This window comes from Trichechus manatus, unplaced genomic scaffold, assembly GCF_000243295.1.
Source record: "Trichechus manatus latirostris isolate Lorelei unplaced genomic scaffold, TriManLat1.0 scaffold00338, whole genome shotgun sequence".
NCBI lineage: Eukaryota > Metazoa > Chordata > Mammalia > Sirenia > Trichechidae > Trichechus > Trichechus manatus.
The window spans coordinates 732,343-784,991 of NW_004444274.1; the positions used below are offsets into that span (position 1 = coordinate 732,343).

The following is a 52,649-nucleotide window of genomic DNA, read 5'->3' on the forward strand; positions in this document are numbered from 1 at the left end:
TGTCCCTTTCTTCTTTTTTGACGTGTGCATCTATTGCTATAAGTTGACCTCTGAGGACTGCCTTTGTTGTGTCCCAAACGTTTTAGTATGATGTGTTTTCATTCTCATTTGATTCTAGGAATTTTTTGATTCCATCTCTGATTTCTTCTATTACCCAGTGTTTTTAAAGCAGGGTGTTATTCAGTTTCCATGTAATTGATTTTTTTCCTTGCTCTTCTTGTTGTTAATTTCTACTTTGATGGTGTTGTGGTCAGAGAAGATACTTTGTATTATTTCAGTGTTTTGGATTTTGTTGAGGGTTGCTCTGTGGCCTTAGATGTGGTCTATTCTGGAAAGCATTCCATGTGCATTGGAAAAGAATGTGTACTTTGCAGCTGTTGGGTGGAGTGTTCTATATATGTCTACGAGGTCTAGTTGGCTGATTGTGCACTTTAGTTCTTCTATATCTTTGTTGAGCTTCTTTCTAGATTTCTGTCCTTTACAGAGAGTAGTGTGCTGAAGTCTCCTACTATTATTGTGGAACTGTCAATTTCTCTTTTCAGTGCTGTTAGAGTTTATGTATTTTGGAGCCCTGTCATTGGGTATGTAGATGTTTATTATGGTTATGTCTTCATGATGGATAGTCACTTTACTCATGATATAGTGCCCTTCTTTGTCTTTTATGGTGGATTTTGTTTTAAAGTCTATTTTATCTAAGATTAGTACTGCTACTCCTGCTCTTTTTTGGTTGCTGTTTGCTTGATATATTTTCTTCCATCCTTTGATTTTTAATAAACTTACATCTTTGTTTCTAAGATGTGTCTCTTGTAGACAGCATATTGATGGATCCTGTTTTTTATCCCTTCTGTCACTCTCTGTCTCTTTATGGATGCATTGAGGCCATTTACGTTCAGTGTAATTATTGATAAGTGTGAGTTTGTTGCTGTCATTTTGTAGTGCTTTTTTTGTGTTGTTGATGTTTTCGTTGTTCCTCTTACTCTCCTGGGCTGAATTCCTTTTGTTTGTGGATTTTTTTCATTTCTTTTGTTTTTGTAGATTTTGTTTTTACTGAGACTTTATGTTTTTCTTCTTTATTTTGATGAGTAGGTTTGTTAACTTTCTTTGTGGTTACCTTGATATTTACCCTTATCTTCCTAAGTTTGAACCAGTTTACTATTACTTGGTATCACCTTGCTTTCCTCTCTATTAGAAAGTTCCATACCTACATTGTTTAGTCCCTCTTTTATTGTTCTGAAGTTGTTGTCATTTACAGATTAACCTCTTTGGTTCCCTGTTGTAATTCTTTAGGTTTTGGATAGTCCTTGAGAGTTAATTTTCTAGGTTGATATCTGGCTGGTACAATCTTGCATCCTAGATTCAGGCTGTGGTCTGATGTTGTTTATTTGTAATGATTCTTGTAAGTTTGGTTTGGTTGTTACATATTCCCTTAATTTCTGTTTATCTGGAAATGTCCTAATTTCACCATCATATTTGAATGAGAGTTTTGCAGGATATATTATTCTTGGCTAGCAATTTTTTTCTTTCAAGGTTCTATATATATCATCTCATTGTCTTCTTGCCTGCGTGGTTTCTGCCAAATAATCAGAGCTTAGTCTTATTGTTTCCCCCCTGTATGTGACTTTTTAATCTTCCTGAGCTGCTCTCAGGGTTGGTTCTTTCTTTGTCTTTGGTTATAGCGAGTGTGATTATGATATGCCTTGGTGATTTTCTTTTGGGGGTCTATCCTATATGAGGTTCATTGAGCTTCTTGGATGGTCAGCTTTTCATCTTTCATGAAATTAGGGAACTTTTCTGTCAGCAATTCTTCAATGATTCTCTGCATGTTTTCTGCCCCCCTCCCCCCCCCCTTTCTGGAACTCCAATCACTCACAAATTTTTGCATTTGATTGTATCCCACGTAATGCTCAGGGTTTCTTCATTTTTCTTTGTTCTTTTTTTCTGATTTTTCCTCAAAGTTGTATCCAAGCATTTGTCTTCCATCTTTTCAAACCTGCTCCTCAGCCCTTCCATGACACTGTCCATTTTAGAAATCTTGTTGTTTATCCTTTGGATTTCTAATTGTTGTTTTTGTATGATTTCTAGTTGTGAATTTATTTTGGCATTTTTTCCTGTATTATTTTCCTGAATTCTTCCATTTTTCGTCTGCCTTTTCCATGAATTTGTCTATTTTTTCCTCATTTTTGTCTGCTTTTTGCTTCAACTTTTGGATAGCTCTGAAAATTAGAGATTTGAATTCCCTATCAGGTAGTTCTAGTGCTTTTTCTTCTACTGGAAAGTTATCTGGTGTTTTATTTTGGAAGCCTACTGGAAACATGCTGTCCTTTATATATATATATATATATGTTTTGATATTGACTGCTGTCTTCCAGACATTCAGTAGTTATTTTCTTTGTTTATTGGTTGTATATTTGTTAGTTTCACCCTACTTTTTTGTTTAATTTGGTTATGTCTGAGCAGGCGGGCTGTGCGTTCTTTGTTGTTTGCTCATCTGTGGGCATGATACTTTTCAACTCCTTGTCCATTGGGCAGGGCCAGTCGCTCAGCTATGGTTCATCAGGGCAGGTCCAGTAGGTGCTCTCTCCTCTGCTGGGAGCTCTGTAATGCTGCTTTCCCATACTCCCTGTCCACCACTCTTAGATGTGGGCAGGGCAAATCCAAGTAGTGGGATGGAGCCCACTCCTCTTGGCCAGCTGAGTGACTGCAGCCAGCTAGGAAGTGGCAGAGGCCAAGCAGGTGGGAGAAGGATAGGGGGTGGAAAACATATAGCACTGGTTACTGGGTGTTCTGTTTCCTACTGGGAGCTCTGTGAAGCTGCTTTCCTATACTCTGTGCTGCTTTTTGATGTGGGCAGAGCGAATCCAAGCAGTGGGATGGAGCCTGCTCCTCTTGGCTGGCAGAGCGACCGCAGCCAGCTAGGAAGAGGCAGAGGCTGAGTAGGTGGGAGAAGGATGGTGGGTGGGAAAGCATATATCGCTGGTTACTGGGTGCTCTGTCTCCTGCTGGGAGCTCCATGAAGCTGCTTTCACATCCTCTCCATCCGCTGATCTCCGACAGGAGTCCAAGATGGCAAATCTGTGCTGCATTAGCTGATAGGGGACCTCTGCTTGTATCTCTCCTTGCTTTCTGTTCTCTGTAAGTTTCTTTTTGTTTATTACAATTTTTTTATCGTGCTTTAAGTGAAAGTTTACAATTCAAGTCAGTTTTTCATACAAAAATTTATACACACATTGCTATGTGACCCTAGTTGCTCTCCCTATACAGTGACAACACACTCTTCCTTTCCACCCTGGATTTCCCATGTCCATTCAACCAGCTCCTGACCCTCTCTGCCTTCTCATCTTGCCTCCAGACAGGAGCTTCGCATTTAGTCTCAGGTATCTACTTGAGCTAAGAAGCACATTCCTCACGAGTATGACTTTATGACTCATAGTCCAGTTTAATCTTTGTCTCTCTGTCAGTTTATTATTCCACTCAGTGCTTGGCTGAGTTCTTTATCTCTTCATTTGACACTTAGGCTTCCAGGACTGACGTTTGTCTCTGTTTTACTTAGTTTTCTGGGTCTTTGTTGCGGAGGGTTGGCGTGGTGCTACTGTCTATAGTGCCATGTTGGCTGCTCCCCTTCCTTTTAAAATTTGTGGTTGCTCTATTGCTTGCCCCAACTTATATTGCAGCCCTAGCAGCAGCCATGCTGACTAGTGATTGCCACTAACTGCTATTGATTGTTTTTTGCAATTCGGTAGGAACAGAGCTTTTACTTGAATTTCCAAATCAGGTCAGACACCTCTGCTGGCAGCAAAGCTTCCACTCTTCATGACTTCTCTTCCATGGAGTTGGTTGGAGGTGATAGGAATAGCCTCAAGTTATAATGTACAGACCTCACTGTTCTTATCAAGATTGAGTAGTTTTTCTTCAATAAATACCTTTAAGTGTATTGGATGACTTTAATTTACACAATTCTGAAATGGTTGTTTTTGATAATTTTGTTGCTTTTTTTTTTTGTAAGAGGATTTACCAAGGTCCTCACTCCAGAAGTCCCTCCTTGGCAGTTAAACCTACACTTACTGTATGACCCAGCAATTTTACTCCTAGGTATTTACCTTTAAGAAATGAACTTATGTTTACACAGAACACTGCAATTTTTATAGCAGCTCTATTCATAATCACCAAAAACTTGAAAACGACCCAAATGCCCTTCAGCTGTTGAATGTATAAACAAACTGTATTGCTTCTGTATAATGGAATGCTACTTAGCAATAAAAAGGAATAAGAACAACCAAAACTATTGATAAATAAAATACGTTGAATGGATCTGAAAGATAGTATGCTGAGTGGAAAAAAAGTTAATTTCACGAGGTAATATACTGTGTGATTATATTTATATGATATTCTCAAAAAGACAAAACAAAAGTGGTGGAGAACATATCAGTGGTTGCTTGGGGTCAGTAATGCAAGGAGACTGTGACTACAAATAAATAGCATGAGTGAGCTTTTTTTACATAATGGAGCTGTTCTGTATCATGATTATGGTGGTGATTACAAGCATCTATACATACGTTAACACTCATAGATCTATAACCGTGCCCAAAAGTTTAATTAACTCCATTAATTTAAAAATAAGAAAATTAAAAATATCCAACTATACACTTAAAATGGGTAAATTTTGTCTGTAAATCACGTCAATAAAACTGATTTTAAAAAACTTTACATGGCCCAGACTATTCCAGTACCTTGAGAACTAACTGCAGTCCCCTAAGTTAGTCTATAAAATACCTGCCCTGGTTTGATTGCTGTTCTCAGAACAGCCTTCCATGATTTTAAGTGAGTACTATTGATTTTGTGGTTCCTCATGTGCTCACGGCTGTCAGATGTTCCGTTGTCTGTCCTCTGACTCTTTCCATACAGATGCACACAGAACACAAGGCTTTTGTCAGTGGTTTGCCCCACGTAGTCATATTTTGGGATTTATGGGACTACCATCTCATCTATTTTATTGCAGATGTTATAAATATGTTTTGGGTTCTCATATTCTTTTTGCTCTGTTTTTATTGAGTACGTTTGGGAGATTAAAAGTGTACACTGCAGTCATCTTTACAGAAACCTCTCTATATTTTGTTTTAACAGAGGTGAATTTTAGATTATATGAAAGGAATAGTCTTAAAAGTACCATTTAATTAATTTTGATAAATGGATATACCTTTGCAACTAATATCTCAATTAAGTTACAAAACATTTGCAACACTTCATTAATTTTTCCCCGTGCCCCTTTCCAGTCACAAATATTACCACTACCCTTAAAGGCAGTCACAATTCAAATGTCTTTTAACAGGTGAATTCTAACATCATAGATTAGTTTTGCCTGTTCTTGAACGTCATAAAATAGAAACATACAGAATATAGTATGTATTCTTTTATATATGGCTCCTTTGTGCAATATACAGTGAAACCTGTGAGAGCTGGAATTCGACGGGACTGCCTTGTTTTTCTGGGTCTCACAAGTTTTCCAGTGTATTCCTACCACTTTCTATCATTCCCTATTAAGAATCTTACCTCATAAGCACCCATAAATTGTTTCTTTTCAATTTTATAGGAGTGGTAAAGAAACTAAACAATTTTTAAGATTTGCATGTTTATTCAAATTTTGTACAGATATGTGCATATACTATTCAAAGATATGGATAAAATTCATTTTTCAATAAAACATCTAACATCAACTGTTTAGTTTGTTTTGGTTTCTTGATAAAATTATTGAAACAGATTTCTAAGTCCATAGCCTTATCAAAAAACTCTTGATCTCTGACTTTTCCAAATTCCTTCAGAGACTTTGCACAGCTGAAAACTTGTGTTTGACTTAAAGGCCCAGGCTCTTCTAATGGTAAGTCTTTATCATCTTTATCGATGTCATCTTTAGATTGTGATTCCACAATTTCTTGCAGGTTTATATCGTCCATTTCTTTATTGATATCAACGTAAGCTGTAGCAGTGACCCTGTTTTCTGAAGCACCACTATCAATGTTATTTATTGCGTCCTGAATTTGCATGATGCGATCGGGCTCGATAACAGTTTGATTTTGTATACTATTGCCACTGCCAAATAAACTGCATTTCTTAAAGCATTTTCTTAAGGTTTCTTCCTTAATCATTTTGACTGATCACTTAAGAAATGAAATTGCTTCAAGGACGTCACTTTGCCCTGAAATCTCTGATGCTGTCTTGCACATCTCAATTTTGGCAACCACTTTCTGAAGCAATAGCTTCCTATAGTTTGCTTTGATATTTTGGATAATGCCATTATCCAGAAGTTGTAAGACCAACATCGTGGATGGTGGAAAAAATTAATTTAATATTGGACAGGGGCAGTGACTGATGACAAACAGAACTGTCAACGAACAAAAGAGTGCCTCCATTTTGTTTTTTTGTGTTATTGCTGAGTTTATTTTAAAATTGCTCCCACCATCGAAACTTTTTTATTCCATCTCCATTCTACTGACAGCATTAATTTTTATATTCTTGAAGCACCATGGTATCTCGCTCTTTCCAAGTACCTATGGTTTCTCAAATGTCCCATCTGCAAACATGGTCAAGAAGACAGTGATCTGCTCTTTGAAAACCTACTCGGTGAGCATTTTTTCCCCTTCACTTTCAGGGTCCTATTAGGCATTGCCCTGTAAAATTGAACAGTCTCATCAGCATTTGCAATGTCTTTAGGATTATATCCCCTTGTGACCCTTTTAATTTTGTGAACCAGTTTTGAACATCTTTGTCAACTTCTTTTGACTCTCCACAAGCTACACTGCAAGTGATTCCATGTTTTATGTTTTTTGAAGTTCTGAAGCCACACGTTTAAAAAAAAAAAAAATCAAACCCGTTGCGGCTGAGTCAATTCTGACTCACACCAACCCTATAGGACAGAGTAGAACTGCCCCACAGGGTTTCCAAGGAACAGCTGGGGGATTGACTGCCGACATTTGGGTTAGCAGCGAGCTCTTAACCACTGCACCAGAAGCCACCTGTTAGACGCTGAGAATCCACCAACTTTTAAGTTTCTCAAGTTTCCTTCACCATTGCTTGCAGGATAGGTCCTGAAATGGGAATATTTTTGACGGAGGCTTGCAGAAACCACTCAAAAACAGATTCCTTGATTTCTGCATAATTTCCATACTTTCCTTTCTTGACATTTGCGTTGGTGCTGTTCATGTATTTTTCAATTTATCCTTTTCTTTCATAATTGAGTAAATTTGTAATTCACCGAACTTGTACTTAATTACAGCTTCCTTGATAGTCTTTTTCTCTTCGGCTATCCTTTTGACAAAGCCAAACTTTTCTTGCAGGGATAAATTTCTCACTCTCTTGTACATGGCTGTGAAGGAATAACTTTTTTTTTTTAAAAAAGGAAACAAAAAAAGAAAGAAGTTCTTATAAAAATTAAGGAATTTATGATCTTCTTGGAAACCTGCTTATCTCAAACAAAAAGAAAAAAGAGAACTATCAACATCATTATATGATAAAGTTAGCACACTTCAGTAAAATATTTAAGAAGAAAAATACCGCATGAGAAGAATGTATTTGCTTTTGTACACACACTGTGTTAAGTAAGGAAATGCTCTATTTTTTATGCAAAACAAGAAATTTTGAAGGAAAGAATTTTAAGGAAATGAAGGAGTGGATTTTGAAAATTGTAACAACATGTTATCAACATTACCAATAGCTAAAGTAGAAACTAAAAACATAAGAAGAGTAAAACCTCTATAGACAAGAAAGAAGAAGTGTGCTTTGCTAAACTTTAATGAAAATAAAGGACTTTATTACTATCTTTTACCTTCTTCCAAACTTATGGATTTGTTCTTCACTGGGAAAAAATTACAGGCAAAAAAGGGCAAAACTGTAAAGGACAGACATACTCAAAGAACAGTAGCAATGCACCATACGCATTCTCATGCAGTAACAATGCAAAAGGAAGTAGAAGACTGAGCCTTCATCTCTGACTCTTGTACTTCTTGGAACTATTTCTAACATTTGCATCTACACTTCATCCTGTTCGGTTTGTGATACCAACCATTTTCTGATTCCATCCAGGTTTCACAGGTTCTGGCTTTCAGAGAATATTTATTAGGCTGAAGTAATCGTTTGAGTGGAAAATATTTGAGTTTTCCTTCTCTGACAAGTTTCTTCCTTACAGAGGTTCCAGCTTTTGTACGTTTTACTGCCATGTTTTTGAGATGAATCCATGTTATTGAATGTATCAATAGTTTATTCCTTTTAATTGCTGGTAGTATTCCATTGTATAAATCTACTGGAATTTGTTTATCCACTTTTCTGTTGATGGACATTTGGATTGTATCTAGTTTGTAGTTATGTATAAAATTGCTATCATTGTTGGTTGCCATTGAGTTGGTTCCAACTCATGATGACCTTATGCATAACAGAACAAAACATTGCCCTGTCCTGCACCATCCTCACAATTGCTGGTATGTTTGAGCCCATTGTTGCAGCTATTGTGACAATCCATCTTATGGAAGTTTCCCTCGTTTTTGCCGATCCTCTGCAGAGAATGATGTCCTTTTCTAGTGATGACATTTCCAAAGTAAGCAAGACAAAATCACCACCCTCACTTCTAAGGAGCATTCTGGCAGTACTTCCTTCAAAACTGACTTTTTCATCTTCTGGCAGTCCACAGTATATTCGATATTCTTTGCCAACACCACAATTCAAATGCATCAAATATTCTTTGATCTTTCTTTTTCATTGTCCAGCTTTTGCAGCATATAAGGTGACTGAAACGACCATGACTTGGGTCAGGTGCTCCTTAGTAGTCAAAGTGACATTTGCTTTTTAACACTTTAAAGAGGTTTGTTGTTTTTTTTTTTTTTTTGCAGTAGATTTTCCGCAATGCAATACATCTAATTTCTTGACTGCTGCTTCCATGGGCATTGATTTTTTGATCCCAATAGAATGAAATCCTTGACAACTTCAATTTCTTTGCCATTTATCATGTTTATTGGACCAGTTCTGAGGATTTTCTTACTTTTTTTTAATGCTCAGGTGTAATCGATATTGAAGGCTGTAGTCTTTGACCTCCATCAATAAGCGCTTCAAGTAGTCTTCATTTTCACAAACAAGGTTGTATCGTCTGCATATTGCAGGTTGTTAATGAGTCTTCCTCCCATCCTGATGCCCTGTTCTTCTTCATATAGTCCAGCTTCTTGAATTATTTTTTCAGCATACAGATTGAATAAGGTGAAAGGATACAACCCTGCCGCACGTTTTTCGATTTTTAAACCACACAGTATTGCTACACTGCAATATAGATACATAGATATATTGTGGTATAGCAATGTATATATTGCTATGTATGTTTAAAAAATTTATTTTGTTCTTGTTGAGAATATACACAGCAAAACATACTGCTGATTCAGCAGTTTCTACATGTACCATTTAGTGACACCGATTCCATTCTTCGAGTTGTGCAACCATTCTCACCCTCCTTTTCTGGTTTGTTCCTCCACAATTAATGTAAATGCATTGTCCCCTAAGGTTCCTATCCAATCTTTCAAGTTGCTGTTGCCAGTCTGCACCCCTATAGATAGTTCTTAAAAGAGCATAATGCTCAAGGCAAACATTTTTAGTAGTTAAGCTAAACTATTGTTTGGTTTTAAGAAGACTTCAGGGGATATTTTTGTGTGAAGGTTTAAAGATTATCTTGGGGCAATAGTTTCCTTAGTCATCAGAGAGCGTCTGTCTTCCCCCTTTGTACTTGATTGTGTCTATGCTGCTCCTTATAACTCAGTACTGATTAGGCTTAGGACGCACACTACACTAATAGGGCCTTATTAACATAACACAGAAAACCGTATTCCCAAATGAGATTACAACCACAGGTATAGGGTTAGGATTCCAACATATATTTTGCGGGGTACAATTCAATCCATAACAATAGGGTAAGTGTATATTTACTTATATAAGAAACTGTCAAATAGTTTTTCATGGTAGTTGCACTATTTTATACTTCTATTAGCAGTTTATGGGAGTTCCAGTCGCTCCACATCCTTTTTCACGTTTGGTGTTGCCAGTATTTTTAAATTTTAACTATTCTATTGGATATATTGTAATAGTTTATTGTAATTTTAATTTGCATTTCCTTGACGACTCGAGTTCTGGACTTTTTTGTGTGCTTATGGGCTATTTGTATATATTCTTTTATGAAGTCTCTGTGCACATCTATCCCATTTTTGTTTTTATTTTCATCCTCTTAAGTTGTATGAACTCATATATGTTGGACAGAAGCCATTTTCAGATATCTGTCTTGTTAATATTTTATCTGAGTCTATGACTTTCATTTTCTTAATATCTTTTGATAAGTTTTTAAAGATACAGTTTTTTAAAAAAATTTCTTCTAGAAGCTTTATAGTTGTAGCTTCTATTTGTTTATATCTATGATCCATCTCAAATTAATTTTTTTGTATAGGTCAAAGTTTATTTTTTCCTCCAAAGTTTATTCAGTTGTTTCAGCACCATTTGTTTAAAAAACATTCCTTTCCCCCATTTAACTGCTTTGGCAATTTTAATTTTAGGAAATCAAATGACCGCATAAGGGTACTTTGTGAATCTATATTTTGTTTCATTTATCTATCCTTATGCCAGTACCACATTGTTTTGATTATTCTAGCTTCGTATCTGTCTTAGTCATCTAGTGCTGCTGCAACAGAAATACCACAAGTGGATAGCTTTAACAAAGAGAAATTTATTTCTTCACAGTAGAGTAGGCTAAAAGGCCAAATTCAGGGCGTCAGCTCCAGGGAATTCCTTTCTCCCTCTGTCGGCCTTCTCATCAATGTTCCCCTGGACTAGGAGCTTCTCCGTGTAGGGACTCCGGGTCCAAAGGACACGCTCTGCTCCTGGCACTGCTTTCTTGGTGGTATGAAGTCCCCTTGTCTCTCTGCTCACTTCTCTCTTTTATATCTCAAGAAATTGCCTTAGGACACAATCCAATTTTGTAGATTGAGTCCTGCCTTACTAACACAATGCCACTCATCCTCTCTTATTAAAATCATAGAGGCAGGATTTATAACATACAGGAAAATCACACAATACTTGGAATCATGGCCCAGCCAAATTGATACACACATTTTTTTGGGGGACATAATTCAATCCATGACAGTATTAAATCTTGATTTCTGGTAGTCTAAATTCCCTGGCTTTGTTATTTTCTAGTATTGTCTTAGCTATTCTAAGTCCTTTGCATTTCCACATATATTTTGCAATCAATTTAGCAACTTCCTACAAAAATGAGTGTTGGGATTTTGATTGGGATTACATTGAACGTATAGATCAATTTGGGGAGAATTGAATTCTAAACGGGTCTTCTCATCCACGATTATGGTATATGTTTCCATTTATTAAGATTTTCTCTCATTTCTCTCAGCGAAGTTTTGTGTAGCTTTCAGGTAGTGTTCTTGCATGTATTTTGTTAAATTTATTCTTAAGTATTTGATGTTCTTTATAAACAAAACTTTTTTCTTTTTAATCTCATTTTGCAATTGTTTGCTGGAATATAGAAATACAATTTTTTTTGTATATTACTCTTGAAACTATAATTAAAAATCCTTCTCATTTAAGAAACCTCCAGGCTCAGATGGATTCCATGGCGATTTGACCCAAGATTTAAGAAAGAAATAATAATAATTTTACAGTATTACTTTCAGAAAATGAGAAATGAACACTTCCCATATCATTTCATGAAGTCAACACTGATATTAAAATCTGAGAAAGGTGTTTATAAGAAAAAAAATTACAAACCAATATCAATAATAACCATACACACAAAAGTCTGAAAATAATTAGCAAATTGAATTCAGCAACATATAAAAAGGATAATATATCATGACCAAGTGGGGCATAATCCAGGAATGCTAGGTTGGTATGACATTCTAAGATTAATCAAAGTAATTCACCACATTAAAAAAGAGAAACCAAAAGATCATGCCAATAGTTGCTTTTTATGTCAAAATTTAACACCATTCATGATAAAACTCTCAATAAGAGAAGAATAAAACAAAATTTACACAATCTGATAAAGATTGTCTATGGAAAAGGTACAGCTAACACCACACTTTATAATGAAACACTGAATGCTTTTTACCTAAGACCAGAAACAAGGTAACAATGTCTGCTCTGAGTGCTTCCATTCAATACTGTACAGGATTTCCTAGCCTGTGCAATAAGGCAAGTAAATTAAATTAAAAAATAGAAATTTAAAAGGAAAGGTCTTCAGAGATGTCATGATTGTGTTTGTACAAAACTCTAAGTAGTCTATAAAAACAAACACTTCTAGAACTGACTAAATTTAATGAGGTCACAAAATACAAGGACAATATATAAAAATTCATAATATTTTAAAGACAAGCTGTTCCTAGTTTTTAAAGAACAGATCATTACAATAACAAAAATCATACCAATAAAGGAAAAAAGGAAACTATAATACTGCCTCACTTATAACTATACATGGGAAAAGTCTAAAGTATTACCAAATGGACTCCAGCAGTATGACAAAAAAATCACAGTCTATTAGAAGAAATGTTTAAAATTTAAATTAATACGTATAAATCAATACATCAACAAATTTAAGAAGAAAAATGTAAGATTACAGTAACAGATAACAAAATAGGCTTGGACAAAATTTAGCAGCCATTTTCAATAAAATAAGTAGGCATCTTCCCTCTCCCACACATATGCTGAAGGAAATTATTTAGAGGCAAAAAGAGAATCTATCCCCAAATGAAGAGTAAACATTATAGAAAGTGATTATATGAGAAATTTTCCATTAAATTTGGAGAAAAAAGATGCCTGTTATCACCATAATATTCCACCTTGTTCTGAAGATTCCAGCTATTGCAATAATAAACCTAAATGAAGTAATAACCATAAATATTGGAAAATAAGTAAAATTTTATTGGCAGATTACACGACTGAAAACTTAGAAACCGTAAATGTATCTCATTAAAAATTTAGCAATTATGCTATATTCAATCGAGGAGAAAGTAATTGCATCAATATAGCAAACAAAGTATCCAGAATGACATTCAAGTCAATTAGAAAATAAAATTTAAAAAATGGGGAAAATCAAGAATAGAAAAGTCAAAGTAAAGGAATGATGCGACCCTATAGGACAGAGTAGAACTGCCCCGTAGGGTTTCCAAGGAGTGGCTGGTGGATTCGAACTGCTGACCTCTTGGTTAGCAGCCGAACTCTTTACCACTGCACCACCAGGGCTCCAAAGTGAAACTATAGGGTCATTCAATTTACCAGTTAACAGGAGTCTAAGAGAACAATCTGGCAATATCTAGTAGTGTTGGAAGTGTATATAACCTGTGATCAATTTAGCAATATCTTGCATAACTGAAAGAATAAAGGTAGTCCCCGACTTACAACGACTGTCGTCAGTTCTGACATGCCTACCTCATTTTTTTTTTTTAGTTTTCAATATTATTGCCTTTTATTATCAGTATATTTATAAATCTGATCTTTACTTATTTTTAGGGGTTGGAAACATTACATATAAACTTTTACAGATATATTTTAACATTGTATGTAGTACATATTACTAATGATATACCAAAAAAAAAAAAAAAAGTTTTAAGTGTGGTTCCATGGGACTCAAATATGTTGTAGGTCGGGGACTACCTGTATATAATGTATCAGCAATTCTACTTCTAGATGTATACAATCAGCGAAATCATAACCAATGATCGCAGATAAGGATATTCATTGTAGCATATTTGAAACAGTGAAAAATTGTTAAAATCTAAATGCCAACCAATAGGTTTAAATACTTTATCGTATATTCATATAATTTTGAATATACTGTAATTTTTAATTTTTAAAAGTAATTTTGGAGAAAAATACCAGCCCTACATTCAGAAAGCAGGCAACTGATTGCAGAGGAAGGTGCAGCAGCAGAGAAATACACCATGCGTTTCCTTCCCAAACATAGCTAAACATCTGCTATAATATCTGCACATTTCATCTTTACAGTCACTCTTTTTTGGTTATGGCAGCATTTCTAGTGTGAGTTCACATTCCAAAGATATCTTTTTAAAAAAATCCATTGCCATTGAGTCGATTCTGACTCATACTTACTCTATACGACAGAGTAGAAGTGCTCCATAGGGTTTCCAAGAAGTGGCTGGTGGATTTGAACTGCTGACCTTTTGGTTAGCAGCCGAGCTCTTAACCACTGCGCCACCAGGGCTCCAAAGATATCACTAGGTATTGTGAATGAAATTTCCTTAGTAAATTTTAAGACAGACTGAGATAAGCAAAGTTGGGCAAATATTCTTTACTGCAGGACTCATTAAGTCTCTTGAGAGCCTGAAATAAGCATTTTTTTTTAATAGAAGGTATTTGGTATTCAAAACTTCATAAGCCTCTGTGACCAGAGAAAACTTTTTCAAGTACCACTAACTACTAGTGTTCCCAGAGAATTCTTTCAGATATGTTGGATTAAGGCATTCTTTCCCCAGGTTACAAACATATGGTACTTTGGAGGAATAATCCACTGATCTATTAACTGTTATTTATGACTCAAAATACTCAGCTTTTTAATACACTGAATTGTTAATGTACAGAAATAATTTGCAAATGTTAGGAAATGATGGCATCTATTAGATAGTAAAGTGTTAAAAAGCAAAGATGTTACTTTAAGGACTAAGGCATGCCTAACTCAAGCCACGGTACTTTCAACTGCCTCATACACATGCGAAAGCTGGACAATGAATAAGGAAGACCAAAGATTGATGTCTTTGAATTATGGTGTTGGTGAGGAGTACTGAATATACTATGAACAAATCTGTCTGGAAGAAGTATAGCCAGAATGCTCCTTAGAAGCAAGGATGGGGAGACTACCTTTCACATACTTTAGACATGCTATCAGGAGGGATCAGTCCCTGGAGGACATCATGCTCAGTAGAGGGCCAGTGAAAAAAATGAAGACCCTCAACAAGATGGATTGACACAGTGGCTGCCAACAATGGGCTGAAGCATAATGATTGTGATGATGGCACAGGACCAGTGTTTTGTTCTGTTGTACATAGGGTCACTATGAGTCGAAATCAACTTGATGGCAGTAGTTTTTTTTTTTTAATTGTTTTTTTTTTATTGGTTTAGAGTATTTTCTACTAGTTTCTTGAGTTGAATGCTTATTCATTCTTTTAACAGTTTTATCAAGTGCTTACTATGTTGGAGAGACTGTAGTAACTGCTTGGGATAAAGCTGTGAGCAGGAGGGAGAAAGTGCTGGCCCTTAGTATTTGTTTTCTGAATACATTAACAGGTATCAATTTGTCAGTGAGTAAAGGTTTGGCCACATCTCATCATCACTCATTTCTAAACTCTCCCTTATGTTTTAATTTTCTCTTTAGTATAGTTATATTATTGCTGATTTTGAATTTCCAAGTTGCCAGAGTCACCCTATAAATTACTTATTAAATGGAAAGAAATACTTAGCTCTACAACAAAGGAACCTAGTATTCCAGTTATCTACTGCTGCATAACAAACCACCCCAAAACTTAGTGGCTTAAAATAATGACAATATTTATTTTACACATGAATCCACAATTTCGGCAAGCTCAAGGTGGAAAGTTTGTCTACGCTTCACTTGGCACCAGCTGGAATGGCTTGAAAGCTGGAGGCTAGAATCATCTGGAAGCTCATATACTTACGTCTGGAGGTTGATGTTACTTGAGACAGCTAGGACTATGTAGACAGGACACCTTTAGTTGATATTTCCATGTAGCTACTTGGTTCCTTCACAGCATGGTGGCTGGGCTTCAAGGGTAAGATTTCCAAGGGGGCTAGGTGGAAGCTGTATTCTCTTTTGTGACTTAGTCTTGGAAGTCACATAGTGTTTTGGAAGTCCCATAATTCTTTCTGCCATAATCCCAGGCCTGCCTCCCTGCCCAGATTCGAAAGGAAGGACCGTGGACCCCACTTCTTGATGGGGGACTGTCAACATCACATTATAAAATAAACAGTGTTGAATGGGATATATTGGTGTGGCCATCTTTCAAAAATATATTCTGCTACACCAAGTGATCAAATGTAGGATAACATAAATACAAAATAAATAAAATGAAATACCAAGTATCACTTATTAAGTATTCTTGCCAAAATATTTAATTTGAGCCTAACTGGTTCATGATAAAAATTCAGAACATGACATTCTACAACTGTCCTGAACTCTTCAAAAAATCAATATCACAATAAAGTTGGGGGCTGTTATTAAAAATGACTAACAGTGTATAAGCAAATGGAATCTACAGATTTATTTTGGTTTTTGAATTTTTAGTTATCTATGAAAAGCATTCATCACATAACTGAGGAAATACAAGTAAGGACTGAGTATTACAGATTATGGAACTATAGTTAATCTCTTTACGTGCTGAGTTACATAGCAATTAAGTAGAAGATGGCCTTTATTCTTAGGACATGCATGTTTATATACAGAGAGGGGGGAATGTAATGATGTCTATAATTTATTCCACAGCAAAGAATATGTAAATATTATACAGAACCAAATATGAAACATTAACAACCACTGAATCTTGAGAGCGCATGCCAGTATTCACTGTACTATTCTTTTAACTTTTCCAAATGGACACTGGTCTTTTGGTTGCTTGTTAGTTTCTAATTTATCATGAATTGTGGGCAGAAAAAGCAGACTGTAATATCCACTTTTTAATTATGAAAAGAAAAAGCTTCACCGCTCTTGTTCTTCAAAAGCTTTACTCATAATGTTCACACTCATTAAATCCATAGCTTTCTCATTTTGATTTTCAGAGATGAGCCCTAATTTTAGAAATGGAAGTTTACTATATTTTAGTAACAACCAAATTTTAAATGATGAGTGAATGGCAATGGAAGGTTTTTATGAATTCCTTATACATACAGGGTCTTCCTCACACACAAACTTACTAATAGTATCGCTAGGGCTAAAAACCAAGAATAATATTTACTGAGTACGTGTTGTGTGCCAAATACTCTTCTAAAGTTTTTATCTTGTAACATTTCATCCTCATGTAAATACTATTATCAACATTTTAAAACTGAGGCACAGGGGGAGAAGTATTTTGGCAAATACCACACAGGTTGAGGTATTTGGTATAATTATAAGAATTATAGTAAAGGATGTACCATGGCTAAAGTCTTTCCCACATTCATAACACTGACAGAGTTATTTTCTGTTACCAGAAAATAAACCCATTGCTGTTGAGTCGATTCTGAGTCATAGTGACCCTTCAGGAGACAGAACTGCCCTGTAGGGTTTCAAAGGAGTGGCTGGTGGATTCAAACTGCGAATCTTTTTAGTTAGCAGCCAGAACTCATCGTAGCTCTGAACCACTGTGCCATCAGGGCTCCATTTTCTATTACAGTGCTATACAAAGTGTGGTCCATGGACTGACACTGGTCTGCAAATTGTTTACTTCTGGTCTGTAATGAGTTCACTACCGACACCAAGAATAAGCATTTAGAAACCTTTACAGCAACTTGAGAGTTAATTTATGCCCATTAAATCTAATAATAAAAAAAATGCCCTTTATTTTGTATGTTGGTTTTTCTTTCCATTTCATTTTCGTGGTAACTCATTTTTTATTGTATTTTACAAAAGTATCAGTCAACAACAGATGGGGGGGGGTCCTTCACCTTGGATGGTTTGGGATGCACTGCACCAGTATCAATCTGCCAAAGTTTAACCATTACTGGGTGATGTTATAGGTTTTCAACTCTTTAAATTAGCAGACATAGTATAAAACCATTTCTGTTGTGAGCATGAAGCAAAAAGGATTCCCACATATTCTAGTATAAATTTTCTCATGTTCCCTAACAAGTAAACTTTCTTATATTAAATTATGAATTCACTGCTCTTGTAAAAATGAATATTTACTGAAGGCTATCATATACTCTTTGTATTCAAAGGGTTTCCTCACTAATATGATTTCTCTGATGTAAAGTAAGCTGATCACTACGAATAAAGGCTTTCCCACATTCTTTACATTTATAGGGCTTTTCACCAGTATGAATTCTGTGATGTCGAGTAAGTTCTGAATTAACACTAAAGGCCTTCCCACATTCTTTACATTTATAAGGTTTCTCACCAGTATGAACTGTGTGATGTCGAGTAAGTTCTGCTTGAAGACGAAAGGTAGTCCCACATTCTTTACATATATAGGGTTTCTCACCAGTATGAAGTCTAAAATGTTGAGTAAGATGATACCGACGACTAAAGGTCTTTCCACATTCTGTACATTCATATGGAATCTCACCAGTATGAATCCTCTGATGTAAGGTAAGTTGATAACTACAAATAAAAGCATTCCCGCATTCTTTACATATATAGGGTTTCTCACCAGTATGAAGTCTGTGATGTTGAGTAAGATGATAGTGACGACTAAAGGTCTTCCCACATTCCTTACATTCATAAGGTTTCTCACCAGTATGAATTCTGTGATGCTGAGTAAGATGATTGCTACGAATAAAGGCTTTCCCACATTCTTTACATTTATAGGGTTTTTCACCAGTATGAATTCTACGATGCTGAGTAAATTCTGTTTGAAAGCGAAAGGCCTTCCCACATTCTTTACATTCATAGGGTTTCTCACCAGTATGAATTTTGTAATGCTGAGTAAGATTATAGTGACGACTAAAAACCTTCCCACATTCCATACACTCAAAGGCATTCTCATTGGTGTGAGTTCGCTGGTGTGAAATAAGTTGACTGCTATGAATAAAGGCCTTCCCACATTCCTTACATTCATAGGGTTTCTCGCAAGTATGAATTCTGTGATGCCGAGTAAGTTCTGCTTGAAGACGAAAAGCTTTTCCACATTGTTTACATCCATAGGGTTTCTCACCAGTATGAATTCTGTAATGTTGAGTAAGATGATAGCGACTACTAAAGGTCTTCCCACATTCCTTACATTCATAGGGAATCTCACCAGTGTGAGTTCGCAGATGTAAAGTAAGTTGATAGCCACAAATAAAGGCTTTCCTACATTCCTTACATTCATATGGTTTCTCACCAGTATGAATTCTGTGATGCCGAGTAAGTTCTGTTTGAAGACGAAAGGCTTTTCCACATTCTTTACATTCATAGGGTTTCTCACCAGTATGAATTCTATGATGTCGAGTAAGTTCTGCATGAAAACTAAAGAACTTACTGCATTCTTCACATTCATAGGGTTTCTCACCAGTATGAATTTTCTGATGTTGAACAAGGTATGAGCCATGACTAAAGGCCTTTCCACATTCATTACATTTATAGGGTTTTACACCAGTATGAATTTTCTGATGCTGACTAAGATGTCGTTGCACTCTAAAGGTCTTTTCACAAACCTTACATTCATAAGGCCTCTCACCAGTATGAATTCTCTGATGTTCAGTAAGTTGATAATGAAGTCTAAAAGCCTTCCCACATTCTTTACATTCATAGGGTCTCTCCCCCACATGAATTGTCTGATGTACTCTAAGGTCTCTAACACGACTAAAGGCCTTCCCACATTCCTTACACTCATAGGGTTTCACACCAGAATGTATTCTCTGATGTTCAGTAAGGTGATAATGAAGTCTAAAGGCCTTCCCACATTCCTTACATTCATAAGGTCTCTCCCCAGCATGAATTGTCTGATGTACTCTAAGGTCTCCCACACGACAAAAGGCTTTCCCACATTCCTTACATTTATAGGGTCGCTCACCAGTATGAATTCTCAGATGTTGAATAAGGTATGACTGTTGTCTAAAGGCCTTTCTACATTCCTTACATTCATATAATTTCTCTCCAATATGAATTTTTTGATGTAGAGGAAGAGATATATGTTTTCTGATTATCATTTGACTAATGCATCCCATTTGATGTCCTTCTTGTGTCTCAAATTCATGTTTGCATTGCAAACCATTTCTGAAAATGGTGTCCTCATCAATGTATGTTTTACTTTCTTCCACTGTCTGCCATTGAGATAAATGTATTTCATAAATATCCTGTTCTGGAAATAACTTCTTGGTGACACACTTGGACTCCAAATCTGAAAAAAAAAAAAAAAAAAAAACACACAAGAAAGCAAGAAAAAATGCTGTAATGCTATTTTTCTGTGTTGTGGGTGGGGTGGGAGGCTGCATCTTACAGTAGAAATAGGAGATAATATAATACACATTAGAAGTCTGTGGAAGGCTTAAACCAGGGGTCAGCAAACTTTTTCTATTAAAAAAATATTAGGCTTCACATGGCATATGGTCTTTTTCATCAGATGATTCTGATGCACATCATTTTGAGAATCTGTAAGTAATTCCTTTACCAAAGATATCTCTCTACCCTTAGAATAAAATCCAAATGCATAACCATGGATAGAAAAGGCCCTTGCTTATCTGTAAGACCTATTCAAACCACTGGCATCTTTGTTTATAATCTCCTATCACAATGCACCCCAGCTCCTATAATATGACATAATCTTTGCTATATCTTAAGGCTTTTTACAAGCTGCTCTCTCATCCAGAAATATCTGACTTTGGCTCTTTGTATGGCTGGCTTCTTCTCACCCTTCAGGCCTCAGGTTAAATGTCCTTTCCTCAGAAGTTTTTTGTTTTCATATTACTGAGTTTTGAAAGTTATGTATTGTGGATAGTCCTTTATCAGATGTACGACTGGAAAATATTTTCTTCCACTTTGTGGTTTGTCTTTTCATTCTCTTACATGGAAACTAAATAACACTCTGCTTAAAAACCACTGGCTAATAGAAAAAATAAAAAATGATATAAAAAATTTCTAAAATCAAACAAGAATAAAAACACAATATACCAAAACCTTTGGGCACAGCAAAAGCACCGCTCAGATGTCAATTTATAACAGTAAATGCACATATAAAAAAGGAAGAGCCAAAATCAACACCCAAACCCTACGACTCCAACAAATAGAAAAAGACCAGCAAAAAAGCCCAGTCATCAGAAGAAAGGAAATAATAAAGATTAGAGCAGAAATAAACGAAACAGAAAAACAATAGAAAGAATCAACAAGACTAGAAGTTGCTTCTTTGAAAGGATTAATTAAATTGACAAACCACTGGCCAAACTGACAAAGGAAAAGAAGATGCAAATAACACAAATAGGAAATGAGATGGGTGATGTTACAACGGAACCAAATGAAATAAAAACGATAACAATGGTACTATGAAGAATTGTACTCTGCCAAATTTGAAAACCTAGAAGAAATGGACAAATTTCTAGAAACACACGACCTACCTAACTAACAAACTGAGCTAGAAAATTTGAACAGACCCATAACAAAAGAAGAAAGTGAAGAGGTCATAAAAAAAACTCCTAAACAAAAAAAGCCCTGGCCCAGAAGACTTCACTGGAAAATTCCACCAAACATTCAGAGAAAAGCTGAGACCAATTTTAATCAAACTATTCCAGAACACAGAAAAGGACAGAATATTCCTGAATTTATTCTATGAAGCAAGCATAACCCTGAAACCAAAACCAGGCAAAGACACCACTAAAAAAGAAAATTATAGACGATATCCCACTAAAAAAGAAAATTATAGACAATATCCCTCATGAATATAGATGCAAAAAACCTCAATGATATCCTAGCCAATAGAATCCAACACCATATCAAAAAATAATACATCATGACCAAGTGGGATTCATACCAGGTACGCAAGGATGGTTCAACATTAGAAAAACAATAAACATAATCCACCACATAAACAAAAAAAGGAAAAGAACTACATGCGCATATAAATGATGTAGAAAAGGCATTTGATAAAATCCAACACTCATTCCTGAAAAAACTCTCAGCAAAACAGAAATAGAAGGAAAATTCCTCAAAATAAATAAGGGCATATATACAAAACCAACAGCCAAAATTATTCTCAAAGGAGAGAGACTGATAGAATTCCATTTGAGAATGAGAACCAGACAAGGATGTGTTTATCATGACTCTTACTCAATGTTGTACTGGAATTCCTAGCCAGAGCAATAAAGCAAGCAGGGAAATAAAAGGCATCCAAATTGGTAAGGAAGAAATAAAATTATCCCTACTTGCAGGTGATATGATCCTATACATAGAAAATCCTAGGGATTCTACAAGAAAGCTACTGGAACTAATAGACAGGTTCAGGAAAGTGGCAGGGTACAAGATTAACATACAAAAATCAGTCAGATTTCTCTACACTAACAAACAGAACTCCAAAAAAGAAATCAGGAAAACAATACTATTTACAATAGCCCCCCCAAAAGATAAAATACTTAGGAATAAACCTAACCAGGAACGTAAATCACTTATACAGAGAAAACTACAAAACACTACTGCAAGAAACCAAAAGAAACTTACATAAATGGAACAACATACCATTCTCATGGATAGGCAGACAACATTGTGAAAATGTCAATACTACCCAAAGCGATCTATAGATATAATGCAATCCTGATCCAGATTCCGTCAACATTCTTTAAAGAGATAGAAAAACTAATCAACTTTATATGGAAAGGAAAGATACCCTGGATAAGCAAAGCACTACTGAAGAATAAGAACAAAGTAGGAGTTCCCGATCTCAGAACTTACTGTACAGTTCAGTAGTCAAAACAGCCTGGTACTGGTACAATGACAGACACACAGACCAATGGAACAGAATTGAGAACCCAGAAGTAAATCCATCCACTTATGGACAGCTAATCTTTGACAAAAGGCCAGAATTCATTAAATGGGGGAGGAAATAGTTTCTTTAACAAAAGGTGCTGGTAAAATTGGATATCCATTTGCAGAAAAATGAAACAGTGTCCATACTTCACACAATATACAAAAACCAACTCAAGATGGATCAAAGACCTAAATATAAAAAATAAAACTATAAAGATCATGGAAGAAAAAATAGGGGCAAACCTAGGGGCCCTAATTTATGGCATAAATAGACTATCAAACATAGCTAAAAGTGCACAAACAGCAGAAGATAAACTAGACAACTAGGACCCCCTAAAAATTAAACACTTAAGTGCATCAAAAGACTTCTTCTAAAGAATACAGAATGTACAGACTGGAAAAAAATTTTGGCAACGACATATCTGACAAGGGGCTAATCTCTAAAATTTATAGAAAACTTCAACACCTCAACAACAAAAAGACAAACAATCCAATTAAAAAATAGGCAAATGACATGAACAGACACTTTACCAAAGAAAACATTCAGGCAGCCAAGAAATACACGAAGAGATGCTCGTGATCATTAGCCATTAGAAAGATGCAAATCAAAACAACAATGAGATATCATCTCACCCTGGCAATAATGGCAATGATCAAAAAAACCAGAAAACAACAAACTCTGGTGCAGGTGTGGGGAGACTGGAACTCTCAGACACTGCTGGTAGGATTGTAAAATGGTACAACCACTGAGGAAAATGGTATGTGCGTCCTTGAAAAGTTAGAACTAGAGATACCATATGATCCTGCAATTGCACTACTAGGTATATATCCTAGAAAAACAAGAGCTAGGACATGAACAGACATATGCACACCCATGTTCATTGCAGCATTATTCACAAGAGCAAAAAAACGGAAACAACCTAAGTGCCCATGAATGAATGAATGGATAAACAAACTATGGTACATACACACAACGGAATACTACACAATGTTAAGGAATAACGATGAATCCACGAAACATCTCACAACATGGTGAACCTGGAGGACACTATGCTGAGTGACATAAGTCAATCACAAAAAGACAAATATTGTATGGGACCCTGGTGACACAGTGGTCAAGCATTCGGCTGCTAACCAAAAGGTTAGCAGTTAGAATCCACAAGCTGCTCCTTGGAAACCCTATGGGGCAGTTCTACTCTGTCCTATAGGGACGCTATGAGTCAGAATTGACTCGACAGCAATGGGTTTGGTTTGGGTCTTACTATTGTAAAAAGTCAAGAAAAGGTTTACACACAGAAAGAAATGTTCTTTGATGGTTACCAGGCATGGGAGGAGGAGGGAGGGAAAATCACTAACTAGATAGTAGGCATATATTAACTTCGGTGAAGGGAAGGGCAATACACAATAAGGGTGATGTCAGCACAACATGACAAAAGCAAAGGAAGACACTGGGAGGTACAGAAGGGTAAAAGGCAACAACAGTAAATACTATTACATACACAATCCTGCAATAACAGTAATAACAATTTACGAGCAGATACATAGGTAGATATGCAAGCTGAATACGTGTGGGATGGTGTATGGGATTACAAATATGAGCACATTTAGGTTTGGCAGAGGATATTTCTACATATGTATTTGTATGTGCTGCAAGACATCCAAGTATATAGTAAAGTACACAGGGTGCAAAGTTATGAAAACTCCTTAGCCATAACCAAACACCTTGAGGGACTGAGTCACTGGGCTTGAGGGCTTAGGACCATAGTCTTGGGGGACATCTAGGTCAATTGGCATAACATAGTCCATAAAGACCATGTTCTGCATCCTAGTTTGGTGAGTAGCCACTAGGGTCTTAAAAGTTTATGAGCAGCCATCTAAGATACAACTATTGGTCTCTTCTCATCTGGACCAAAGAAGAGTGAAGAAAATCAAAGACTCAAGGAAACAATTAGCCCAAAGGACTAATAGACCACACGAACCACTGCCTCCATTAGCCTGAGACCAGAAGAACTAGATGGTGCCTGGCTACCACTACCAACTGCTCTGATCAGGATCACAGTAGAAGGTCCTGGACAGAGTGGGAGAAAAAGGTAGAACAAAATTCAAATTCATAAAAAAGACCAGACTTACTGGTCTGATAGAGACTGGTGGAGACACTATAGCCCTTAGACACCCTTCAAGCCTGGAACTGAACCCACTCCTGGAGATCACCCTTCAGCCAAATAATAGCCAGGCTTATAAAGTGAACAGTAACACCTGTGAGGAATGTGTTCCTCAGAACAATCACCCGATGAAATCAAAAGGGCAGCATTTGCTCAACAACAAAGTTCAGAAGGCAGGAAGGGGCAGGAAAGATGGGCAAATGGAAATGGAGAACCCAGGGGGGGAAGTGGGTAGACTGCTGTCACACTGAGGAGATTGCAACTAAGGTCGTGAAACAAAATGTGTATAAATGGTTGAACGGGAAACTAACTGGCTTTGTAAACTCACCCGAACCACAATAAAATGTTAAAAAAAAAAAAAAAGTACCAAAAGTTATGGGATGCAGCTAAAGCAGTGCTTAATGGGAAATTTATAGCTGTAAATGCCTATACATAAATAAAAAGAGAAAGATCTCAAGTAAATAATCTAATCTTCCACCTTAAGATACTGGAAAAGGAAGAGCAAACTAAAGATAAAGCAAACAGAAGGAAAAAAATTAAAAAGATTACAGAGAAAATTAATTAACAGGAAAAAAATGCAGAAAATCAATGAAACCAAAAGCTGAAACTTTGAAAAGACAGACAAAATTGACCACTGTTAGCTAGACTGACTAAGGAAAAAGAGAGATAACTCAAATTACTAGAATAAGAAATGAAAGAGTGGACATTACTAGCGACCATACAAAAATTTGTTGTTGCTGTTACCTGCTGTTGAGTTAGCCCCCGACTCATGGTGACCCCATGTGTTATAGACTAGAACTGCTCCACAGGGATTTCTTGACTGTAATCTTTACAGAAGCAGTTCACCAGGCCTTTCTTGTGCAGAGCTGCTGGGTGGGTTCAAACTACCAAACTTCCAGTTAGCAGCTGATCACAAATTGCTTGCACCACCCAGGCTCCTTGACCAAATAAAAATAAAAAGGACTATAAAGGAATACTATGAACAAATGTACGTCAATAATTTAATACCTTAGCTGAAGTGGACAAATTTCTAGGGATGGAAAACTACCAAAACTGACTCAAGAAGAAACAGAAAATAGTAAGTAAAGAAATTGAGTTAGAAATGTAGTAACTTTTGCAAAGAAAATCCCAGGTCTAGATGGCTTCACTGGTGAATCCTACCAAACATTTAAAGAATTAACACCAGTCTTTCACAAACTCTTTAAAAAAATAGAAGATGACATATTTCTCAACTCATTCTATGAGGAAAGTATTTGCCTGATACCAAAACCTGACATCATAAGAAAAGAAAACTACAGACCGATATCTCTTATGTATATAGAAGCAAAAATCCTCAATAAAAGGCTAGCAAACTGAACCTATCAGCATATAAAAAGGGTTATACACCATGACGAAGAGGGATTTATCCTAGGATTGCAATACTGGTTTAAAACAACTCTGAAAAAGAACACTGTTAAATGACTGACACTACTTAAATTCAAGATTTATTATAAAGCTAGACGGATGAAGACAGTACTGTATCGGTATAAAGAAGAACAAATAGGTCAATGAAACTGAATATAGGGTCCAGAAACAGATCTACACATATATGGTCAACTGATTTTCCAACAAAAGTTTAAAGGCAATTCAGTGGAAACAGGATAGTCTTTTCAACAGATGCTGCTGAGAAAATTGGATATCCATATGCAAAAAAATTAACTTGGACTCCTACTTTGCATCATTTACAAAAAATTAACTCAAAATGGATCAGAGACCAAATGTAAAAACCCAAGAATGGTAACATTTCTAGAAGAAAACATAGGTGAAAATCTCTGTGACCTTGGGTTTGGCAAAGATTTTTAGAGATGACACCAAAAGGCACAATCCATAAAAGAAAAAAGTGATAAACTGGACTTAATCAAATTAAGATCTTGTACGGTTCAAAAGACACCGTTAAGAGAATGAAAAGACAAACCACAAAATGGAAGAAATATTTGCCAATCGTACATCTGATACAGGACTTGAATCCACAATACGTAACTCTCAAAACTCAATAATATGAAAACAAACAACTCAATTAGAAAATTGGCAAAGGATTCTAACAGACACTTTACCGAAGAAAATATATGGATGACAAATTAAGCACATGAAAAGCTGCTTAGTATCACTAGACATTAGGGAAATGAAAACTAAAACCACAATATGATACCCCTACACACCCATCTGCAGAGCTAAAAAAATCAAGTGACCATATCAAGTGCTGGTGAATATGCAGATCTGGAATTTTCTAGACTGCCACTGGGAAGGTAAATGGTACAACTATTTTGGAAAGCAGTGTGGCACTTTCTTAAAAATGTAAACATACATTTACCATATTATCCACCCATTCCACTCCCAGATATTTACCCAAGATAAATGAAAGCACGTGTCCACACAAACACTTTTATGTGTTTCTGGCCACTTTATCCATAATAATAGTGGAAATTATTAAAACTATTAAAACTGGAAAGAATACAAATGCCCATTAACAAGTAAATGGATAAACAAATCTATACAATGTAGTGACAGTCAGCAATAAAAAGGAGAGCACTATTGATACATGCAACAACATGGGTGAATCTCAAAATAATGATGAGTGAAACTAAATTTAGAAAATGAGACATACTGTGATTCCATTTATATAAAACTCTAGAAAATGCAAAGCAATCAGCAGTTGCTTGGGGAGCAGCATGAGGGCAGGATTACTTTGGAGGCGATGGACATGTGTATTTTTTTTGACAGCATGATGGTTTCACAGGTGTGAACATATGTCATTGCTGACTGCACCAGTATGCTATAAATCTGTCTCCCTAGCTGCTAATGGACATAATAGCTACTAACAGACATAAGGTAAAGTATGTGCCTTGGGGGGAGATGACTGCCCTCTGAAGAAACCCACAACTCTGTTAAGCTATCTTAGTGGGTAGGGTGAAGGAGGAAGGGCTGTTCTCTCTAAATCTAGAATAGCCTGAACAGGGGCAATAAATGATGGACATTGCCTAGAGGGGGACTTCTACTTTTATTACCCCCTTTAGTACCTTTCACTGCCTCCTTCCATTACCCCTTCCCCTACCTGTTCTCTGTACATGCTATTTGGCACACAGACATGGCTACCTGAATAATATTTAATCGCAGGAGAGAAGAACTCAGGCGTTCTCCTCCCAAGACACAAACTGGGGCATACTTAAGATGCAATCTAACATCACCCTGTACGGGAGCCTAGTTTCAGGAAACCTAGGCTGATGATGATATATGCTGTTCTACTCATCCTTGTCCTGTTTATTGTGTAATAAAAGCCTGTGGACCTCACCATTAGAAAAGTGTCTGATCTGAGCTCTGTCTAAACAGTCTTCACTATGAACTTATAAATATAGTGACACTGCAGTCAGCTTATCAAATTGTATACTTTTTAAGTATATGCAGTTTATTGTATGTCAATTATACTTTCATAAAGCTATTTTTAAGTTATAGAACTTAAAATGGGTGCATTTTATGTTATGTAAATTATACCTCAGTACATAGGATTAAGAAGACGGCTATCCTATGACTCAGCAATTCCATTTCTATACATTCCCAAGAGAAATGAAAACATATGAATACAAAAGTAATTGTACAATAATATCCACACCAGCTGGCATAATCTGGTTTGGGAACACAGATGACATGATCTCAGAAACTTTGCATTTGCTGTCTACTCTGCTTGGAATGCTCGTCTCCGATATTCACAAGACCTGAGACCTTACTCCATATCTCTGTTTAAAGAAATGGCCTTTCCCGAGTTTATCAAAATTAGCTCTGACAACCCCTCAACATTCTGTCTCCTTACCCTGCTTTTTTTTTCCCACAATACATATCACTACCTGATACTACATTATCTATCATTTACTTGCTTACTACAGTATCAACAACTCCATGACAGCAGGAACCTAGTCAATAGTGCCTAGACTCTGTGACGGTGCCCGGCTTAGATTAAATGAATAAGAAATAATTATTGAATAAAATAATTTTAGGCAATGGAGAAATGGATACAAGATGTGTAAATGTAAGAGAGGACCTGGAAATATAGGTAAAATGGCTGTCAACGGGGAAGAAAGCAAGCAGGTCCCTCTTTGAAATGAAGGGGAATATGCAAGAAGAGAAGCAAGAAGCATGGAAAATGGGGGCAAAGATAGAGTTCCTTGGTAGCTCATGTTGAGAGGACCATAATGTCTTCCCAGGTTTCAGGCCTTTTCTCCACAGGCCTTGAGCCTTTGAAGCGAGCTTTCCAAAACATCTCAGGGGCAGGCCTCCTCCCCAACCCAGTGGGCTATAACCTGTAATGGCTTCTCCCTGCCTGATTTGCTGTCACTCACCTGTGTACCAACTTCTTGTCCCTTCCTTCACTACCATCCAGGGCTCTTTCTCTTGCTCCAGTAAGGTAATCACATCTGGCTTAGGAAAAGAACATCCTGCTCCCAAGAAAAGATACGCCGTATAACACAGGAAAAAAAAAAAAAAAATTTAAGATCAAAGTGACCTAATTCAGACTTGGTTACATTTATAATAAACTGTGGGTCAAAATGGTACTCGATAAAGTGAAAAAAAGGCTATTGAAGAACACTCACATTAAAATGAACTCATAATCACGGGACTAAAGAGACTAGATACAAAAAAAAAACAAAAAACAAAAAAACCAAACCTGTTGCCGTTGAGTTGAGTCTGACTCATAATGACCCTATAGGACAAAGTAGAACTGCCCCACAGGGTTTCCAATGAGTTGCTGTGGATTCGAACTGCCGACCTTTTGGTTAGCACCTGAGCTTCTACCACTGCTCCCCCAGGGCTCAGTGACTAGATAGGAGACTAAGTCAGAGAGGCAAAAGGTCTGCTCTGCTTTTAAACGCAGTAAAGAGAGGGGTTGAAAATACAGACTCTGGAGCCATATGGCCTGGGTTCAAATCCTCTCTGCCACCTCCCAGCTGTATGGCCTTGAAAAGTTACTTACCCACAATGTGCCTCACTTTTATCAAATGTAAAATGGGGCTAATATTATCTACCTCATAGGGCTGTTGCGAGGATTAAATGAATTAAAGGGCTTAAAAGGATGCCTACTGACCCGTTGCCGTCAAGTCAATTCCAACTCACAGCAACCCTATAGGACAGAGTAGAACTGCCCGATAGGGTTTCCAACGAGTGGCTGGTGGATTCGAACTGCAGACTTTCGGTTAGCAGTAGTAGCTCTTAACCACTGCGCCACCAGGACTCCACTGTTACCTTGCTGAGAGAAAAATACTAAGTTTCCTAAACACTTCCAGGTTCTTCCTCAGATCTTCCTCCCATGGAAAATGCAAAATTCACAGACTGTAACTTTCAAACCACAACGCAGATTAAAGAGAATAAGCTTCTTCTAGGATGAGATGTGTTTCCTTGAGGTTTGAGTGAATTTTGTTAACCCAATCCACCACTATAAGCTGTAGAGTTTCTTTTGCTAATCAAAGAAAATAGGAGCCCTGAGACTAGCTGTTCTCCTTGCAGGTGGCCAGAAACGAACACAGAGCAGCTGCAGGAATTCCAAGCAGACACATTATGTGAAATCTGGTTCTTCTGAAAATCTTGCAGAGCTCCAATCTGGGAATCATTTATGAAAACAGGCAGTTGCAGGAACGGCCAGGGGGAGAAGACATCACTGAAGGTCGGGGAAGATGAAGGCTTAAAGCAGGTGCCCATGTCCAACCCAACAGTGCTCAAACCATTTCTTTAGAAATTGTTGCTGTGTGCCATCGAGTTGATTCCGACTCACAGCGACCCTATAGGACAGAGCAGAACTGCCCCATAGGGTTTCCCAGGCTGTAATCTTTAGGAAGGCAAACTGCCACATCTTTCTCCCACAGAGCAGCTGGTGGGTTCAAACCGCCAACCTTCCGGTTAGCAGCCGAGTGCTTAACCATTGTACCACCGGGAGCAGATATTCAGCTAGCTTCTTAAAACAGAGCTCTGAAGTTGAACACTGGAGAAAGCAGATATTCCAGAGAAAAGATGGTAAATTATTTAAGGCAGATAGCCTTACCCAAGGAGACCAAGTTGCTGTAGTTCTCCAACGTCACATCCCTGTACAAGCTCCTCTGAGCAGGGTCCAGGCATTCCCACTCCTCCTGAGAGAAGTCGATGGTCACGTCCCTGAACGCCAATGACACCTGAAATGACACACCCGTGTAATTTTTTTATTGTGTTGGAAATACATATAACAAAAAATACTCCATCTCAACGATTTCTACATAGACAATTCAGTGACGTTGACTGCATTCTTGAAGTTGTGCAACAATTCTTGTTATCCTTTTCCAAATCATGCCACCACCATTAACATAAACTCAATGCCCTCTAAGCAAAAACTCCCCTTTCCGCCCTCCCTCCCACCCCTGGTAACGATAATCTTTGGTTTCTATATATTTGCTTATTTCATATTCGTGAAATCATACAGTATTTGTCCTTTTGTGACTGACTTATTTTGCATGATGTTTTCAAGGTTCATCCATGTTGTGGCATGCATTGGGACTTCATTCCTCCTACTGGCTGAGTAGTATTCCACTGTGTGTATGTACTACATTTTGTTTACCCGTTCATCTGTTGATGGAGATTTCGGTTGTCTCCACATTTGGTTATTGTGAAAAGTGCTGCAACGAACATTGGTGTACAGGTTTCAGTTGTGTTCCTGCCTTCACTTTTTCTGGGTATATACCTAGGATTGGGATTGCTGGGTCATATGGTAGTTCTATGTTCAACTTTTTGAAGAACCACCAAACTGTTTTCCACAATGGCTGTACCATTTTACATTTCCATCAGCAATGGACGAGGGTTCCAGTTTCTCCACAACCTCACCAACACCTACTGTTTTCTGTTTTTTGATCATTGACATTCAAATAGGGGTGAGGTGGTATCTCATTATGGTTTTGATTTCCATCTCCCTAATAGCTAATGATGTTGACCATCTGTCATGGATTGAATTGTGTCCCCCCAAAATGTCTGTCGGCTTGACTGGGTCATGATTCCCAGTATTGTATGACTGTGTAATCTGATGTGATTTCCTTATGTGTTGTAAACTCTATCACTATAATGAGGTTATATACGATTTCCTTATGTGTTGTAAACTCTAACACTATGATGAGGTTATACTGATGAGGTCTACAAGATTAGATAGTGTCTTAATCTGATCTCTTTCGAGATATAAAAGAGAGAAGCGAGCAGGCGCACATGGGAACCTCACACCACCAAGAAAGCAGTGCTGGGAGCAGAGGGCATCCTTTGGACCTAAGGTTCCTGCACCGAGATGCTCCCAGACCAAGGGAAGATTGATGACATGGACCTTCCTCCAGAGCCAAAAGAGAAAGCATTCCCCTGGAGTTGATGCCCTGAATTTGGACTTGTAGCCTACTGGACTATGACAGAATAAACTTCTCTTTGTTGAAGCTATCCACTTGTGGTATTTCTGTTATAGCAGCACTAGATGACTAAGACACCATCTCTTCATGTGCTTTTTGGCTATCTGAATATCATCTTTGGTAAAATGTCTTCAAGTCCTCTACCCATTTTTGTTTGGGTTGTTTGTCTTTTTGTTGTTAAGTTGTACAACCCATGTATTATTAATAAAAAGTTTTTAAAATGTATTTTCAAGATGGAAAATTGTTTGTAGGAAAGAGGCAACAGAGCAAGCAAGTAAGCTGGGGTTCAAACCTGTGACATGTAGGGAAGAGTAAGGAAATTAGTATTTCTGAAATAGAGTGCCTGTATGCTTTTAAAGAATGCTGTTGATACAAACAAAAACACCCTGCACACCATGGGATAACGTAATTATCCAATGGCCTACCCACTGCCAGCAATTCTGACACATAGTGACCCTGTGGGACAGAACAGTACTGCCCTACAGGGTTTCCAGGGAGCAGTTGGTGGATTCGAACTGCCGACTTTTTGGTTAGCACCCAAACATGTAACCACTGCACCACCAAGGCTCCATCCAAAGTTTCCCAATTAAAGGAAAGAGCTTAAAGAAGTACACTACCTATTATGTGACCATATTTCAAGTGCTGAATAAACATGAGTTCCATCATCCTCTTTTCCCTTCAAGGAGAAAAAGAGTATGAATGAATTTTTTTTTTCTTTAGAAGTATCTTGAAGTCTACATCTTAGAAAATAAGACTTCAATGACATTATATGATTTTACCAAAACTCAGGTTCATCATTATGCAAGATTATGTCATAAATATCTTTCCTCGTAACAAATGACTACATTTTTAGTTAATACATTTTATTGGCTGTTAATTGTCCATCTTGCTGTTATAGCAGACTTATCCTTCTTTCATTTTTAGGTATTTAAGTTGGACAAAATGTCTAAGATTTTCGAAAATCCCGTGAGTCTATTTCCATCCACCACTAGGGATCTGGGGGATTATCTGACCTGCTAGCTGCCTTGTTCCTGAAGTAGAGATGCTGATGTAGAATGATCTATAATGACACTGATGTCACTGGAGACCAACACAACCTCCTCAACCACAAAATTGACCTTTTTCCTGTTGTTCATCCCTCAGGGACCATTATGGATTGAATTGTGTCCCCCAAAAATGTGTGTTGTAAATCCTAACCTCTATGTCTGTGGTTATAATCCCATTTGGGAATTGGGTTGTCTTTGTTATGCTAATGAGGCTGGATTAGTGTAGGGTGTATTTTGAGTCAATCTCTTTTGAGATATAAAAGAGATTAAACAAGCAAGCTAGGAAGTAGAGATTGGGGAAGAGAGATGCCAAGCCACATGAAGATCACCCAGGAGTAGAAGCTCAAAGAGACAAGGACCTTCCTTCAGAGTGACAGAGAGAGAAAGCCTTCCCCTAGAGCTGGCACCCTGAATTTGGACTTCTCGCCTCCTAAACTGTGAAAAAATAAGTTTCTTATCTAGTGCTGTTATAATAGAAACACCACTTATGGCACTTCTGTTATAGCAGCACTAGGTAACTAAGACAGGGACCCCCCTGGCTAGACCCTGATGTTCCCATATGCAGGCCCCAATCACACTCCAATCCAGTTCTGTAACCTTCTTAAGGCATGAGAGCTCACCATGGGCAGAACATTCAAGACTATATTCCATCTCATCAGCATGCAAAATTCAGGTCTGTGGAGGTAAAGCTTCACTGTGAGTCTAATGGAACCATCATCTCTATGCAATGGGGTCATGACTAATAAAAAAAACAAATCTGTTACTGCTGAGTCAACTTCGACTCATAGCGACCCTGTAGGACAAAGTAGAACTGACCCATAGGATTTCCAAGGAGCAGCTAGTGGATTCCAACTGCTGACCTTTTGGTTAGCAGCTCAGCTCTTAACCACTACGCCACCAGGACTCCAGGACTCTGACAAGGGAAGCTCAAATATCTCCCCCCAGGGATTTCACCTTCCATGGCTCCATCAATGCCCCTGAGAGAAGACTGGGCACTGAGGAGATGGTGAATGACGAACAGGTGAGCACGGGTAAGAGAAAAGAGACACCGAGTGAGAAGGACCCTAGGCTGTTTGGTACCATTCATCACCGTGATGGGAGCGACTGGGGAGCAGGTTCAGCAATAGAGTTCTCTTAGGAAGGAAGTCTCAGGATAAGAAAAATGATCACATGAATTCAAAAACAACATTTCAAGGTGAGGAACATACACTTACATGGGCCATGGTTTTAGAATTGCAAGACCGTGTCAGTCTTCCTTGGGCTTCCTCTACCAGAGAAGCACAGAGTCCAGAGAAGCCAGGGCTGGGAGAGGAACAAGAAGCTTTGATAACAGGTGTGTCTCAGAACTCCCAAAATGACTTATGTTAATATAATCCCATTTTCCTCCCTTCGTTTCTACTTCAACACCACCACTCCCCACACGCAAATCAGGGGAGACAGGAGGGAGTCTGCATAAAGCCCTCCCCATGCCACAGGAAACCAGCTGCACAGGTGTAGCTGCAGAGCAGAGGCCTCCTGCACTGAAGTTAGGTCAGGCACACTAGCAAGAGGGTCTCTAACCAAAAAAAAAAAAAAAAACCCAAACCTGTTGCCGTTGAGTTGATTCTGATGCATAGTGACCCTATAGGACAGAGTAGAACTGCCCTATGGCGTTTCCAAGGAGCAGCTGGTGGATTCCAACTGCCAACCTTTTGGTTAGCAGCTGAGCTCTTAACCACTGAGACACCAGGGCTCCAGAGGGTCTCTGGCCCACCCCAATTTATGATGCTGCTGACCTGTAGGTGAGACTCAACTGCTGAGTCCTGCCCTGAGTCGAACTTCTTCCCTCTATGTCCCCCTTCTAAGGCTGAGAAGAGGCCACTCCATCCAAACCAAGACATCATTCATGGCTTGGGCATATGCCTGGACTCTGCAGACACAAGGGCAGAAAACAGGAGGCAGCCTTTCCCACTGCAAAACTACACTTGCCCACATGGAACTATGGCCCCCAGAATTCTCTGGGCCCACCAGCCTCTATTTCCCAATTAATATCATCTATACTGCTTTTACGCATGAAGTCATTAGCAACCTCAACCTGGGGAGTGGTGAATTCAGGCCCAACGTGGCGAGGTGACAACACAAGTAGGTATTTTTAGGATCTCCTATGTGATGGGTCCTTTATCACATAATATTTAATCGTGCAACGTAGTTATCTCCATTCAACAGATGAGATCATGGAGGCTCAAAGAAAAGTTCCTCGCCCAAATCCACAGTTAGTAAGTGGCAGAGCTGCGTTTGGAAACCACGTTTCTCTAAATAGAAAGCCAATACTCTTTCAGCTTTGGCTTCTTGCCTCTGAAGCCCAAGATTTCTTCCTTTGAGTGAAACCTGAGCATGGGTAATTCACTAAAAAAATAACAACATATCATCCACCAACGTTATTCAATGCCAATACAATACAGTCAAGGAGATACTTGTTAAAGAAACAAGGAATACCAGTTTACAGTTTTTAGACTGGCAGAAAGATAAGACTGATAATATGCCATCTGAGGAAGGTTACAGGGAGACGGATGCTCTGTAGTTGCTATAGATTTGTACAAACTTAAAATAGGGTATATAGAAGTATGTGAAAGGATTTAACCACACAAGCCTACTTCTGGGACTCTGACCAAAGAAAATGATTGTAAAAGTGTAGAAAAACATATGCAGGAATGGCAGTGTTCAGCACTGTGAGCCTAGCAAGAGTTGACGGACAAATAATTACAGAACATCTACATAATGGAATATTAAGTAGATATTAAATACTGTACTAAGTTGGTGAAAATAACTAAAGGATGTAGAAACTATTCAGGATATATTGTAAATAGAAAAATCAGGTTAAAAGCCAAAATGTACAATGTGATCACATTCGTAAGAAGTACATACACACATGGTATGGATTGAATTGTGTCCTCCCAAAATATGCGCTGTAAATCCTAACTCCTATACCTGTGGTTATAATCCCCTTTGGGGAGGGTTTTTTTTTCTTTTTTTTTGGTTATGTTAAGAGGTCTTATCAGTGTAGGGTATGTTTTAAGCCAGTCACCTTTGAGGTATAAAAAAGAGCAGAGTAGGACAGAGAAGCAAGCAAGCAGTTAGGGGAAGAAATGTCATGCCACATGACGATCACCGTGGTCGCCAAGGAATGGAAGCTTAAAAGAGACAAGGACCTTTCTCCAGAGCTGACAGAGAGAGAAAGCCTTCCACTGGAGCTGGCGCCCTGAATTTGGACGTCTAGCCTCCTAAACTGGGAGAGAATAAATTTGTTAAAGCCATCCACTTGTGGCACTTCTGCTACAGTAGCACTAGATGACTAAGACAGTGCACTTATATGTAAAGAAAGTAAGAATGAAAGAGAGACAGGCAGAAGGGCAGATATCAAAATAGAGGAAAAAAATCCACAAAATTATATACCCATACGCTAACACTGCTCATCTGCACGATATATATATATATATATATATCGTGCTTTAGGTGAAAGTTTACAGAGCCAATTAGTTTCTCAACAATTAATACACATACTGTTTTGTGACACTGGTTGCCAACCCTGCGATGTGTCAACACTCTCCGCTTCTCAACCTTGGGTTCCCCATTTCCATTCATCCAGCTTTCCCGTCTCCTCCTGCCTTCTTGTGCTTGCCCCTGGGCTGGTGTGCCCATTTAGTCTCGTACACATGGCTGAACTATGTGTGTTATTGTTTGTTTTATGGGCCTGTCTAATCTTTGGCTGAAGGGTGAACCTCAGGAGTGACTTCAGTACTGAGTTAAAAGAGTGCCCGGGGGCCATACTCTCAGGGTTTCTCCAGTCTCTGTCAGACCAGTAAGTTTGGTCTTTTTTTGTGAGTTTGAATTTTGTTCTTGCATGATATTCTTTTTGCTTAAGTATGATCCATAATTTTAAAAGCCCTTTTAAATACACACACAGGCATATGTATTTATTTTATTTTGATAAGAGAAAGTTCTTTTTTAAAACAGTCTTCTCTTGAACTTGGGGAAAAAGCTCAGGATAATCTAAAAGCAGATGTTTGATTTTTACTGAATGTCTTTTTTCCCTTTAGCACCTAACCAACCTGAACTAACTGTTCGATTTTTTTATGTATGTCCATGCATATGAATGTATTGCTGTATCTTGTACGTATTGATGATGGTCTCAACGAGGCTTTCTTTCATGTATTCCTGACAGTTTATTTTGCTCTGAAATTGTCCTTTCAGCCATGCTATCCTCCAACTGCTGCTGAATCATCTTGTCCCATTAGTCTCATTTTGAATCTAACATCGTTAGAATAAAAGCTATAAGGTACGAAATTGTGCAGTCCAATATGATAGCCACTAGCCACATACGGCTATTTAAGTTAAAAGTTAAATTAAGAATCCAGTTCCTCAGTTGCATTAGCCACATTTCAAGTGCTCCATAGTCACATGTGACTAAACTAAACCAAACCAAACCAAACCGCTGCCATCGAGTCGATTCCGACTTATAGCGACTCTATAGGACAGAGGAGACCTGCCCCATAGGGTTTCCAAGGAGCGCCTGGTAGATTCGAAATGCCGACCTTTTGGTTAGCAGCCCAGCTCTTAACCACTACGCCCGGAGGCTGGAATCTGTTTCTGAATTCATAGCAGATTCCTAGGATCAGAGGTTTGGGAATGCTGTGGCTCTGAAAAATGCAGCTGCCCCCAACAACGCCTTCAAGTGTGGACTCTCTCATCATGTCGTCCCAGGAATTTGTCTCGGGGGCACTTCTACTTCTAAAAGCCCCACCCCAACCCCAAGTCTATGACTTCTTGCTAGGAACCTTCATTCTATGGCTCAGTATTTGACTTCCCTCTTGGGGACATGGCTCTGTGGCAGACACCCCGGGCTATGAGGCAGGAGGGCGGAGGAGGCAGCAGAAACCTCGAGCCGGTGACACCACAGAGCCACGCACCAGCAACTGCAGCAACCTTCACAGAGATCTACCCCGATGATGCCAAGCGCACAGTCGCGCGCGCGCACACACACACGCACAGTCTGTCACACGCAGTCACACAACCTCCCTCCTGTGCTCCCCACGTACGCATAGGCCTGAGGCGAGGGCACGACACGTCCTGTTCGCGCCCCAGGGCGCCTCACGTTGGGAGGCAGCCCCAGCCCCACAAATCCCCCTCCACCTCACCTAGCGGCCACTTACTTCTTGCCTGGCTGGGACCAGCACTCCCTGGATGGTAGAAATACCAAGAGCGCACCGGAAGGGGCCCTCAGGGCCCAGGTTAACCCCTCCCCTGGGCCTTCTGGGAAATGTAGTCCATAAAAGGAAGACCGCTAGCCGGGGCTCGAACTGCGCAGGCGCGTGTTGTGCAGGCGGCTCCCGCGCCGGAAGCTGAGGCAGCGAGCTCAAAACTTGGACTGTCTTGGCCTTCCGAGACTCTGCTCTGTGTCTGGGCCGCCCGAGGTTATCCGTAGGTGCGACCCTGAGACTGAGAGCGCGCGGGCCTGGGCGCGGCCTCCCCAAGGCAAAATTTTGTCTCTTCTCCTGAGGTAGTCCCGGCGCCTGGAAGGCTCCTGGTACACAGCATTTGGAATACGTGTGTGGCCCCCTGTATCTGACCTTGTGAGCGTCTGTGTCACTGTAAGGGTTGTGGGACCTACTGCACCTTTCTGGCCGTGGGTGGATTGTGTTCCTGCGTGTGAGTAGTTCTTTGGGTGTGAGGTGGTGTGTGACTGAAATGGCATCCGACTGTAGGGAGGCCACAGCGAATAGCCTGGGAGTGTCATTTTGTGACTGAGCAGTGAAGTGACAGTTTCAGGGAGATTGTGGCTGTGCTTTACTGCAGCTTACTGCGGTAACGTGTGATGGTCAGGAGCCTATCTATGGAAAATAGCGCCTGTGGCAAGAAAGAGGATAGACCTAAGGTAAGAGAAGCCATCCAACAACTGTTGCTTACACTCACTGGCTAGAACTTCCTCACATGGCCACAGCTAGCTGCAAGGAGGGTGGGAAATGTTTTTTTTCAACTGGGCACACTGCCATCCCTATAAAACCACGGTTCTGTTAATAATCAAGGGAGCAATTGATATTGGGTAGGCAACTAGTAGTCTTTTCCACAGTCTCCCTTGTGTCCCAACTGCTCAGTCCCAGAATAGAGTTATTTGTGGCTTTTGTTGACCCTGGACACCATTCTGGCAAATGTGCAAGATGTGAAGGAAAGAGTTATAAGGGAATTAAAGAAAAAAATTGAGGCACCTGATAAGATCTGAAATGGCCAGTTGTGAGGAGGGGGTGTGATTGTTTGCTAGTTCCATTTTCACCCTAGAAGCAGCCATCTTTCATACTGTTTCTAAGAGAGGAATGTCCAGTAATGATGACATAACTACACTGTGACCGCTCCCTGTCCCATACCTGTGTAATTGCCATACTGTAACCAATCTAAGAAAGAGGCATCTTTTAAGTCAGTCGCCTCACAGAGCTTGCTGCAGGAAAGCCCTTGCTTTACAAGTTCTGCCTCAGGAATTCCTGCTTCATGAGTTTCTGCCACAGGAACTCCTCTCTTATGAGTTCCTGCCAGAGGAAGTCCTGCCTAAAAATAATCTACTACCAGTCAAGTAATGTCTTTTGATGATCCAAGCCTGTAATTACCAATCAAGTAATGTCTTTCAGTTATCTAAGTTTGTAAATACCAGTCAGGTAATATGTTTCATATCCATTGTTCCCCTCCATCATGGATTGAATTGTGTCCCCCAAAAATATGTGTATCAATTTGGCTAGGCCATGATTCCCAGTATTGTGTGATTGTCCACCATTTTGTCATCTGATATGATTTTCCTTTGTGTTGTAAATCCTGCCTCTATGATGTTAATGAGGGGGGATAGGCAGCAGTTATGTTAATGAGGCAAGACTCAATCTACAAGATCGAACTATATCTTGAGCCAGTTTCTTTTGGAGTATAAAAGAGAGAAGCAAGCAGAGAGACGGGGACCTCATACCACCAAGAAAGCAGTGCCGGGAACAGAGCATGTCCTTTGGACCTTGGGTTCCTGCACGGAGAAGCTCCTAGTCCAGGGGAAGACTGATGAGAAGGACCTTCCTCCAGAGTCAACAGAGAGAGAAAGCCTGGAGCTAACGCCCTGAATTTAGACTTCTAGCCTACTTTACTGTGAGGAAATAAATTTCTCTTTGTTAAAGCCATCCACTTGTGGTATTTCTGTTATAGCAGCACTAGATAACCAAGACACCCTCCTATAAAACATCATTGCTGAGTTGCCATTTTGTATTACTGGATTCCACTGCATGGGGTTCAGTCTATTCCCAACTTGAGCTGTCTCTTCTTTCACTTTTACATTAATCAGAATACGGATGGTTACTCTAGGACATTTAATGGCATCATCGGCAGCAATCTGAAGGAATATCTTCTGTGTTTCCGAAAAGTTGTGGAACCGGCTCGCCCTGGTGCCAGCAAGGGCCCCTTGTGCCCAGAACCATCTCCTTGAATTCTCCGGGTTTGCTGGAGGTAAGCCTCTTAGATCAAAACCTCCGCTTATTGGGAAGATGGCTCTTTGAGCGATTTATTGGCTATCTTTTCTCTATACTTTCCTTTTTTGCTCATGTCCTGAGTGTCTCGCTGCGTTCATTACCAAATTAAGTATGGTGGGACTGCCATTTCATGGCCACTCTATTTGGCTGAACTCTCTTCTTTCTGGTGCACCATAAGTTTTTTTGTGCACGTTTAGGTCTTTAATACTTGCAGGTTTCTCTGTGAGATGGGGAATGCCACGTCCAAGACTGAAGCAGGACCCACTAAGGGAACTCCTGCTGATTATATGACTAAGCATTATGGCCCTAGTTTGGTCTTGTGTTTAAACGATGGCATATGCTTACAGAGGGAAATGTAAAGGACCAGTGGCCATTGTGGGGGTCATTTCAGTTCTGTGCAGCAAATTAGAGGCTAAGGGTTTATGAATACAATTAAACCAATGGGAGGCATTTTGTGTTTGATACTTGGAAACTTCCAAACAAAATCATAATGATAAATTCTCTTCCTTGCAGAAAACTGTTTTGAAACAAGCTAAAAAAATCAAATAATTACAGTGTCAGAGCCTTGTAACCTCAATGACTATCTACCTGGCAGCATCCCTTATACACTCCCTTTCCCAAGATGGCTACCTTTCTCAGAATGGCTGTGTTTCTCAAAACAGCTCCCTGTCCCAAATTGGCTCCCTTTCCCAAAATGGCTTCTTTTCCCAAAATGGTGAAGTCTCCAGGGTAAGTAGTCCAGCCCCAGCCTCTGACGCCCTGCTCCTCTCCTTTCCCTATGCCCCTCCAGCATTACTCTCCTATACCATTCTCTGCCTACCTACTCTGCTGAAAACCCCCTTACTGAACCTCCATATTATCTCAAGGAACCTCTAGAAGAAGTAAAACCTATTTGTTAAATGCCTTTTGAAAATAAATATCCTAAAGAGGCTCAGAAACCACCACAAGTTACTTTTGCCCCCTGGTCAAAAGTGGAACTTCACACTACTGTTAAGCAATTTTCTAACCCTTGTGAAGATCCTCACAGATTCACTCAACAATTTAGAATCTTGGTTAATACCTATGAACCTGGTCTGGCAGACTTACATAATTTAATAAATTCACTGATAGGGCCACGTTACATTCAAGGGTGGATGAAAAAGGCCCAGTGGAAAACTCCTATAGAATCCCTAACCATTTGGCCTAACCTTCTTGGCATGGAAATAATAGCACAGACCAGAGATATTGTCACCTTATTGAAGCTATCCCAAAAGTTTTCCCCCCAAAAAATAGATTGGACCAAGGTTCAGGGTTGCAAACAAAGTGAAGATAAAACTGTTTATGATTATAGGGACTGTGACTAAACGTTTTCAAGAATACTTTGATTTAAAGCTAGAAGAGTCTGGATCCCATACTGCTTTCAGTTCCCTTTTTGTAAATGGCCTCCATCCAGAACTCACTGAGTTACTAAAATGCCACAGACTAGATTGGGAAAATGAAAACACTTCACAGTTAGCCATTCTAGCCTATTAGCTGTCTCAGACTCTTGAATAGCACGGTAGAGAAGCTGAACAGAGAACTAAAGCTAAACAAAATCAATTTATGGCCCTGCAATTACAGCAGTTGCAGACCCAGCCTCAGAATAATTTCCACACACAGGTCCAGCTGACATATGGCTAAGACTGGACCCAGTAACTTGCCCCTTGTTTGTTACTACTATAAGAAATCTGGACATTTTAAAAGGAAATGTTTAAAACTAAAAAATAAACTGGGCAACCTAATATCAGATGTAGTCCAGAAGCAGATAGACTGAAGAGGCTCCAGGGACAAATCAGGAGCTTTTCCTATGGTAGCACTGAACTCTCAGGGAGAAACTACTATTCAAATAAATGAAGAACTGTGTAAATTTTTAATTGACACAGGTTCTACCTTTTCTGTAATAAACTCCAGAAATTTATAAAAGCCCTTGCCCCAGAGTAATAAAACCTCAAGAGTCTTGGGGTTACTTAATCAAGAACAGATTTTAACCCATTCCCAGCCTGTTTCTGTCTGTTTAGGTCCTATAGAGGGCATGCACCCATTTTTATTCAGCTTAGATACTCCAGTAAATTTATTAGATCTGTTATTGAAATGGAATTGCCAAATAAAATTTTCAGAAACAGGAGAAATACTAGATTTACTTGAAGCCGATCAACAGATAGACTCTACAATAGAAAATATTTTAAGTGAAGAAGCCTATTGCTGTTTTACAAGCACTTAGCTTACAACCACAAGAATGTCATTCTCCTACTGTATCCAATTTTTTGGAATGTCTTGTGTACCTAAAAGTTTATGGGCCCCTACTTCTACTAATGTTGGTTGGGTCCTATCAGCAGAACCAATTAAAATATAAACAGATACCTCTAAACTTTTACCTAAAATTTCTCAGTTCCCTTTAAAACAAGAAGCTAAGGAAACACTTGCTCCTATAATTCAAGACTTTTTGGCTAAAGGCTTAATAATCCCTTACACCAGTCTTTGCAACATTGCAGTTTTCCCTGTTTAAGAAACCCAACAATTGGGGCTGGATATTTGTACGAGACTTGTGTGCTATTAATTGTATAGTAATTCCAAGATTCTTTGTCTTTCCTAACCCTCACCTGCTCCTCTCTAATCTCCCCCCTGAAGCAACTCACTTTACAGTAGATGATCTTTGAAGTGCTTTTTTTTTTTTTTTTAAAAAAAAGCATTTTAGTCTATCTGGAGAGTCAGTATTTGTTTGCCTTCACTTGGGGGGACCAATTTACCTGGACTGTCATGCCGCAAGATTTTCTCAGATTTTACATGCAGATTTACAGACTTAACAGTTCACGCAGGGGTCTACATTATTACAACGTGTGGATCATTTGCTGGTCTGCTCTAACTTTCAACAGGCACGTCTTAATGATAGTATCCTGTTGTTAACAACATTTGGCCAGAGGAGGACACAAAGCCTCCAGAGAAAAATTACAGTTAGCAACCTTTTGCTAAGTGCTTGGGACATATTATTTCAGCAAAAAGGGTAACTATAGACCCCAAAAGAAAAGAGACCATCTTAGCTTATCCTGTCTCTACTACCAAGAAACAGTTAAGAGGATTTCTACAACTCTGTGGCTATTGCAGAACCTGGATACCTAATTTTTCTTTGCTGGCTCAACCTCTTTACCATTATTTAAAGAGTTCAGAGCCTGACCCCTTCCAGCTACCTAAGCATGGCCAAAAGTCCATCACTCAATTAAAAGAAACATTAATTAACACTCCTGCTCTAGGGTTTCCTAATTATAATTTAGACTTTTCAGTTTTGTCCATGAGATTTCTGGGAATGCAATAGGAGTCCTTACTCAAAAACAAGGAGGACAACTGAGACCCATTGGTTATTATAGCATCCAGCTGGACCCCGTTGCAAAGGCTTACCCCCATTCCATAAGAGCAGTTGCTGCAACGACTAGACTAGTTGAGACCACAGCAGATATTGTTTTAGGAAATTTTATTGATGTTTATGTCCCTCATGTGGTGTCAGCCATTTTGAATTCAACACCTGTCAGCCAGCAGGCTGACTTCTTATGAGGTTCTCCTTTTGGTAATTTCTAATATTCGATTACATATTATTACCTCTCTGAACCCAGCTATGTTGTTTCCTTTACCTAACAATGATGACCATCTACCCTGTGGTTGCTTAAATCTTACTGAACAGCTTTTGTCTCCTAGACTAGATTTACAAGAAACACCCCTTATTGAATCCTGATTTAGTTCTGTTTGTTGATGGGTCATATTTAAAGCCTGAACCTACAGCTCTTATTACCAGGGATGATATGCTATGACTACCTCAACTGAGGTCTTGAAAAGTGGCACCCTTCCTGAAATCACTTCATCTCAGCAAGCTGAACTAATTGCACTCAGGAAGGCTTGCAAACTGGTTTCTGGATGGTTGGTAACTATTTTTACAGACTCTAGGTATGTTATTGGAGTTACTCATGATTTTGGCATGTTATGGAAACAAAGGGGGTTCCTAACTTCTTCTGGGACCCAAAATAAAAACGGCCCTTAGTAGCAGAACTTTTAGAAGCTCTTTTGCTCCCCTTGAGATTGCTGTAATTAAAATCCAGGCCCACCAAACCAAAGGAACTCCATGAACAGAGAAAATTAAAGGAAACACCTTAGCCTACAGAGCAGCTAAATAAGCCGCTTCCCAATCACACTTTAAAGACACCACCCTCATTCGTGACCATGATAATTCCACTCGTGATCATGATGAAAAGGAGGGAGTAGATAATAATAAAACAGGATGCTTGTAGGCGCCTGTGAAATGTTGCCCACCAAAATTTGACCCGAAAGAAATTTCAGAATCACTTTTTAAACACCAACAATTAGCCCCTGCAGAGGAGATTAGAGAATGGGAACAGACTGGCTGTCGTCAAGATCCAACTACTGGATGTGGCTCGGGCCTAATAAAAAATCCATCTTGCTGGAATGCTTACATGTTCCTATGGTTAGAAATTACTGTCAACATAGTATAGGGATAATGACAGGTGAACTAAGCAGGGCTGTAGAAGCCCATTGGTGGGGAGATTTTTCTGTCACCATAGATCGTGTTTTCTCTCATAGTTTTAAAGATCACACTCCCCTTGCTTCAATCCTGACAATGCTTCTCACAAGCTTTTAACAGTTATGTATGGTCCCTTACATTGGGGGACTGTTTCAGATGACCAACAACCTTTTAACATGCTTATAGAGAATCTTTCTAGGCCTGAAGGAATTGCCTTAAAAGAATTATTTGAATATCAAAAATCAGCTCCACACGATGAGGTTGAAAAATGGAAGAAACATGGTTGCTCCCAATGCCCCATCTTTGAAATATGGACGGAACCCAACGAGAACTTAGTTCTCCCTAAATCCCTGCAAGCCCCTGTACTGGAGGCATTGCACATGAATACCCATTTGGGAAGAGATAAGATGCTATTTAAAAGAAATACTGGTAGGAGCATTTTTATGAAGTCACTGAACAAGTGGCTTCCCAATGTTCAATTTGCTCTCAATTTAATTCAGGTAAACCTTATAAAGCTCCATTTGGGAGATTTGCCTTGCTATCAGGACTAATGCTTGAATGGCAGAATGATTTTATCCAACGTCCCCCCTCAAGTGGTTACAAGTTTGTGTTAGTAATGATTTGTAGATTTTCTCACTGGGTAGAAGCTTTCCCCAGTCATCAAGCTACTGCCATGTTCGTGACTAAGAAACTTCTTGAGAACATTATCCCCACTCAGGGAGCCCCAAGGGTCCTTTGTAGTGACCAAGGCACCATTTTACTGGGCAAATAAATAAGGAAATATGTAAAATCTTCCCCATTTTTCAAAGACTTAATTGTCCTTATCACCCTTAATCCTCTGGTCTAGTTGAAAGAACTAATGGTATAATAAAAACTCAGCTAGCCAAACTTCCCAAATCTTTACAAATGCCTTGGACTGAGGTGCTGCCTCTGGTCCTTTTAAATTTAAGAACTCCATTTGGACTTCACAAATTAACTCCTCATGAAATTATCATTGGATGGCTGTGATCATTAAGGTTGTGTGTCAACTTGGCTGGGCCATGATTCTCAGTTGTTTGACAGTTATGTAGGTTGGCAGTTGTATGATGATGTGATCACTTCCATGATGAGCTTTGATATAATGTGATCACCTCCATGATGGGATCTTCTGTGAGTAGACAATCAGTTGAAAGAGAGTTTCCTTGGGCATGTGGCCTTGATTGAATATAAGTGGACTTTCTAGCAAGGCTTGTGGGCTTTTGCTCTCTCTGGATCCTACAGCTGGCTCCTGTTCATCTGACCTCGAGTTCTTGGGACTTAAGCTAGCAGCTTACCCGCTGTCTTGCCTGCTGAATTTGGGATTCATCGATCTTCGCAGCCTGCGAGCGAAAGCCCTGCTGTCTGACCTGCCGATCTTGGGCTTGTCAGCCCCTGCAGCTACATGCATCAGGAGAAGCCTCTACGATGACCCACAGACTTGGAACATTCTAGCCTCTATAATTGTGTGAGCCATTTCCCTGACATAAATCTATACACATATATATACTTAAATATGTTTTACTGGTTTTGGTGCTCTAGAGAACTCAGCCTAAGACAACGGCCAATGGCTCTCCCCTATTGGGCGACATGCCCTGATTCAAATTTAGTTCAATCTGATTTTTACAATATTGTAAATCTTTGAGCCAATATTCTAAAGAATACTTTACACAGTTTAAGGAAGGTTTTGATAATCAAAAGCAAGAAATATCTGAATTACCTAATGTTCAACCTAGAGATCATGTTTACTGGAAAAAACAACAGTGAAAAGATTCTCTCAAACCTCGATGGAAAGGACTTTATTTGGTTCTTCTCACTAATCCTTGTATCACTAAATTACAGGGAGTTAAGGCTTGGATTCATGTATCCCAGCTGAAGAAAGCCTTGACTCCCGAATGGACGGTTGAACCTCGTGAAGGTTTGAAATTAAAATTCAAACATCTCCAGGAAGAGAAGCAGATGACAGCTGGGTAGACCGCTTTCCCAAGGTCTTCAGACCTGACCTGAAATTGCCTATGCAGCCTGCAGTAAAGGTTGGACTAGTTGCCTTTTGTTTATCATTTTTTTTTAATGTCTTCATATTATTAGCTGTCATGCATGATTGTGGAAATATATCCTGGTAGTTTTGGTGATTATATGGTGCCAATTGGTTCTTTGAAATAAGTAGTTTAAATGAGGGCTTAACTCTTTTAAATTTTTCTTAGTCACTGGGATCAAATTTTTAATTGTGAGTATTTTGATGGTTTCAATGATCTAACTCATTTGTAGTGCCACCTTCTGACCATTATAGTCATTTTTGCTTAATTAAAATTATAACTTGCCATTGCTTTTGAAATAGCTTTTTGTTTTATAAACTTCAACTTCTAGGATTAAAAAAAAAAATTAGCTGTAGAGTTACTAAGAATTTGTTTTCTGATTATCCTAATCCTTATTGTCATTGGGCTCCAACTGTGGGGTATTGTTCCTTGTTTTAATATTTTGTTCTTCCCCTGAAAACCCAAACCTCTTTTTATAACACCAGTTTTAGAGAATATTTATTTTTTCATCACTGTTATTTTGCTGGTAACCTGTTGCCGTCGAGTCGACTCCAACTGATAGCAACTCTATAGCACTGCCCCATAGGGTTTCCAAGGAGCACCTGGTGGATTTGAACTGCCGACCTTTTAGTTAGCAGCCATAGCTCTTAACCACTATGCCACCAAAATGTCAGCAGTTCGAATCCACCAGATGCTCCTTGGAAACCCTATGGAGCAGTTCTACTGAATGCTATAGGGTTGCTGAGTCAGAATTGACTCGACGGCAATGGATTTTGTATGCTGGTAGCCTTTGCTTATTTCTTGGGTTGTATTTCTCTACTGTGAAGCCCTTCTTAAACTTTCTGCCTATACGGCTGTTCATCACAGCTCCCATTAATTCTTGGCACGAGAATGCCTTTGTTAAACTCGCTCAGGTAGTTGCATGATCCACAGATCTGACTGAATGCTGGCTCTGTCATCCTTTACCCAAAATTGTACATGAGAACTCAGATCCATTATCTACTCTCATACTGAATTATAGCTTTGTTACCCCTGCTATCATCAATTTTGACATCACCTCTAGGTGAACCATACATGTGAAACTGTGGCATCCTCCAGAGGTACCAACTCAACCCGAAGTCCCATGTTTCAGTCTGACTCAGATTAGAGTTACTGAATGTTCCAAAATACCCTTGACCTCCTCTTCAAATTGTAAAAATGGGCCCTTGATTTCATATAATGCCTCTCCCAGATATTGGAATGTGGCTTCTTCAGGAAATTTAACAGCATGTCTACAAGGAAAAAGGTCTTTTTATGTCCAAATGTGGAATTGGCTACAGATAAGACTGTCTATTTGTGACAACTCCTTGACAGAGAGAATTGGCTTGAACAGATGAATCAAACCATCCTTCTCCCAGGTAAAGACATATGGATATGTATTCTTATGTGGAGGATCAAGATACCCCCCTTTTGATAATTCTAATCCAAATAATGAGTCCTCTGTTGTTGTTAGGTGCTGTTGAGTCAGTTCCAACTCATAGCGATGCTGTGTACAACGGAACGAAACACTGCCCAGTCCTGTGCCATCCTCATGATCATTGTTATGCTTAAGCCCGTTGTTGCAGCCACTGTGTCAATCCATCTCTTTGAGGATCTTCCTCTTTTTTCAGACCCTCTACTTTACCAAGCATGATGTCCTTCTCCAGGTACTGGTCCGTCCTGATAACATGTCCAGAGTATGTGAAACATAGGCTCACCATCCTTGCTTCCAAGGAGCATTCTGGTTATACTTTTCCAAGACAGATTTGTTTGTTCTTTTGGCAGTCCATGGTATATTCAATATTCTTCACCACCACCAATTCAAAGATGTCAGTTCTTTAGTCTTCCTTGTTTATTGTCTAGCTTTCACATGCATATGAGACGATTGAAAACACCATGGCTTGGGTCAGGCACACCATAGTCTTCAAGATGACATCTTTGCTTTTCAACACTTTAAAGAGGTCTTTTGTGGCAGATTGGCCCAATGCAATGCATCTTTTGATTTCTTGACTGCTGCTTCCATGGGTATTGATTGTAGATCCAAGTAACATGAAATCCTTGACATCTTCAATATTTTCTCCATTTATCATCATGTTGCTTATTGGTCCAGTTGTGAGGATTTTTGTTTTATGTTGAGGTGTAATCCATACTGAAGACTGTAGTCTTTGATCTTCATCAGTAAGTGCTTCAAGTCCTGTTCATTTTCAGCAAGCAAGGTTGTGTCATCTGCATAATGCTGGTTGTTAACGAGTCTTCCTCCAGTCCTGATGCCACGTTCTTCTTAATATAGTCCAGCTTCTCGGATTATTTCTTCAGCATACAGACTGAATAAGTATGGTGAAAGGATACAATCCTGATGCACACCTTTCCTGACTTTAAACAATGCATTATCTCCTGGGCTTTATCCTGTTTAGATGGTTGGAATATAACAGGTCAGTGTACCTTGGGCTATATGGGAATCCCTTTAGACATCCATTCTTATGAAGAGAGTTTACATTGGACTGACCACTTGAAACTATGCTTAAGCCCATTGTTGCAGTCACTGTGTCAGTCCGTCTCTTTGAGGGTCTTCCAAAGAAAGGAGAAGAGACAAATTGTCAAGAGATGAGCAAGGGAGAGATGGAGGGAACCCCTTAAAGGAGTTCCCTGGTTTAGGTTATAGTTTTTTGAGGAGATTCTTCCATTGGTACGGAGTAGGAGATTTAGAACACACTATCCGTAATATTCCTTCCAGGGTTCTGGAATAGCAGGTGATGTTGCCAATGTTGTGACTGCTCAAGAGAAATCATTGAACTCACTTGCCAAAGTGGATAATTGAATTGCCCTAGATTTCCTGTTAGCCCAGCAAGGGGAGGTCTGTGCTATAGCTGACACCTCTTACTGCACCTGGATTAACATCTCAGGAAAGGTGGAACAAAAGATTAAACTAATTCATCAGAAGTCTGCTTGGCTTCATATACCTCCATCCTCAGACTCCCTTTTTAAAATGTTTTCAGCTGGCTACCCTCGGGCATGGGATCATGGATTAAGTCAATATTGCCAACCAGATTAATAATACTCATTGCCATTATAATAATTGTAGGAACTGTTAAATGTTGTATGAAACTTTTGACAAATGCTGTTGCTCAAAAGACCCATTTAATGCATATGAAAAGAGTAATGTACATTGACAGTACTTATATTTCAGACAGACTCCAGCCCACTCCTTGAATAAGCCATCAGATGTCAGGTTATTCCTCTGATGTGGCCTGCACTGCACTAACCCTTAAGTAATAAAACCACAGAAGTGTGAAGTTAAAGCTGTGGCATGGTGAAGACGTCAAATAGTGCTCAGCTACCTTTTCACAATGTTCTGCTGCTATTTATAGTTTGATTTCATTTTTCTTGAATCCACGGTTGGTGCCCCTGGAGGCTGCAGTCAGGAGATCAAACGACATGTTGCATTTGGACATATCACTGAAAAAGACCTTTTTGAAATGTTAAGAAATCGCGGATGCCACATTGAGGACTGGGGTGCAATTGACCTGGGGTATAATATTTTTGGTTGCTTGATATGCATGTGACTGTTGGACAATGAATAAGGAAGAATGAAGAAGGAGTGACACCTTCGTATTAGGGTGTTGATGAAGAATATCGAATGTGCCATGGACTGCCAAAAGAGTGAGCAAATCTGTGTTCAAAGAAGTACCAGATGGGTTTGTTCTGTTGTGCATGGAGGCACTAATGAGTTGGAGCTGACTCAGTGGTACCTAACAATAATAACAAGCTTTTTTTCATATGCATAGTACCCGAGGTCTTAAAGATATGTAAGTAAGCAGCCATCCAGAATAAATATATACTCAAAGTCCATGTAGAAGAAAGCCTTCTTTCAGAATAGTTGTTAGTGAACTGATCAAAGAATTTCTTTCAAAATCCTTGATCAAAAGGAGGTTTCGTGGATTGAATTGTGTCCCCCCAAAATATCTGTCAACTTGCTGGGTCATGATTCCCAGTATTGTACAGTTGCATACCATTTTGTAATCTGATGTGATTTCCTTATGTGTTGTAAATTCAAACACTATGATCTAATAAGATGGATTAGCGGCAGTTATACTGATGAGGTATACAAGATTGGATAGTGTCTTAAGCCAATCTTTTTTGAGATATAAAAGGGAGAAGTGAGCAGAGACACAGGGGAACCTCATACCACCAAGAAAGCAGTACCGGAAGCAGAGCGTGTCCTTTGGTCTTGAGGTTCCTGCACTGAGATGCTCCCAGACGAAGGGAAAACTGATGCATCACAAGGACCTTCCTCCAGAGCCAACAGAGACAGAAAGCCTTCTTCTGGAGCTGATGCCCTGAATTTGGACTTGTAGCCTACTGGGCTATGAGAGAATAAACTTCTGTTTGTTAAAGCCATCCTCTTGTGGTATTTCTGTTATAGCAGCGCTAGATGACTAAGACAGGAGAGAATGTGTAAGGGAATTAAAGAAAAAAATTGAGGTACCTGATAAGATCTGAAATGGCCAGTTTGAGGATTGGGTGTGATTCCTTGTTTGCTAGTTCCATTTTTACCCTAGCAGCAGCCATCTCCGTACTGTTTCTAAGAGAGAAATACCTGGTGATGATTATGTAACTACACTGTGACCCCTCCCTCTAACATACCCATGTAATTGCCACACTGTAACCAATTTAAGAAAGAGACGTATATACTCTTTTAAGCCAATTGCCTTACAGAGCTTGCCACAGGAAGCCCTACCTTACACGTTCCGCCACAGGAATTCCTGCTTCACAAGTTTCCGCCACAGGAAGCCCTGCCTTATGAGTTCCTGCCACAGGAAGTCCTGCCTTAAAATGATCTACTACCAATCAAGTAATGTCTTTCAATGATCTAACCTTGTAGTTACCAATCAAGTAATGTCTTTCTTTCTTTTTTTTTTTTTAATTGTACTTCAGGTGAAGGCTTAGAGAACAAATAGTTTCTCACGAAACAGTAGTACACATATTGTTTGATGACATTGGTTAACAACCCCACAACATGTCAACCCGCTCCCTTCTCGACCTTTTTTTTTTGGTGAAAATACACATAGCCAAAGATAAACCATTTTAAAAATTTCTACATGCACAGTTCAGTGACATCGACTACGCTCTTCCAATTGTGCTGCTATTCTCACTTTAGATGAAGGCTTACAGAACAAAATAGTTTC

The 52,649-nt window shown here is 38.9% G+C and overlaps 1 protein-coding gene across 3 annotated transcripts; it reads right to left on the bottom strand.

Moving 5' to 3' along the window:
* Positions 1-15,195: 15,195 nt before the first annotated feature.
* Positions 15,196-38,541, bottom strand: ZNF546 (zinc finger protein 546). 3 transcript variants are annotated; one of them, XM_023725627.1, is made up of 4 exons: positions 38,512-38,541; positions 30,908-31,034; positions 29,214-29,309; positions 15,196-20,069 (listed from the first exon to the last, which is right to left on the bottom strand). In XM_023725627.1, the coding sequence occupies exons 3-4, from the start codon at positions 29,248-29,250 to the stop codon at positions 17,962-17,964; spliced, it is 2,145 nt and encodes a 714-aa protein (XP_023581395.1). In that variant the 5' UTR covers positions 29,251-29,309; positions 30,908-31,034; positions 38,512-38,541; the 3' UTR covers positions 15,196-17,961. The 3 variants fall into 3 exon arrangements, with proteins under 3 accessions (XP_023581395.1, XP_023581396.1, XP_012415310.1); XM_023725628.1 differs by having other exon boundaries at positions 38,497-38,523; XM_012559856.2 differs by lacking the exon at positions 38,512-38,541 and adding an exon at positions 34,537-34,805.
* Positions 38,542-52,649: the final 14,108 nt, after the last annotated feature.

Bases quoted from the DNA above. Each gene is read 5' to 3' on its own strand.
- ZNF546 (XM_012559856.2), bottom strand. The intron at 29,310-30,907 runs GTAAGGCTATCT...TCTTGGGAGCAG, and splicing joins CAGCAACTTGGTCTCCTTGG to GATGTTCTTTTCCTAAGCCA. The intron at 20,070-29,213 runs GTGAGTGACAGC...TTTTTTTTTCAG, and splicing joins GACAAGAAGTTGGTACACAG to ATTTGGAGTCCAAGTGTGTC.